At 46.8% G+C, this 71,357-nt stretch overlaps 4 protein-coding genes across 5 annotated transcripts in view; 2 read left to right on the top strand and 2 right to left on the bottom strand.

Annotated features, from left to right (window-relative positions):
• The first annotated feature begins 13,594 nt into the window (after positions 1 to 13,594).
• Positions 13,595 to 22,041, top strand: LOC146190076 (uncharacterized). The gene is made up of 4 exons (XM_084605410.1): positions 13,595 to 13,747; positions 16,119 to 16,288; positions 16,732 to 17,083; positions 22,021 to 22,041. The coding sequence occupies exons 1-4, from the start codon at positions 13,595 to 13,597 to the stop codon at positions 22,039 to 22,041; spliced, it is 696 nt and encodes a 231-aa protein (XP_084461536.1).
• Positions 22,042 to 22,064: 23 nt separating this feature from the next.
• LOC146190075 (uncharacterized) lies at positions 22,065 to 27,962 on the top strand. Its single transcript, XM_084603374.1, has 3 exons — positions 22,065 to 22,316; positions 25,794 to 26,006; positions 27,644 to 27,962. Exons 1-3 carry the CDS (start codon positions 22,101 to 22,103, stop codon positions 27,836 to 27,838), a joined length of 624 nt encoding a protein of 207 aa, XP_084459500.1. The 5' UTR covers positions 22,065 to 22,100; the 3' UTR covers positions 27,839 to 27,962.
• An 8,438-nt stretch (positions 27,963 to 36,400) lies between these two features.
• On the bottom strand, positions 36,401 to 38,321 carry LOC146190074 (uncharacterized). Its single transcript, XM_084605409.1, has 2 exons — positions 38,310 to 38,321; positions 36,401 to 36,787 (listed from the first exon to the last, which is right to left on the bottom strand). The coding sequence occupies exons 1-2, from the start codon at positions 38,319 to 38,321 to the stop codon at positions 36,416 to 36,418; spliced, it is 384 nt and encodes a 127-aa protein (XP_084461535.1). The 3' UTR covers positions 36,401 to 36,415.
• A 15,276-nt stretch (positions 38,322 to 53,597) lies between these two features.
• Positions 53,598 to 71,357, bottom strand: part of LOC146190073 (uncharacterized) — a 125,791-nt gene continuing 108,031 nt past the window's right edge. For both annotated transcript variants that reach the window (XM_084603372.1, XM_084603373.1), the window contains one exon: positions 53,598 to 53,821. In XM_084603372.1, the coding sequence (XP_084459498.1) occupies positions 53,664 to 53,821 (158 nt within the window). In that variant the 3' untranslated portion in view covers positions 53,598 to 53,663. The remainder of the gene's footprint in view (positions 53,822 to 71,357) is intronic.

Raw genomic sequence — 71,357 nt, 5'->3', positions numbered from 1 at the left:
ATTTAGCCGTGCCTGTCCGGTTCCTGTCCGAAGAGCGAAGAAAGAAGTCGTGGGAGGCGGTACCTGGCAGCTGACATGACCGAGCACTAACTGGACGTAGGGCTTCGTGACCTTACGTTTGCCAAGAGCTGCCAACTCGGGCCTCTCCTTTTATATGAGAGGGTGATATCAGCTGTGGTTTAACTCTGGTTAGCGCCGTCAACACGGCCAAGAATTGCAATATGAAGGATTTGCAGTTACGCCTTTGTCGCTGTCTCTTCCCCCGCCATCAGTGAGTAATTTTGGGAAGCACAGGTGAAACTCGTCCTTTTATACGCCTGCTTTTGACGCTGTTCGTGCCGTTATCTTCCGGTACCGTTCGTTGTCCTCCTTGACGCTTATTTAGTCCACCAGGTGTGTAACGCCGGAAGCACGGCCAAGAACACCAAAAGTATAGAAACGCGAGGAAGAAGAGAAAGAAGACGGCGAAGAAGACATCGTGTCCAGCAACTACGGAGGCATCCTCGAGACGCGGGTCATGACCGAGACTAGGACGTCTGTAAGCTCACGCTCTCACGGGAAAAAATACTTCGACGACATACCCTCCAGCTCTGAAGATGCCACTGCTCAGTGGGAAGCGGAAAGCCACGCTGAAACGCGGTCAGCCAGGTAAGGTGATAGCTCTTTTAGCGCGTAGCACTACTAGCCGCAATCACAGATTTCACCATTGTCTATCCGAAGCCTCTCTCTCTCTCTCTCTACGTGAACATGAAGTGGAGTGAGACACTTACCGCGCCTTTCTCTTCCTATAAATAAAAATAAATCAGACACGCGCGTCGCTCGGCTTAGTGAACCCAACCGGCGGCGGCTGCATTTCGATGAAGGTGAAACGGAGAGGCTGTGCGATGTCAGTTCACATTACAGATCGCCAGATGGTAGACATTACTTTAAAAAAAAAACCACTTCGGTACGGTTTGGGGGGGGGGGGGGGAGGTGGAGGAGGTGGTGAAGAGTGGCTGTTCCTGGCCCTACGGGGCTGGGACGGTAGGCCAACGCCGCTTGCGGCGGGGGCTAGCCAGCCATCGAATTTTATTGCGAAATCAATATACTACGCCAGGTTTCGAGCCTTCAGCGTAGCGTGGCTACTGACGTCATGCCAGCACGAGAGCTGGGCTACGGTACTCTAGAATATATATTCTAGAGCCCTGTAGCTGGGCTACCAAGTCGGCTCTGCAGCGTAGCGTGGCTCAGTCACGCCGGGAGTTTCGCGCCTCTCCCACTAGGTGTGCTGTGGTCTAACAGGTGGTAGGGTGGCTAAAATCCCTCAATAAACTAAAAGTAGCGCCAACATGTGAAGTTTGCCGCCCACCTCCTCTCCAGCGCTCTCCTGCGTCGTTCGACCCTCTCATTGGCCGAGCGCCGTCACGTGCGCGCGCGCGCTTTTTTTGTTGCTGGGCGTGCAGCTCCCTCCTTTCCAGCGGGGCGGGCGGCGCGCGCGCGGCACATATCGCCGTGTGTTTTGCTGCCACGCGGACTGCTACTAAATCGTTCCCGCTGGCTATTTAATTTTTTTTTTTCAAGCATGTTGCGCTCTTTGGCCGGCGGCTGATAGAAGCACGGTGGTGAAGGCGAGTTCAACCAACGCAGACATCGCGTACAAATGGTGTCACGCACTGACAGTTGAAAACGGAACCGTTTCAGCGCAAAATATAAAAAAGAACTGCTACCAGGCTTCTCAAGTTTCACGGTAGCTTACAATTCAGTCCAACCTGCAAAGAAACCACACAGACTGCAGCTTCAGCAGCCTAGTTAATTTTTTTTTCAAGCATGTTGCGCACTTTTGTCAATGGCTGACGGGCTCAAGGAGGTGAAGGCGAGTTAAATCGACGCCAAAATCCTGTACGTATGGTGACACATCCGGGCAGCTGAACACGGCACCGTCTCAGCGCCAAATATAAAAAAATAACTGCTACCTCCCTCCCCAAGTTTACCGGTAGCTCACAAGTGAATCAAAGCTGCAAAGACTCCACACAGACTGCAGCTTCCGCCGCCTATAGTTCATTTGATCTGCAGCTGAAGTTGAAAATACATGGAAGACAGCTGCTGCCATGCTTTTCAAGTTTACCGGCAGCTCGCAATCCAGTAAACGCTGCGAAGAAACCATACACAGTCTGTTCCAAAATTGTTCCTGTCCGCCGCCTAGTTACAAATTTTATAAAGCATGCCGCTGAGTGGCCAAATGTGACGAACTACGGGCACACGGAGATGACGGCGAGTTGAACCAACGCCGAAATCGCGTATATGTGGTGTATGACACTCAGAGCTGAAACTATTCTGGCGTGAAATCCCTGTCAACATTCGGTAAATATGTTTCAGCAGTGAGTAATATTTTAACCTGAACACATTGCGACAAAATGCAAGGCTCTGGTGAGACCCGGCGCACGGCCGCCTCGATCGGCGTGCGCGCGGCGCTGATCGAGACGGCTGTGAAGGGCGCCTGCTCCGGAGAGCGCGCGCTAGTCGCGCACCCCGTAGGTAGAGCTACGGTCGAAGTGCGAGAGGAGGAGCGGCGCCGCCGGAGGAGGAGAGAGGAGATGGCGCTACTTTGGGTACATTCTCTGAAAGGGTGAGTGCCGCCTCTAGGCCTCCATATTTGAGCCCATGCAAGTACCACTGTAACGCAAGTGTGTCACGCTTTTGCGGCGGCTGTCGCGTGGCGGTTCTTGGTGCGCGTTCAAGTTTGAGAATGCAGATGGCAGGAACGCTAGACAAGATGAGACTTCTGTAGGAAAGGCGCAGTGTCTCACACTTTCTCCGAGAAGTGTGCGTTTGGATGGTACGCCATCGCTCCTGTCGCGTGGCGTTCCTTGGCACGCGTTCAAGATTGAAATTGCTGATAACAGGAACGTTCCTTAGGGGTTATGAGAAGGGTGGGCCAAAAGATGGCGGAGCATGTCTCCAACATTCGAGGGCGCGAAGGCGCGCGCATCGAGCCACCCTAACAGGTGGTGTCGTCTTCCATTGAAGGCACTTCGCCTCTCTTGCTTTCGCAATCTCCTATGCGGCTAGGCCGTCATTGCACCCGCCACCGCTTAGGCGGTGGACGACGGCAGTTGCGACTTGCGCCTTTCTCTCCCTCTTCTTTTTCTTTCTTCTCCACTTTCTCTCTCCTGCCCGTGCGAGGCAGCGGTGGCGGCAGCGGTGGTGGCTCAGCTGCCCCGCCGGGGTGGTGCAGTGGTAAGACGCCCGACTACTGTGGCGGAGTACTCGGGTTCTAACCCGAACTCTGCGGCTGCGTTTCGATGGAGGCGAAACGAAGAGGCGTCCGTGTGCTTTGCGATGTCAGCGCACGTTAAAGACCCCCGGTGGTCGAAATTATTCCACAGCCCTCCACTACGGCTCCTTTCTCTCTTTCCACCTTCATTCCCAACTTTATCCCTTCCCTCACGGCGCGGTTGAGATGTCCACAGAAAGCAAGTGAGACGGTTACCGCGCCTCTCCCTTCCTATAAATCAATCAATCAAGTGGCTCAGCTGCCCCGCCGGGGTGGTGCATTGGTAAGAGGCCCGACTACTGTGCCGGATTACCCGGGTTCGAACCCGAAGTACTCCCCTGATGGGGCGGGACAAATAGGCTACCGCCGCTTGCGGCGGTCGCTAGCCTGCACCGAATTTTTATCTGTTGTCGGCCGTCATTGCACCCTTCACCACTTCAGTGGTGGACGACGACTGTTGTTGCGGCGCGCGTCTTTCTTTACCTCTTCCTTTTCTTGTCTATATTACCTTCTGTCCGCACGAGGCAGCGAAGGTGGCTCAGCTACAGAGCTAGTAGCAGGCCCGTGCATTTTCTTTTCCTTCTTCATACAGCCACAACAACAACTTCGGAACCTCTTTTTTTTTTTCGTTTTCACTCCCCCCACCTTCCTCCTTTTCCTTAAGTCGTTGTTCAGGTGTCCACGGAAAAAGTATAACAGATATACTGCGCCTTTCGTTTCCGGTAAAGCAATTTAAATTAATCTAATAAAGTAAAGTGTTGAATTATATACATGAGAACATTTCTTATCAAAGCATAATAAATTTTAAAATGCATAGAAAAGTATAAAAGGGATAAGCAGCTGCTGCGCACATACTTCGCATTTGATTAATTATGAAAATCGGGTGTACTTTTTTTTCCGCTCTTTTGTAGTTTAGGCTTGGAACTTGGCAGCCAGACTTTCAGACTGATACCGATAGCTGGAATTTAAGTTTAATATTACTGATATTCGCAGCTGCGGAACTTAGCTCGTTAAAAGAACTCCGCCTGACAGTTTATACACACTGAAATGTATGAAAATTTGCGTAATAGTGGATGTTTACCTGTTGAATAAGATTGTTAGGAAAATTTCGCAACGTTATACCTTCAGTCATACATTGAACTGAAGTCAATGGAGCTGGATGGAGCGCTGAAACAGTGAATTATGAAAGTACTCACATCTTTATACGTCCCTCCGGGGTGGCGCAGTGGTTACGGCACTCTACTACTGTTCCCAAGGACGCGGGATGGAATCCTGGCCTCGGCGGCCGCTTTTCGATGGAGGCGAAAAGCAAGGCGCCCGTGTGCTGTGCGATGTCAGTGCACGTTAAAGAACCCCAGGTGGTCGAAATTTTCGGAGTCCTCCACTACGCCGTCTCTCATATAGTATAAAGTTAGTAACGATCGTGGAAAGGTAGTAACCGCTTCTGTTACTACCTATTTACTACCCTTTGCTTCCCGCAGGGTAGTATAAATGTAGTAACTGACAAGAAAAGGTAGTAACAGTGGCAGTTACTAACTTTTTACTACCTTTTTTTTTTAAGAGTGTATAGCCTGAGTCGCTTTGGGAAGTTACACCCCACAAACCAACAAACCAACATCTTTGCACATTTTCTTTTCTACAGAGCTGTCGGCTTTCCCTTTAGAGTGATGGCAGCGATCCACCCCTAGACTAAAGGCGTATAATGTGGATGCCTTTATTATTGGTGCCTACTGTCGTATGAATTGTTGCATTTCAATTGATAGTTACTCAAAGAAAGGAGTTGCACACCATAGGTAGCGTTCAAAACTTTATAGATAATTAACTAACCTGTCACATGATTAACTTGTATACTTCTTCTTGGTGCGGACGTTCCAAACCTCAACATTGCTTTTTAATATCCGCGCCTCTGCATAATGAGGTTCTCTAACTTGCATCTTTAACCCGTCATATACACTACCTACCGAAAGAGACAAATGGTATATTTGGCGCTTGAGCTTACTTCCTGAAGTTACGTCGAGGTATGACCCATCTAGATTCCCTGCAAGTCAATTCAAAATAAAATGTGGATTTTCTTTTTGGCCCTTCAATTTGGCCGTTTATTCGACTGGCTGTGATTTTATTTTGCTGTGCTTCGGTTAAACTCGGACACTCGTTTTATGCTGGGTCTGGAAAACGTTAAATGTGACCATATAAAAAAAAAATTCTTCTGAGAGTAATCCTACAGGTCTAATTTTTCTTTAGCCCTCACTATTCACACTCATCACTTGTAATTCGCAACTGATTCCATTTGTGGACGCTGCACGTCTGGTCACGCATCATTGCTAATACTAAGCGAACTTAATCGTGGTGCTCATCTCGGAGTCTAGCTATATCTGACGAATTATTCTTTGCTAGTAAAAAATAGTGTTGAACATGCGTGCAGTCATGTTCGAAAGAGAATGAAACCTAATGTATTTGAAGCAAACACTAAACGACCATTTGGTGCACTATCGGCACCTTTTGTTGCAGTTTTGGAGGGAGCAGAGAGATCAGGGACAGGACGCCAGCGTTGCTCTCTCGGTCCCTCGATGGGGCCAGCCGTGCTTCAAGCAGTGCCAGAAGTTCGACTGCCAAAATCGGGGCGGGAAGACCACTAGCCCGACGAAGGAGAGTTTCTCCCCGCGGATATTCAGAGAAAACGATTTCTGGAGGGATCCTAGACCGAAGGCCTGAGACGACGACTTTTAACGACAGAGTTACCTTTGTTCCTCGCCAACCTCGTTACTTAGTCAAAGACGACGCACCACAGAGACCGGAAGACGCGCGTCGTTTGCGAAAGCTGACGCGAGATGTGCCTCCTGCTAATCTGAAGCGAATCACTGCCGGGACTTCCGATAGAGTAGGAACTGGCGGCTGTTTCGATCAAACGCTTCTCTCTTCATCTATTCTCTCACCGCGCAAGATGACCTACAGGGGTGACAGGTCGCAGCCTCGTCCGACTCAGAGCGTGAGGTTCTCCAGAATTGAGGAAAAATCGACACCGAGGAATAAGGGACGCCGTGCAGGCAGTGTGGCCCTCAGGTCTACTACCCCGATTCCTAAAACTGGTACTCGCTCCCGTAAAACTGACCATTCTGACGACAGTTCTTCCTCTAACATTAGAGAGCTAAGACAACAGACACCACGGAGAAATGTGAAAAGGTCCAAGGGATCAGCTGATCTTTTGTCACGGCGCAAGAATCCGAATAAAAGTCCGTCGAAGAGTCGCAGAAGCTCGAGTGGTCGTGAGAGCGGTCCGGGAGGCAGGGGTAGTACTACAAAAGATGAACAAAGTACATCACGCCACACAACCGAAAAGCTTTCCACTAGTAGTGAGACAAGTTGTGGGAGCAGTTCTCTCACCTCTTCTACCAGCAGTGACACCTCCAGTTCTAGTCTAGGCAGCGGAGAGAATGTAGGCGACATGGCTGGAATCATGCCTCAAACTTCAAAAGCACGTGAACGAAAGAGTGTCGGTTCGCAAACAGTGGATTCGTCAACGACAGCACGTCAAAGAGGCGCTTCCAGAGGGAGTCAGGTGAACCTCAAGAGGTCCTCTAAGCGCTTACCTAGGAGCCTACACACGTCTAGACAATCGTCGAGCAGAGTGGCTTCTACCGTTTCTTCTCCCCACACAGTACAACCACGAAGGCAAAGTACGTAACTCGTTAAGAGAGCCTTCACCTTTACACAAGCGTGGACACGGACCACAGTAATCACATTTCCTGCTCATTAGCCCACTTTGTTCAGCCATAGGTCCTGGTGCAACAAAACTTATAATTATACTTGCTACATCAGCCATAAATGTGGCTTAAAAAGAGCAAGGTAAAAACAGCCAACAAAAATACGCTACACAGTATGGAACACATCACGTGCACAAGGATGTGTACGTGAAGACTTTAGCGCGTGAAGTCTTCCGCACGGTAAGCGTCTTTTTTTGTTGGTTGTTTTTACCTTCCATCATGAACCGACTAGATTAGAAACAGATCCTATTACAAAACAGCTGCCAAAAAACGGTCAGTATTTGACACCTATGTTCTGTCTTGCAGCTACCCAGCGTCCTCCAGTCAAAGCATCCATCAGCGACGCCAATGGTAAAGTGTCGCGGTCCACTTCGCCCATATTGATCACTTGCAAAAGCATCAGGAGCGGGGGTGCAGTTATTGACCCTTGTCGGTCCGGTGAAGCATTCGATGCTGAGGCGACGACCTCCACGAAAGGTCTCTCCTCACATTCCGTCTTTACTAACACGACTGCCGGTACGCAGCGATTTGACAGTGGCACTGCCGTCTCGAGCACATTAGCTCGAGATGAAGGGGACACTAGGTCTTCGTCAACGGCGAGTTCTTCTGGGGAGGACGTTGTTCCTGAGCATCCGAGAATTGGATCAGGTACTTCTTTTGGAAACAGTACAGCTGCCTATGAAGACACAGTAAGAGCTGCTGCGAAGTTCAGCGACTCGACTATGATGAAATATCATAAGACTGCCTCAGACCTGACGCTGGTTAGTATCATTCCTCAACTGCGAAATCAAATGCCTCAACATTTCATGCCAGAAAAACAGAAAAATTGGTTGACATACAGAATAATTGCAGACGTTTTTTTTATCAACCTTTTTTGTCTTTCGTCAGGGGGGAACAGAAGGTGGCCCTCCGAAGCCACCAGGGGGACATCCGGTGGATGACGTAAGCGACACGCAAGTGAACACAGCGGTGCTTTCGAAGCGGTCATTTACTGACGTAAGTAATCGGAGCATTTGCCTTCAGTAATTAGAAGAATAGATCTCTTGGAGGGTTATTCGAAAGTGATGTGCCAATGCAAGACTAGTGGAATGCGCCATGTTGCCAAAGAACGCAACCAGTCGTCAGCAAGATATCTATCGAGAATAGGAGTGAAAATAGTAAGCTTAACTACGTGCCGTACGAAATGTTTTGGGCCTTCCGTTATGTTTTGTCTTTGTAACCATTCTAGGGAGAGTGTAAAGCTGATAGCCCTGGTTGATAGTTGCAGCTATCTATGAATCGTTTCTTACAAAGGAGTCCCTAATGTAGCGAAATGATTGCATGTCACCGCGTATGAAATTATAAAAATACTTAACCATATATGATATGTAGCGTGCCGAAATTTCGTGCAAACTTCACATTTTTACTCCATGATTTCTAAATCCCTTTCTTCAGGCTTTCATGTGTATTTACTTCCAAGCTTTATGCCATAAGGGTACGTTGTTGTTGTAGTGGTTATTTATTGTATATACAAAGGAAGGAAAAGATGTTTGCCAGCCCCGGTATCTGCTATCTGATATCTGAAGCACCTGAACTGGGGCGGCGGAAATAAAGGGATAGCGAGGAAGGGGTAGAGGAAATCAAAGAGGTGAGCGATAGGGAGGAAGAAAAGGGTAGGTAAAAATAAAAAGAAATATATACATTATGGTACAGTATATAGTAGTTTGCTTGAGGCCCCCCGCAAATGTCTTAGGTCACTGAGCACTCAGCACATCGGGCGGGCGTTCCGCTTCCGCAGCGAAGTAGAGGCTGCCGCTAGGTCCAGCGCGGATTTCTTCTCCAGTCTCGTCCGTAGCGCGCTCGCAGCCACTCGCCGCGTAGTGGTTCGGGTAGGGCAACCAACGCCTGACAACAAGCTGCTCAACATTAGGGTATATTACGCATATTTTTTTTTTATCCGTTTTTTTTTTTGTGTTGTCCTGTACATTCTGTAGGTTGATTATGGTTTTCATGTGATTCATCACGATAAACACAAAGCACAATGGGAATCGTTTCAGCAGCTGTTAACGGTAGGCTTCGGTTGACTAAACTTGGTGTTCTTCAAGAAAGTAAACGTCTTGAACAAACATCTAGTTTCACTTTTTATAGCACATACAGACATTGTGATCCAGTATCGGACGCTTGATAGCCTTCACTAGTTTAGTGCTTTTAGGCAGGACAGAACGCGCGGTGACATCCGCAGATCAGCCCCGCCGGGGTGGTGCAGTGGTAAGACGCCCGACTACTGTGCCGGAGTTCCCGGGTTCGAACCCGACCGCGGCGGCTGCGTTTCGATGGAGGCGAAACGAAGAGGCGTCGTGTGCTGTGCGATGTCAGCGCACGTTAAAGATCCCCAGGTGGTCGAAATTACTCCGTAGCCCTCCACTACGGCTCCTCTTCCTCTCTTTCCACTTTCATTCCCACCTCCCTCCCTTCCTTTACGGCGCGGTTCGGGTGTCCACAGAGCAAGTGTGACAGTTACTGCGCCTTTCCCTTCCTGTGAACCAATTTATCCGCAGATCACACGAAAATCACGCCAGATGCAACATTGTTAAGATGAATTAGATATGAAGCTTGAGCCTAGGCATTTCTGCATAAACCAATACCAAGCCTGTTTTTAGAGTTCAACCCGTGACTTGCTTTCACCCACTGCCTTTTTCGAAAGGTGGTGCGAGTTACGTCGTCCGATGACGGTGGACACACCGGAGCAAAGCCTGAACTAGTTGTGGGCCCGGAAACGTCAAACGCTGGCGAACTGGAGCAATGCTCTTCGAGTTACCTAGGCGGAGATGTGAGTCGAATTGTCATCACATTGAAGGCAGTTACATGCCCTCCAAAACTTTACGGTTGACATACTGAACAAAGGGATCAGAGGAATCACTCGTAAGCTGAAGTGGATGTGGTCTTTGTGGAGTGCATCTGTCGACCTATGCGTAAGGGGACTTATGCGTAAGGAGACAAGACGGCCATAAGCTCTGTTCAACCTCTACTGTAAATTTTATATAAGTATATGAGTGGAGTCACTCTGTCTGCAGTCAGAGTAACACTGGGCACAACTGAATCAGATTAGTCGGGAATAATCGGTAAAGTGTCGGGCTCCGTACCTTTCAAGCTTTGCGGGGTTGTGTCGGTGATCGAAAGACACATTTATTTTCAATAAAATTGCTTTTAAATATTTTCCCCTTATACTCATGAATCTCGAGATGCTGATACCGAAAAGGACGGGTTACCAAGCGACTCACAGTGCAGCAAAACGTCTACAAACTGCTCCCAATAAGCATTGTTCACGCACGCATTCTACCAGCGAAGCCAGCCAGTGGAGACAGTGTCAGCATTTTGTTTTCACTTTTTGTCATCTCGAAACGTTTCGCCTTTAATGATCATCTCTTTGCAATTACACATGTCACTACAGAATCTGCCACTGTCGTGTATAGTGACACAGGTAAACATGCATTCGCACTTGGTCTAACATTTAGAGGTCAGCCTTTGGCATCGAACTGGGACTATGGCTTATTATAGATATGCGTAGGATGTGGGGACCTTTGATGAGGCCATTAAGACTACAGTCGTCAAAACATTCAAACCTCAAAAACGTGTCACGGCTCACCTTAGATTACTCTTAGTGGCTGTAACCTTTCAGTGGAGGTCAGTGTAAGCTTGAACGCCAACATTAGGGGGGAGCGGAGGGAAAGGGTACACCGGACGCAGCTCCGAATTTCCTCTCGGCACGTTTATGCGTTTATGTCTCCCTGCATCCGAAATCTGACTGTGCTAGAGCTAGACCTCTTACAAGTCGTTTTAAGCCCTGATAGACAATGTAAAAAATTTATTAGAAAGGTAGATGCCCAGGACGCGAGGCAGATTTTGTGACCTTTGGTGCAAACAGGAGGTCACTGCTTGTTTTTGCTCTGAATATTTCTTGGTGGTGATCGTCTTATCTTATGTTTGATTACGGTAATCTCTGGGACTAAAACAGAGGGATGCTTCTAGCGTCGTATATTTCAAGCACTGATGCTCAAGCTTATGTTCACCTGTTGCCAATGTAAAAATTAACCACTGATATAACTTTGATATAGGCCCTTATTTAACACAGAACTCATTCGTTTTGTTGTTAGGTCATTTGGAGCCAGGAAACGCAGAATCTGTGCGCTGTTGGACAAGAAAATTTAGGCCTTGTTATGAAACCTGAGGCAGTATATGTCAGAAGAGGCATCGTCTTCGCGGCATTGTTTTTAAACTGATAACGCTTAGAAATTGTAGTTTAGAGATGTCTTGGGCCTCGAAAAAGCTTGAGGCATTTATAAGACGTCATTAAATTAAAGTAAATTAAGGTATCAGTGTTCTTGCAGACGAATTTGCTAATTTGCATAAGCATCGAAGCTACGCGTTACTATGGGCACGTGGGGTCCCATTTCCTTTAAGTATCAATCAAAACACGGCCTGTTATAGCTTTGAATACACATCATGCTCAAGAGTAACTCATTCGTTGCAATACACACCGGCCAACTCGAACTGCGGCACTGGCTGGTCAAAGCAGGAAATGTAACTCATATTTTTTATTTCTCAATCTGCGCGCGTAGATCGTCATTCCACCATCCATACCAGTCGAAAGCGTTTCTAGGAAGCACTTCAACCCAGGATTTGTGGAAGCACAAGTAACTCGGACAGAGTCGCGACCCCAGCCTCAACAAGAGTGGCCCGTCATCGCTGCTGGAAGACAGGTCTGCTGTCCGCTGCATTACCTTAGATCTTTTTGTGAAAAGCGTTGGTGTTTACGAGAAGCTGGACCTACCGAAAAATCGGACCTCAGGAAATTCTTACTATAACACTTTCCTTCATCGTGCAGTTTCGAGACGTTAAGTGAATTGTACTGTGGACGAATACATCGTCTAAATTGGCAGGAAACTACTCTGCAGGTGCTTTCGTGAACTCTGCTAAAGGCTAGAAAGGCATACCGTGCAAGGTTGTCTAGTTCATTCAGGACGGTTGCATCATGTACTTCAGAAGTTTAAAACACGTTCGTTGAATTCACAAATGCATGGAAGAAGAAATAGCAAGTGCACGTGCGAACTCTGAACATCTTGATCGCAATAGCGATTCAGGAGCCTAACAGAGGAAGATGCGTTTTGCGAAGAATTCATTTCTTTCAGAGGTGAAGTAATCGTATCATCTCCTTTTCCTTCATCGTGAAGTTTCGAGACGTTAAGTACCTATAACGTGCCGCAGTCTCCCGTACCGTACCGGCGCACAATACAGACGACCCCAAACCATACGATACCATCCCAAGTACACGGTGCCTAATCGTACCGTATGATTAAGTAATACATTATCATTCCGTCAGAATTGACTGAATGATAATGAATGAATCCGTGCCAGGCTGGCTGCAGAGACGACCGAATAACGAGAAGGCTAACTAGCCCGTTGCCGAGAAGCTTACCAAGCGCGTAAACAAGTCAAGATCGAAGGTGGGGCAGCGGCAGCAGCTATATAGCCTACGGTTTACGCTCATGAGACTTTGTTCAAGAATGGTTGAAGCTGAAAACTTTTTAGAGGCTATGATTTCAAATGTTCCCCATTTACCCATTTATTTGTCCTCTGAAACAAATAAACACGAACAAAATTATAAAAACAGGGAACAACCCCAAACTTCACCGAGCTTAAAGGCATTCGTCAAAAATGAATATATATATATATATATATATATATATATATATATATATATATATATATATATATATATATATATATATATATATATATATATATATATGAAGGAAAGAAGCCAACAGTCGGCGAGGCCAAGGAAAGCGCTGGGGATGGTACTTTGTCGTTTTTTTTTTTTAATGTTTACTTGGATAATCACAGAGATTAGTAATGTAATCTATTAGGGGAAAGATAATTAAACACAAAGTAGAAGAAAAAACAACGTGCCGATGGTGGGAACCGAACCCACGACCTCCGAATAACGCGTCCGGCGCTCTTCCAACTGAGCTACATCGGCCGCTGTCCCCCCTGCTACTTTCTTGGGTATTTATGTTGTCGGTATACGAACCTTGAGAGTGTTCACCAGCGCCACCCTCAGCCAAGGCGGCGGACGTGGAACGTCCTTTGTTACCGCCAGCGTCACGTAGAACGTGATCAAGAGGGAGGGCGAACGCTGTGCTAGAACCCTCTTACGCTACCTATGGCTTCAAGACTGCCTGACTATTTGTGTATATATATATATATATATATATATATATATGTATACAAATAACTTGAAGTGAAACAATGAAGTAAAAATACAAGAACAACAAATAACGAGTTCAGTCCAAACCACAAAAATATTCCCTGGCAAACAGCGGGGAGAAGAAAGACTTCAAGGAGGTAGCAGGAAACTGCAAGAGAGAAAAGCAGAAAACAAGCCTTTTAATTTCCCTTTAGTAGCTGTATTGTACATTACACCTTCCTGTCCCTCGTTTATTGACACGACAAGCAGGATACGGCAGCCGAGGCGGCCATACGGAGCCCGTGGAGGAGCCGCTTCTGGCAGCCCTGGGGCCTGTGTTCGGCCGCGGGCGTCATGATGCTCGTGCCGCTGGCATTCGCTCTCGCACCCATGCTTGGCTCCGGCCCCGTCGGGGGCAGGGTGCGTCCCGATGCCCCACGCTCGGCCCACAGCTACACCTCGTCCGGAGGCCGCGACGTTTCGGCCAGGAGAACGGTCAATCTGCAGGCGAGTGGCGACGCAAGAACAAGGAACCCTGAAGGAAGCAGCGCACAATGAAAATTATGCTTTAGAAAATTAAAGCTTTAGAAGAGTAAACACAGGTAGTGGTAACGTGATTAGAAACGGTCTGTTCACATCAGGAATAAAGGGCCGCATTTGATAAAGGTTATTTGCCGATTCCGTTGTTGTGACCTTCCCCTATCAATAGGTGGTGCTGGTGAAGCCAGAACCGAAAGCTAAATAATCAATTGCCAGCGCTGGCAGCGAAAGCTCGGTTATAGCCTTTATAAGGAAGCAATAATATATTAAAAGAATATCTGCAAATGAGGCCCCTGATTCATTTTTACCTCTACAAGAAGCTTTAAAGCTTAACTGGGCTCATTCTTTCATAAAAAAAGCTAGTTTGTGTAAGAAGCGAAATGGTGGTACTTAGCCTACTTGAACAATGCTCAGTAAGTGAAAATGCACCTGTTTGTGTGTAATTAACCTAGCAAGCACGCGTCAACTGACCACGGCGAAAACAGTTCTCAAACAGACGAACATAGCAGAGCGACAGGTGAGCTGAGTGAGGAAACAGCGCAGTGAACTGGTACCACGTTGTTCGCTGTGTGATGTGCAGGACTGCTTCCAATTATTTTGCAAGGAATGAAGTGCACAAAAAGCTAAAAAAAAAAAACTTTTTGCTGGCACTGCAATTTCCTTGCTTTCATTGAGCTTACGAGTGTCTATTGTAAAAAAAAAATAATAACTGCTAGTGGTAGTGCTCGAGTTCAACATTAGGATGCATAAGCTGCTCTGGTGATAAAAAGGATAACGTGCTCCATTGATAGAGATAGAGGCGCAGTGCAGAATGATATATGAAGATTGTTAAATGAGTCCTTTGAATAGCAGATGTCTCAACGAAACGGCGTGTAGTGAGAATGAGAAAGAAATGAGCACGACGACAAAAGCAGTGCTTTTTTCTTTTTTTTTTGACGTCTTTGATATCTTTAGTCGCAAAACGTTTCAAAACCTTACGGGATAAATATTAACGGACTATCCTTTTTTTTTTTTTTTTTTTTTGCTTTGCGTTTTCTTCTTCAGCTTGAGGAATTAAACAACGGTACACAGAAGTCAACCAGTGGTGCGCGACTATGACTGCTAAATAACTTATAACTGAATTTTTTTCTTAACGCTCTTTTGACTTATGTCTAATCTACTGAGCGATGGCTTTGGCGTGCACTTTGATTTTGTTTAACGGGAGACAGGAATAAAAAACGGTACTGTTATTGCTATTATGTGGTTTTTTTTTGTTTTTTTTTTTTGTCATTCAGGCTCTTGAATCAGTCTGGCTCAGTGAGTCTTGAAGTGAAAGAAAACTAAGTAACAGCGAATATATTGCAAATTTTTTCGATAACCCACACATCAACTAGACGGGAATTACATCGCTCGGTTCATGAAACCGAAACAGCGTCAAGGAAAGAAATTAATTTATAAATTATTTATCTGCTGTTGGCGAATACGTTTGTGTATTGTAATGACTAATGCATAATTTCGAAGAATAAAGCTCCCAGCCAAATTAGTCGTCTAATTTTTCTTTTTTCCTTTTATATTGTGTGTTGATAGTGCGACATCATCAATGTCTGAAAATCCGCACGGCCAGCTTCTCCTGCTAAGCTCTTGCGACCCACCGCGCACGCTGAGACTGCATCTGCCAATATTCCATTCTCACAGACATATTCCCCGCGGTCATCCACTACTTTTGTGGGGATTCGCGAGTATTGTAGACATTGCAGACACACGAGAAGTGGATTCTGCCTCTATTCCAACCAGATACTCGGAGCTTCCCAACACGCACACAGGCGCGCCCATGTACAGTGCGTGACTGTGCACATTACCAAAACCTAGCTTATCTAAATTACGCAGAGGCCTTCACTACGCTACCCATCGCATATAGCCTGTGTTGCTTTGAGATATAAACCAAACCTGTCGAGACACTTCTATACATAGTCACGCGCAGCTGTCAACTGGCACCGAACCCGCCGCCACGTTCGGCCATGCCACGTGGCGGCCATGTGATGCGGTCTCATGAGGTCACGCACGCATCGACCAATCAGTGTACTTATGACAGATGGCAGACTCAGGAAGTTTACGACATATTCATTTTTTTTTCGACGAAGCTATCAGTGCGACCGCAATGAAAAAATATGCAGCGCTCCAGTCGCCTCCCTTTTTCTTTCTTCCGCGTCTTCGGTGCTGCTTCGTCGAAACGCGAACTGCAGAGAAACGTGTATGTTCACCTTCAACAAGTGACGGAAAATATTGTTTTTTTTTTAATCATAATCTACTTCGTGCTGTCTGCGCTTGCATTTTACTCCGGCCTGCTATCCTTCCACAGGAAGTGTATATAGAAGACGCCGACATCGCCAATACCTGCAATTCCACCGCGCCCAAGCACCTGGAGAATGACTCCGCCTTGGTCGACGGCGGCCCCTACCGCGTGCCTTACAAACCCGACACCGATCTGAAGCCGCAGTTTCGGCCAGTGTTCTGCGTCTTCGATAACGAGTGAGCAAAGTGTACTGCTTCTCTGAAGTTCATTAAATCTTGCGATAAGTCATCTGCTGGTAAGTGAAATCTTTAATGGCGTAGTACAAAAAACACTTGTGGGTTTTTTTCTATGTGTCGCAGACACCCTCAAGTAAGTGAAAATTGCGGGCTAGTTACGCCCCCACACGGAACATGTTTGACAGCTTTAGCTGCCGCCATCATGCCATAGTTGTCTCTGTGAAATAATCTCTGCATGAAACCCGGTTATGTTGGGTAACGAGATCATCACCCCTGTCGATGAGCAACTCAGCTCGGCAAAATCAACGATGATGCATCAACAGCTTGTCGTCATTCGTGTAGAACTCACAGCACAGGAAGCAAAGCACTGATACTATAGTCTATAGGCTGAACTTGCATGCATTAAAGGGCATTTTATCAGAGTGCTGAAACGTTCAATGCAGGTACCTCCACCCGAAGAGACCGTACACGCCACTTCAGGTCCCAACCTCCTTCTGTTCAACTATTATCTTCTACAGCCTGTCATTCGGTCGATTCCACGCGACCGTGGACAATATCGGGTCCGCCGGCTTCCGCAGGCCCTTAGATGCAGAGTTCTTCGAGAACATATCGGCCTCGAGACTCAACGGCCGACTGCACCACCGGGGCCGACGGATCCCTCTCTACGTCACCTTCGGTGGTCGCCGCAGTGACAGCGCTGAATTCGTCCGCATGCTTCGGGACCCAGCCTGGCGGAAGGCAACGGTTGATGGGATCGTGAACGAAACTGCGTTGTCGGAGAGGCCCAAATACGACGTAAGTATAGGTCCACGAGAAGCCCGTTTAAGACAAACCCGTTAACTTTATGGGGAACACAACGCAGCCAAGTTGGCTGAGTTGTGTTTAAGGCGTCTGTAGCCTCTGGATGTTGGGGGTACACTATCTAAACAAACATTTCCCTCACAACGCTACCATAAGATCATGTGATCAACTTCTGGCCGATTATAATCTGTAGCTTGTGGTCGTCCAGCTGTACGTATCGTTGGCCTGGATGCACGCTTTCTGCAGTGTATTGCAGGCAGAATAAGGCGTATTCCCGGACGGCAAGTGCGGAACTCCGACCATGTAGATCTTCTTCGCTGAGCGAAGACCAACAAACTAGGAGTACTTAAAAGCTGATGTGCCTTTGTTTTCGAAGGTTTCCCAGACCTCTGAGCATTGCTGTGATGTGATTCAAGATACAAAGGCTAAGCTTCGGTTTTCGCTTTAGTGATACCGGAATCGAGAAGCTACCTACACCGGACAGCGCATAGCTTAAAGTAAAGACCTGTTCTTTTTCTCCAGGTCAGCAGCCTCAGCCTTGAATCGGTTAAAACATCTACAATATAGAAAATAAGAGTAATATTTAATACATTATACAAAACTGCCAGTAGTATTACCTGTACAGTGAATTTATATGATATTACCGATGGTTGCTTTAAAGGCACTGGCGTCAGTAATAGTGGTTACAGAGACGGGAATGTGGTCCTATTCTCAGTTATTCTTTGAGCAACTAATTGAAGGTTAGTCAAGTAGCAGGCTGCACGGCAACGTTGAACCTATGGTCCCCGCGGGATGAAAAGTACGCAGTGACTGGAAAAGTGAGGCACTAAGAGTGTAGTTAAAACGTCGCTTATATTAAATCAGCCCAAGTGGGGTATTTTTCGGAGGAAATATAGAGTTGGCAAATCGGTGTAAGACTTCATTGTGCATACATTCGCATTTCGCTGATATAATACTAAACGTGCAGAACAAATTAAGAGAGCAAATGCTTAAATATGAGCGTGTGAGGTGTTCATTCCCAGATTTTCGCCGCTTACTTCAGTTTTAGTATACCAGGGTTTTAATAAGCACCTACTTAACATTTGTACGAGCAATAGATAACTTATTGCGTGTGATGACATGGCGCTAAGTGTTATGCCGTTATTGCTTGTTCTATAAAAAAGGTGATCAGAACCGTACTTGCCAATGTATTTCTTAGTTGAAATTTTGGTTAGTCGGGCATCTCTTAACGAGTATGTAGTGGACTGTCGCACGTAAAGCTCTGTGTTGCATTATTGAAGCTAAAACCTTTAAGGCAATGTCGGCACGAGAAGCGTCCACAAATTATGTCGCCGGATGTTGGATGTTGGAGTTGGTGACGTCGCTGGTCAAGATCCGAAGAGGAATGTGGTGAAGTATATAAAGGCAGTGATTAATCTATACAGATCGTGGTCATTCGTCCCAGCGCACGATCAATTATGTAATTAGTGACATCAATCAATTGTTATTATTTAACATAATTGATGTCCATGATTATAAGTAGTTATTGGTAATTAATTATGGTTTTGTTTTGGGATTTATTTCCAAAAGCGCACCAGGCTATTAAAGATGCTGGTAATTAATGAGTTTATCAATCAATCGGTTAATAAAATGCATCAATAAGGTGTTAAATAATTACTGTAATTAACTAAGTTAAACGGTGGTGGTGTGCGATGTCATTTTCCGTGATGTCGTGCATACATCTGATGACATCACACATACGACCGACTAGCGTGCATTAATGAAGGGAGCACTATAAGTTGATGTCCAAAGTCGACAAGGAGTTCCCAAAGTCCAGGAGACACTAACGTCGATGCCTTCGTATTTCTCAATTGCATTCTCTGCAGTGCTCTCAAAGTTTTTACGATTTAGTTTTATATTCCTTGTCTGGTACCAAGAATAATTATCTATTTCAGACAGAAGGTTAAGGTGATCTCCAGGTTAAAGGTAATTAGTCGTGCCTCGTTAATATGACCCCCGTTAATATGGACGACCGAATTATGGACAGTTCTTCTGGGGACAAAACTTATTCAATGTATTTATGCCTCGTTAATGTAGAAACTCGCTGTCTGGACAATGGACAGGGGAAGAATGCACACAGCCCACTTGGGCTCAGCCCACTTGGGCTCTGGTTAATATGGGCATCGTTCGAAAAAAGCAGGGGAGTCCGAACGCAAGTTAAAGAAAGGCGCGCAGGCCGCGAACCTACGCGACCGCCGATACGGCCGGATGCCTGAACGAGTCCTGTGGGGTTGGAAAGAACCAAAGTGGGCGTGTCATCGTTTTAAGGAAGGGGGGGGGGGGGGGGGGGGAATGCAAGAGCGGGAAGGAACGTACACAGCAAACCGAGCGTCAGCTAACGACCCCGAAAGGAGGGAATCAGGAGATTTCTGGGTGTAGCGGCAGCGCCGCAACGAGAGGCCGCAGTAGGGAAAACAGTAACATGTGGTCGTAATAAATTCTGCATAACGTGAACAGAGAGGCCGGTAAAAGCGTAAGAAAGAAATAATAGGAAGAAAGACAAGCGCCAAAAGTGGGGACGAGAACTGAAGTTTTTCTTTCTCAGATCCCAAAGTGTGTTCCATGAGGCCGTTAACGTTTTTCGGTCAGAGTTAAGACACACTCACGAAGTAGAGCGCCAAAAGAAAGGCCATGAGCACGCAACCGGGACCAGGCGTCCCGTCCTGGACGCCCTTCCTGTTCCTGCTCCTGGTTTTTGTCACTGTTGAGCTGTCGAACTGCCATATTTTGCACCCCATGCGGTCCGCATGTCGGCTTCGGTTTAGGTCAACGATGCGGCCTTGACAATGTTTGAGCTCTTCGTAGTCGGCTAGCCGTCATTCTAAACTGTAGTTCAGCTTGCAGTGTGTTTCGTAGGCGCACATATACAAACGGCGCAGGAAAGGGCTGTTCGATAGCCCTCTGCCTAGCAGCCTGCCAACTTGACTCCCTCGCTTCCTTACAGAAACAGTACAAGGCAAAAAAGAGAGAATCAAAAAAAGGTAAAGGCAGGAAGGTTAACTAGGCAAAAAGAGTGCAAAGAATCAGGAGCCTGTAACCCTCAACTTTAGTATGACTTTTGGCGGCGGGAGTTGAACGCAAAAGAACGAAGCTGAATGTAGGCACGAAGCGGGAAATCTGTGAATACAAGCGGCAAAAGCCATCTCAGTCAATTCAAGCCGTGAGGGACTGGGCCCAAGTTAAGCTAGGCTTCGGCCTCGCCAGGTCGACGGTAGCATCGATACTGCAAGACTCCGATAAATGGCTCAACATCGGCACCGCAGCGTCAGCCACAGTCCGACAGCGCCCAGCACAATTCGAAGAAATGGTGTCAGCCTTGTTAATGTGGTTCGGGAATGTGCGCGCGAATGGTGCTGTCGTGAGCGACGAAATGCTTCAACAGAAGGCTCGCTGCCTCGGCAACAATAATGGGTACATACCGTTCCTTCTCCTCTGTCCTGATAGGTTTTAGCTACGATGACTTACGAAATGCTGTATTCAATAAAACAGGGTGATGTTTACTGAGAAAAATTATTCTACGCTCTGTGTAAGCATTAATGACTTCAGCTACTCAAGAGGATGGCTGACAAGGTTTAAGAACAGACATGACATTTTGGGTCGACGGACTCATTGAGAAGGGGCTGTTTTTAATTACAGGTTTAATTACAAAAACAGTTATTAATTACAGTTGTTTTCTCAATAAAATACTTTTCGTTTTTATTTATGACTCGTTATTATGTATGGCTCGCTTTATGGACAGTTATGGTCGGAAACCAAAGCGTCCATATTAACGAGGCACGAATATACAGTCGATGACGATATTTTCTCTGGTAAATCGGCGATGTAGGTTATGAAACGCATGCATCCTATTGCTGATCTTTGAGGATGCTTGATGTTACGCTGCATGACGTCGAATTGCTATCCTTGGCTGTTACGAACTAGATATACGATTACGCGGCGTTTCGATGGAGGCGAAACGGAGTGTAGTCCGTGCGCTGTGCGATGTTAGTACAGGTTAAAAAACTCTAGGTGGTTGAAGTTTCCGTAGACTTCTATTATATAGCCTCTCTTATAGCCTGAAAGAGAAAGTCTTCATTCTAGCCATGAAAGTTTGGATCAAAGTTAATGACAAGCCCCAGAGCAGTGACTCCGTTTTGGAGATATGCGCCGCTAATTTGGAGGGTATGCGTTTTTGGAGGGTGTGCCGCTAATTATTAAAAAAAAATGAATTCGACTCATTGAAAGCTGCATTGCGCAAGATATGACATTTTATAAAATTTTGCAGGTTACTGTAGTTCAGTGGGTCTAATCTTGTGGATAATAATTGTTTCCTGATTTGTGCGTGGGATTTATCTTACCTTCCTGTGCGCCAGAGCATGAATTCAGCAAATACCGTGGGAAAAGTACTTGTCCGCTAACTATAGTCTATATATATAACTTTAGAAAAACGATTTGCTTTTGCCTTTTGCCGATGAAATACAAGTATTGTAGAAGGAGCGCTAGTAACGAAATTGAGGCTCTTTTCTTCAGACCTTGTCTGAGGCTCTCCCGAGAACTCAACTATATATCCCTATACTCTCCGTCTCGTTTATACAATGCTTTTTTTTCTCTCTCTCTCTCTCTTCAACGCGCAATAACAAACGGCGGCTTGAGCTGCTGGAAGGCGCGCTTTTAGTCGAGCACATTGATTGCCGGCAACTAGTTAGAGGCAACAACAGAGCAAGGGAGCGGCATAGAGCCCGGGGCTCTAGCACTGCGCTGGCTGGTCGTACATGTCTGCAAATAATCATCAGTGTTTTGTGAGGACAAATTTGATCTTTGTCTCTACTTGGTACTTCATATACCACTATTTCGCTCAAGCTCCACACCTGCCATTGTGACACAGGGAGTGAACCTCGACTGGAACCACCCAGGTGACCGCTGCGACGTTCTGAAGCACCCGCAGCTCTTTCACGTGCTGGCCGAAAGCCTCAGCTCCGACCGGGTGAAGGTGATGCTCACGGTACCACCGCTGCCGCGCTATGCTGCGCTGTACGACCTCGAGCCTCTACTAGAGAGCGTTTCCCACGTGATCGTGGCCACGCACAAGCTGCGTCCCCGAGGCTTCGTCGACTGCAGCGGCGGAAGGCTGTACGCGGCGCTGGCCTTCAAGGAGATACGAGACTCGTACAGCGTGGCCTACCGGAGAAAGTTCGCCTATAGCATGTCGGTGAGGAGAAGATTGGCGTGCAAATCGCAAACTGCGTGAAAGCGAAGTATCGTTTTATACAATCTTCTCTCGATAGCTCCACCGTGGTGGGGCAGTGATCAGGAAGCTCTATACTGCTGTGCCGAAGGATGCGGGGTCTAATCCCGACCGCGGCGGCCGCTTTTCAGTGGAGGCGAAATGCTAGGCGCCAATGGGCTGTGCGATGTCAGTGCACGTTAAAGAACTCCAGGTGATCGAAATTTAAGGAAGCCTCCACTATGGCATCTCTCATAGCCTGAGTCGCCTTGGGACGTTAAACCCCAGAAACCAAACCAAACCTCTCATCTCGATAATCTGCTGCACATGTACCAGAATGTTTAAACCTTTGGAACAGCAAAACTTCTTTTACTGTCTTTTGGGAGGGAGGGGGGAGGGGAGGGGGGATGCGGTTTCGCAGAAGACGTCGCTAAATGCTCGTTGAACCTGACGCACCACATCCGTTGTGTTACAGTCTCAACGCAGGCCCTACACCTTTCATGATTCATCCGCTCGCGGAGGATCACATATCACGCAATATATGGGTGTTGTCCTCCATCAGTTTACGCGGCAGGATCGAGCGACCTATTACGCCAAAAGATACAGCACCCGTCCTGAAATCTTTTACGTCGACCCGAAAACGAATACTAAAGTAGGATTTTTTTCGACAGTTGCAGCCTACGAATACTCCACAGAGGGAGCTGACCGCCGCCACTATCCGCACTAAATACACTGCACAAGCGGAAGGAGCCGCCATGGCACTAAGCGCTGTGCCGACTCACTATTGACGAGGTTATCACACAAAATTGCACCGATTCTCGAGCCGCATATCGTCATAACCTGTAATGGGCGCAGCGTCACCGGCCACCCTTATATTTTTGCCGCAGCCGCCTCACTCGACAGAAGGGTTACTCCAGCGAGGATCCCTTTGCATGCCTCGGTCCCCGCTTTTAAGCCGAACTCTCCTCCCAGGCCTCGAAAGGTCAGGCACCCAGCTCCACGCAAGAGGTCACATTCCTCCTTTCTGCATAAGTCATCAAATCACTACATTTCACGAACACAGCTGCGTGAGGTTGCAGGCAACCACAGTACCTTGTCTCCTCTATCCAACGCCATATGGCGACCATTACAGACAGGTTGCTACTTTTCACCCTAACGCATCGCATGCTGTTGCCCCCCGCCTTCAGTCCAACACCTTTGACGTGCCCGAATCTACAGTTATTCACTACCTGTGGGAATGCTGCAGCACCCTCATCCCACTTACACCGCTCAGCCCGCCGGCCATAAATAGCTAGTTGATCGCGCTCTGGTATGTGAAGCTGAAGCCCGTAGGTCTTGAACTACACATAGGGCCCCATATAAAGACCGGTAGACGACCATCCTGAAAGCTTTGATTTTGCCTATTCATTGGGTCTTCAGCAGACACAAAAAGGAACCCAGAGATTTGTAAGACGGCTCCCGGAAGGCATTTGTAGCGCTTGGAATAGTAGTGTAGTGAGCGTATGGCGACGCCCTGTTTCGAAGCATAATAGGTCCCATGTTGAACGCTCTGGACTTGCAGGTTTTTACTTCATATTACTTTGCAGAATCAACAGCATGCTGAAATCTGGTTGGTGTTGGGAGTAGTACAAAACGTGGTCAGAACCACCTGCTACCCTGGGAGGTCATGCAGTACTGGCAAAGTCACCTTTTAGACACCGAGGTGGCCGCTATAAAATTGCATGTATGCAGTCTTTCAATAAGTGGGAGTTCAAATCAAGCGATTTAGTCCAGTTTTATATGCGATGTAAGTCATACGCCCAAGATCCAACAGGCGCTGCTTCCATCTGTGGGGAGACTTTGACCTCGGCACGGAAGTTTTTGGCATCCAGTGCGGTGGCGATACAAACAAGAACAACGGAGAACGCTGTGTTCTGCCTCCCGTCTTTGTAAGAATTTGTGAATGTTTATATTTTTCGTACGCTGTCTCATACGACGCGAATCTTGGCCAGATGCGAATGTGTTCAGGAGGAAGGAGTAAGGCAACGTGTATACATATGTGTCGCGTTTGCGAAAGTTCTGTACAGGCCGGTGAGCTGTGCCGTTAGTGTTACAATTGTTCAGCCGCTTCGTCAACGGAACTCTGAATGCAAACCCAGCCACTAACAGGAATCGCTTTTCGGACGTCCGTAGATGGTGGCACCAAGTATAGAGCTATACTGGCAGCTATCGGCAGCGCCCTGCAACCTTTTTTCACTGTATTTATGTTTTGGGCAGCGCTGGCTAATGGGAACCCCGCAGGTCGATAACCTCCCAAATCGAGGACCAGGCAGGGTCCCATTTTTTTTTTTTTACATGGACGCCATGGGGAGTTTCACACCACACTTAGACAAAGAAGATTGCTTCATGTATAAGGCACAGGGAGCAGTAACTTCCACTCTTTGTAATTCATGTGGGCCGAATCAACGGACTAAATGTAGATCAGCCAAATAGTGATGAGTTCAGATTTTTGGTTTATTAGGTTACCATTCTGAAAGGACTCAGCCTGAGAGATGCCGCACTAGAGGCCTTCCGAAATTCCGACCACTTTGGTGCAGTGACATGGAGTGCACTGAAATGCGGTACAATGACATGGTGCAGTAGACGGGTATACCTTGCGTTTAGCCTCCAGCGAAACGCGGCCGCCGGGGCTGCAATAGAACCCGGATCATTGGTATCCAGAGTCGGCCGCCGGGGCTGCAATAGAACCCGGATCATTGGTATCCAGAGTCGACCGCCCTGATCGCAGATTCAACGCGGTGGGTAAAGTGGCGAGCTTGTGCACAGGCATGTGTCGCGTCTTATATTAAATCAATTTGATTTGATGCTACGTAAGTCTGCCAACCAAGATCCGTATAACTCGTGCTATGGTCTTTCCAGTTGTGATGTATGGATGCGAGAGTTGGACTGTGAAAAAGGCTGACCGCCGAAAAATTGACGCGTTTGAATTGTGGTGCTGGCGAAGACTCTTGAGAGTTCCTTGGACTGCCAGAAGATCAAATCAGTCGATAATGTCGACCATAAACCCTGACTGCTCATTGGAGGGTCAAATTCTAAAGTTAAAGCTCAGCTACTTTGGTCATCTGATATGAAGAGAGGAGTCGCTGGAGAAAGATTTGATGATGGGAAAGGTTGAGGGTCGCCGGAGAAGGGGTAGGCAGCGAACGCGATGGTTAGATGGCATTCTCGAGGCACTGCAGATGAAGTTATGTGATGTTAGGAAGATAGTGAGAGACCGGAAAGCGTGGCGTGACATGGTCCATAGGGTCACGAATAGTCGGACACGACTGAACGAGTGAACTGAACTAATTTACCATTGTCATAATATAGCAACATGACTCGCATGCATGGAGCGCAAACCATGGCAAATCTGAACATGTATATCGCTTTCCGTCTATGCGCTTCTGCATGTATTACAGCGTTCTCTCCTTCTTCCTCTAACAGGTCGGCGCCGACACCTTCGTCACCACCACCGTGGCGCTAGGATCAACGATTCTTCCGGCGCCTCCTCCCTCCGGCCTTGTGCTGCGTCCCAACAAGACGAGCTTCGAGAGCGTCTGTAACGTTGCGCCGGTGTTCGTGAACCCTGACGACATGGAGTGCGTCATGGCCATCATGCAGGTCGTCAATTCGGCGGATGCTGCCAAATTGTATCACGTGGGTACCTGGCTATCTTAATGGCACTAAGCGCAAAAGTTGACGTGTATCTAGAGGTTACCACTTAGTAACGCTGCGTAGTACCAATGTTTCATTCGACACGCCTGATCAGTTTAACCGCCGCTATAAGCACCCTGCACCCGCTAGGCGCCGCCACCGTGAAAGCCGCGTCCAGCGCCCGTCGCGACCGGTTCCTCGTCCTATCAGAAAGGCTCCTTCCGAGGCGATATTTGGAGCTATTAATAGGGCTGAAATAATGATTTCGAGGCGCAAGCATCAGTAAAGCACCGAAGCTTTTTGAAGCAGGCTATGTGCACTACGTAAAAGAGATAATATATCGTGTGATTAGTGAAGTAAAAGCCCGGCGCGTTGTGTAGACAAGCATCAGTGTGCCATCAAAAGTCATCAAATTAAAAGTAAGAAACATATTTATATGCTGGCTGTTAGCACGCTGACTGTTTCGTTGCCAGCTTTATGCAATGTACCGTATACAACTGGCTCGGATTACCCTACATCCCTGCAGTGATGCCTGCGATGGCGTCCGGAAGAACCACTGGCACTTGCTCGTTTGTAGGCTAAGGAAAAATACTTGGAACGTATGACGGATGCCCTTCTTTCGATTTTACATTTCCCACGAAATGGCTGCTGCAAATCTTGCACTTTGCCGAAGGCACCTAATCCGCGTCATCTTCAGTGCAGAGGCAAGCATAAAAACAAATAAGCTGTATACTCTGCTACGCGCACGCCATGAACGAAGATACGGCGCATTTATCCAACGTTATATGAGGCATCAAGACAGATTCTAACAAATGTTTCTTTTGCGCATGACGCTTCGAGTTCGAACCCTACCGCCTGAACTGACGCTACCACACAAACGATATTCACCAAGTATGGCTCCCTTAGTCGCTTGGTCAGAGCAATGTGATTTGAATGACGACCTGTGCAAACACTGAAGATTCTGCTGGCTCCCCGTTACCCCCACCCATGGTCATGAGCCTTCCTATTTAATAAAGGACTTTCAACTCAACTCAAGACTTCAACAAGGGCCTACTTCTACAGCATAATGTGGGTAAAAAAAAAAAAAAAAAAAAAACGGAGCTCAAGCTTACTTTTTGCTACGAAAGAGCAGAATCCAGCGCTCGTTCTCGTCTGCTAATTCCGTGCTGGGAAGCGGTAAAATTTTGTTCCAGCAGGCAAATTCATGTATGATTTGCAGCAGCCTACAACCAAGCAGCGCGTCCGGATGTTCTTATGGGCTGACATGGACGCACTTGCCGCCGCGAGTAGCGCGCATGTCGCACCGGGTTTAGATATGCAGGGTGCCAATAATCACGCAATAGAAAAGTTTTGCTTGTGTTAACAATACGACACATTGAGGTAGGTCGATGCAGCTGGGCCAGATAAGATAACGGATGTATTAGACTTGCTAACTGGTTAACGACGGCGCCGTTTCCAGACCTTCAGCGCTTGAGGTGGTCATTATCTTACCCACCTCCATCGCGTCCCCACGATTTACGTCACCAGCAGTGAAGTGTAAGTGAAATAAAGGACTACAAAATATTGCCCCCGATTTGGAACACCCGTTGGCCGAGTTGTTTTCGGCCAATGAGAACTATTCTCACATACACCGTCCCCAGGTTGCCACTTATGCCGGGCCCAAGCAGCTACGCGAGCGGATGCACCAAGCGTACGCTGACGACATGGGAGACGCTTCCGTGGCGGTATTTGACGCACACCTGGACGACTTCGCCGGGACCTGTCCAGGAGATAGCCCCCGTATGTCGCCCCAGATCGCGGCCATCGCCGAAGGGACGCGGCGCGACCTCGAGTGAAATCTGCGACGAAACACAGATTTGATTTAGTTACTACTGTTGAGTTAATTGTTACGTGAGCCCTGTAGTGATATGTAATTTTATACTTCATTTTCATTCAGACTAAGGTGTGCCTTTTGTTTGCTGGTCCACGTTGAACGCAATTAACTGAGTGGCACTGCTTCCTATCGTCATTCTCACCTTGTATTGCAGCGAACTCTGTGATAAATCAAATAAAGTGCGGTTGCATATATTGATCACGCAGCAGCAGTTACGCTAACTTTGGTAAAGAACCTCAAATTTGTACATCCGAGCTTCGTCTGTCTCGCTAGCTACGTACCACTTGCTTTAATTTTGATATATTAACCTTAGCAGGGTCGACGATTGTTTGCTGCTGGGGTGGTACACTTAAAAACTTAAAAACAAAAACAAAAAAGAGCTTTGTCAACATGCTATCGGGTATAAAAGTGTCTGGACCGCAGGTCTGACAAATTAGGGCTAGAAGCCAAATGTAAACGATGTAACCTTATTTCTATAGCACACGTGAAAGAACTGAAGTCCAACTTTCACATTGATACAAGTTTGATCAGAGACTACTGGCTGACACAATAGATATGCGCTTTGGTGGCAGTTTCCAAGGTCCAGATACTTTTGTCCCCGAGTTTACGTTGTCGCATACCCAGTCTTAACTAAGCGTGTGGTTTGCATCATAGGACATTTCAAAATTCCTGAGGCGCTTAAGACAACTTAAGAGCGACAAGTCGAAAGCCTTTCAGGCGGGTTCAACTGTAGTATTGATTGACAACAACCTCGCCGATCACACAGTGCAGGACAGCGGCTTCTTCCACATTCGCGGCGAGTTGCTCCACTCGGCGGTGACGGATAACACGCACTCACTGTGGCCCTTGGTCTTCCTAGCTGGCGGCAGATGGCGCGCGCCACACTGCCTTTTACGACTGCGGCGCCAACATGGTGCCCGCCCGATACGAAGGGTAGAGTCAATAAATCATCATCATCATCATCATCATCATCATCATCAGGCACCCTACTGACTTCTGAAGACCGGAGTGAAGGCGTCGTCGCCGCAGCCCTGCGTTGCCATAGAGGCGGCGGGAACGTTAGTGAAGGACTAAGATGTGTTTCTCAAGTTCCTGGCTTGGCGTAGTCGTTAATTTAACGCGCTCGCATGGTGGTCGGGGGTAGGCGTTCGAATACTGATGCATGATTTTTATTGCGAAAGCAATACTACGCCAGGTTTTGGCCCACCGCGTAGTCCGTGGCCGCAGTCACGAATGAAAAGCCGCAAAGAAGAAGAAAAAGTAGAAGAAGAGGAAGAAAAGCATCCTCTATTTAATTCGTGCACCACCAAGTAATCAAATTCGCCTACATGTGCAAGAACTGTCTGTCTCAGTGCTTCCTAATTATCCCTGTAACAGCAGTGATGTCCCAAACGCTTTCCCTGGACACACTCAAGGTGTGTGACTGCATGGTATGTATATTGTAAGGTAAATAGCACTGCACTACATGGCACGTTGGGATTCTGCGCAATACGTAGCCGCGTTTATGCGATATTGTTTTTTCATCATGCGCACCGAGCTCTTCGTGTCATTTCGCATCAGGTTCATTCGTATAGTTTCCTTTTGTTGGATCTCGCTGACAGAATATTTGCTAAATAAAATTATCATTGAATCTCACGTGGTACCTCACTAAACAGCTGTTCGCGCAATTAAGGCTTTGAATTATTGTGCTTCTCCGGCGCGTAGGTCACAGTCGTCTTCGATTGATCATTTTTCATCGCATGTGAGAGTTAACGTGTTTGAAGTGAGACGCAGGAAAAAAACCCGATAAGGGAGTGCGCCTAATGCCTTCAGCGTAAGCTGCCTAGTTCGCCGGCGATATGAACTACTGAGGAGGGCAGCAACTTGCAAACGTGGGCCGCTCTTCTTGTGCGCATAATCATCTCATCCACGCATTGGACTCATTATCACTACGTGCGCGCGGTGAAGAGCCAACGATCTATAAACGATAGAGTATCGTTTCTGCCCATGCATCACTGAAGGCGGCGTTGGGTAGTATTATATTTCACCCCCTCCAGCCATTCCCTCTTATCTCCACACCCGTCATTAAGATCAAACAGCCTTTACGTATCCTCATCTCGACCCCCTCATTTAGAGAAGCATCAGGGGCATTGAATTTTCTTTCTCCGACTCTATTCTTTTTCATATTTCATCTTGGCGCCATTTTCACAGCAGCTTCCGGGTTTAATGATTTCCGAGAGGAAAAGCAGGGCCGATGTAGTATGTGTGACTGTGGGCCCCGTGAACAGCGTCCATTCGTGGCTCAGAGCTCGTATCCTTTCGCCTTCAAGGAGGGCGCGCGGAGGAAATGGATGCAGTTTCCAAACGCGGGTGGGCCTTCTTCCGGGAACCGCTGACGCCCAGATGGTAGGGTACGGTTTCTTTCCCGCTTCTTCGGCCTCTCTTTTATAGCCATCGTTAAAGCATGCGCGGGGTCCGCCGTGCTTGCGTTTATAGTAAAGGCTCTGAGCGTCTCGTTGTGATCCTTCGGGAACTCCTTAGTGGCGGTGCTCTAGTCACATCTTGTCCCCGATAAAGATGCTCAGGGACAGTTGGCTTTCGCCCTCATTAGGCAAGGCTAGGCTGCCGCAAAAGCACACGAATCAACATTATTCGTCGTCTTGCACCTTGCTTCCATCGTGGGCACTATCGCTGTTCATAGTTTAATGCATATTTCAGTTTCCTTAAGGGGGGATGTTTCAGCGCTAGGACGTCATCAGTCGCGTAACTATATACAATCAATGTTTCAATGTTTTTGTAGCGGGAGCTAGACTGGGCTACCAATCGAGCATTTCGCAATGGCCGGGAGAGGCCAGCTGTACCATAGCCTCCTTTATACACTCTAAAGGAGGCTATGGCTGTACACATGAGCCGTTACCATGGCAATCGGAGAAGAGCAGCAGGTACAGCCGCGTCGTCGCCGCGGCCGCTTGCCCGCTCTCCTGTCGAAGCCGCGCGTGATGTCACGCGGATGAGCAATTGTGCGCATGCGCCGATACCATGATAGCCAGAGAGACCCCACGTGTGCGACCCGTACATTTAAAGCATACTTTGCGAATAATCCGTTTGGACACATGTGCACGAGATACTGGCTAAACTTATAGTGGCCGCAACAAGCTGAGCCACAGAAACGTACCTCTAGCTATTCTGGCATAGTCGAGCTAAGCCAATTTTCGTTTCTATTCAAGTACATATCTGAACAGGACGAGATTAAAGCAGCAATTGCTGCTCGCAGAGCTTCAAACCGTCAGAAACACTTGGCTCGTTACAACACACAGACTTATGAGCTGGTCACAAACGAAAACTAACTTCAAGAACTTAGAAAAAAAAAAAAGAAAAAACAAATGACCCAATGGCGAAGACGCAATGGCACGCGCCCTTGAAGTTGGCGTGAGCCGTTTTCCGCTTTACAATGACAGAAACAGTTGTAAGTCTTTTTGGAAGTAAGCGGCGTATTATATTTTAACTGATATACCCGGCCCCGTTGTTCTCTGAATCGAATATTCCTTCTGTGCTGGCGGTGGCTTACGAATTCCACGCCTCGAAATTTTCCGTTCTTTCATTCAGACTAGTGCCGCCATTGCTTTCGCACGGACACTCACGAACGCACGCGCACACTCTCTCAGGGCGAGGAGAAGAGGCATAGTAAGCATAACAAAACCCGTCTTCTTGAATAACTCAGCATCGTTTTTGTCTCGCACGGGGTAACTTTTACTAGCTGTTCGCCTACCGTGCTTTTTGCATAACGCGATTTTTGTTTAGTAAATATTTGCACGCAATCGCCTCTGGCTCTGTTTGAAAATGAAGAGAGAAAAAGCAGACTACAGCTGCAGCTTTTCATCCTAATTGAATCGGGTGTTTCGAAAGCAGCGCGAGCGCCTAACGTTAGTATGTCTCCATTTCCTCTTGTTGAAAGTTTTCTGGTCTCCTACTGACTGTAGAGGAAGAACGCGAACTAAGAAAACTCGAGACATGAGAATTTTCCGGTGTGCTACTCGAACCAGAGTGTGAAAAGAATATATTTTAATTTAGCTGATGACCTCGGTGAAGCATTCTCAGTGTGCTTAACCGGACCTGTGCTTAGAAGAAACTGTTAGCGTTGTCTTGTCAGCTGGAACTCCCATCCTCAAGCTTAATGCCTGGTACTTTGGAAAGCTGGCTTCTTTGCAAGAGCTTGTGCTACGTGGAGAAGCGCTCACAGTTGTGGGCGTGCATGGTGCTGATTAGTCGATCGACTGAATAATTGATTGATTGACTGATTGATTGATTGATTGATTGATTGATTGATTGATTGATTGATTGATTGATTGATTGATTGATTGAGTGAGTGAGTGAGTGAGTGAGTGAGTGAGTGAGTGAGTGAGTGAGTGAGTGAGTGAGTGAGTGAGTGAGTGAGTGAGTGAGTGAGTGAGTGAGTGAGTGAGTGAGTGAGTGAGTGAGTGAGTGAGTGAGTGAGTGAGTGAGTGAGTGAGTGAGTGAAGACTTTATTTCTTACAGCCATAGCAGGCAAGACTGTAAAACCGCCTACACATATAGCATAACTTTAAAGCCGGCGGCTGGGAGCCCTTGAACCCCGGCTGCCTTGCAACCCTGGCCACTACCACTGCCGCATGGACGGCAGGGCTAAATCTACGTATCAGTTCCTCCCACTGCTCATTGAAATATGGATATTGCAACCTAGAGTTTATATTTGTGGACATGCCCATATAATGTGGGCGAAAAGGTTGCGTGTTGCTTGCAAAGCTTACGCGCATTTGTGCAGTGATCGGACTCGATCAATAAAACATATTGCTCGGTTAGTTGGTGATTCATTCTTTCAAAGACAGCGCAAAAAAGGAAGAACACAGAATAGAAGATGAGTGACACACAAAACGCTACTATCAACTGGTTTATTTTTGTCTGCTAGCTACGTTTATATAGGTAATTACATCAAATTCGACACTACAATGTGGCACCAGCAATGTTCGACAGACAGGTTTTATAAGATTTCAATAATTTTATCACCTCTTAAGCTACCTTCACACCACAGTAAGAAACAAGGTAACAGTAAAAAAAAAAAAAAAAAAAAAAAAAAAACATCAAGTAATAGCATATGACTATAGCAGACCAGGCACCAAAGGCATGTTAGCCTTTTCTTTTTGCCTTTATACGTATGTCTCTAGAAAACCAAACTATGCATTCAGAGTACAGACTTATCGCGGAATCGTTGGCGCACTAATACAATTTCTTTTCTTTGTGGAAAACTTGGAGATAAACTCTGGCTTTTGCGCCTGCACTCCTGCCTTTACTCCTTTAATGCTGGGTACGCACTTGCAGGCCGCTGCACGAGAAATTTAATTCGCGAGCTTCCTTTGTTGCATTACGTTTAGGAAATGCTCCCTTAAACAGTTCTTAAGGTTTGCTAGATATAGCACTTTCCGCAGGACAGAGGGATCATATAAAGCACTACCAAGGCATATCTGACAACCTGAAGACTTCTGGCGCTGCATTGTCCATGACATACGCACACACAAGATCACAACAAGACGTTCACACCGATGATGCGCATCTGACAAATATTTCTTTATTGCGGTTTTTGCTCTCGCCCTCACCGTAGCTACGGAGGCACAATTAGACAACTTATTTGGCGTAGAGAAGACAAGCGCCACAATTCTGCCTCGTGCACACTTTATTTTAGGTTATGCGCAAAAGCATAGCCCCTGGTGTGGCCTTCGCGCGCCCAGGAACATTTATCTTTTCACCTCACTCAACCTTTTACATCTCTTAAGGGCACACTTGAATCAAAGATCATGGACCATAATAATAAAGCAATCTTTGATTATCAAAATGGCGTGGGAGCTAAACACTGTAGAGCAAGCCAGATAAACAAAGCCATAAAGAAGGATGACCAGACTGCGTAAATAAATTTTCGCGCAGCTAAATAATGGTATCATCATCATCATCATCGTCATCATCATCCTGACTATACCCACTGCAGGGCGAAGGCCTCTCCCATATTTCTCCACTTAAACCGGTTCTGTGCTAGCTGCATCCACTTGACCCCCGCGAACTTCTTAACTTCATCCGCCCACCTAACTTTCTGCCGCCCCCTGCTACGCTTCCCTTCTCTTGGAATAAATAATGGCAAACAGTGGTAAACAATGGAGAAACTGATGGTGCGCCTAAAGGCGCTTTCACACTGTCGACTCGCGGTGGTCGCGCAACTCGATTCGTCACGGAGATTCGTCACCAATTTCATGGGACGCGACTTCAAGTCGCAGAACTCCCTAGCCGATTCGGCGCTTCTGACTCCTTGGAAGGCGGGAAAATTCAAAAGCACACGCGCCTGTGCATGACTGGCTGCGCACGCAGTTGTTGGGCACACATGTCAAGTTTTGCTGCGAGAGTGAAGCCTACCAATTCGCGTTTGTTTTCGTATTCCTCGTCATGCGTTCAACGTTCGGGCATGAAGCGATTTCGTGATCTACTACTTGGCGCGACCGCAAACTAGGGCGCTCACACTACCGCCGATTCCGTCTTCGTCGAATTATAAATATATAGAGCGGTTTTGCCTGTCGAAACCGCCCTGCACGTGGGCACGACCGTAAGATCTTCTTCTTCACTGAAATAACTGTACATATCCATACCTGAAAGGAGTCCGAACAGGTCTACCACAAGCGCGATAGTAGACGCAAGGGACAGCGCGAAAGTCGGCTCTTCATTCAAATCTCGTTCGGAGATAGAGTTGTGAATCGAGACGCACGCCAATGTGGACACTCGGTGTCGCTTGGCGTGGGGTGACGAAACTCTGTCGCGCGACCTTCGCGAGTCGCCAGTGTGAGTGCTACATAAGTCGCACTCGGTCTGGCAAAATAATTCCAAAGTGACATTTTTTCAAATGTACGACACAACGAAAGCCGACCGCCCCGCCCCCTGAAAGCTAAAACACACTTCAAAAAACCGGTGGACAACATAATCGATGGCATTGAGGATTAAATCCCCGCACGAATATATTCGCATGCGAGGCATGCGCGCCGAGTTCTCATCATGGCCAGCATGCACGCTGTGAGTAGGTCGGGGCCAAGCCGGGCTAGTGTGAACCTCATTTTGAGAAAAATTCGGAAAAAAGAGCGGTAGCGACATTTTCCCTTTCTCTGTTAACCCCGCCGGTGTGGTGCAGTTCATGGTTAGGGCACTCGACTACTGTTCCCAAGGATGCGGAATCGAATCCAGGCCTCGGCGGCTGCTTTTTATTCGGGATGAAAAGGCGCCCGTGTGCTGTGCGATGTCAGTGCACGTTAAAGAACCCGAGATGGTCTCTCATAGGCTGAGTCGCTTTGGGATGTTAAACCCCACAAACCATACCAAACCATTCTTTGTTCCTCCGCGCTGCTTTGCACAAAAGGCAGACATTCATTGAGGTTTGGTGACTGCCGGTATAACCATTAATGGACTGCGCTTCTTATTTACATACAGCTTTCGCAAAAGCGGTATTTCATGCTTTTCTGACGTCAGTGGTGTGTTACGCTGTGCACTCCCACTCATCGTTGGAGCGGTGGTGGTGTTGAAGATAGTCCGTAGGATATTGCGATATGCAGATATAACGCAAGATTTTTTGTGCCTTCGTTACAGAAAGCATGGTTCGTCGTGCGATATACTAGAAAGAAAACAGTGATAAACTTTGTCTTGTGACATCCATCCCAACCCCCACCCCTCATTTCTAACCCATCACGCACGTTGCAGCACGGAAACTAGGCAGTTTTGAGAAACATATACTTTATTACATTTTTTAAAGACATTTTATATACAATGCAGAACTGATCCTTGAGGGTAAAAAATGACTTGGGTTTTCTTTCTTGTGCGGGGAGATCACTGACCTGGCTGGCATCAGTCCATTGAATCCTCAGTGACTGTTGTGTGGTCGTACTGCGAGCAGAATTCAGATTAATGAGGTTTTCGCATCAGTCACCCTCTTCAAGTTTTGCGCCCACGTGCCCGTACCACTGTTTTCTCTAATTCATTTTTTTGCCGAGTAGCAGCTGACTGGAACGGCCTTCCCCACGATATCGCTGCCATCACCTGCCCTGGAACATTCATGACTGCATTGAACACCTGTACTTCATAAAAACCCACCCCTTATGTAACACCCCGCAAGGGGTCTTTAAGGAAAATAAAGTGATGTGATGTGATGTGATGTTTTATAATATATGTATATACAGAGTGTTTAAGCTAGCACTTTTAAAAATTCTTAAACATAGTGAGTGCTAAATAGCAAACATATTTCGAGGAGCACACTCTCAGCCGCGGCGAGTAGTTTTCTATACACTATTCTTGTAATTATCTAGCACAACACTCATTTATTAACTTTTTAATTGTCGCTCTTGGGTGGGTAGTACGTCCCAATAAGAAGTTTGAAGCCGTGAGCAAGACAGTGCGATGTCGGTTTTTGAAACAAAATGAGAGGTTAGAACTGAGTGCGCGGTTCGAATGTCAGCAGTGTGAGTCGCAGCCTCACCGTTCCAAAGCTCTGTTGTGAAGGACATCAGCCCTTGAGACCGTAGTAGTACAGCCCGTGGCCGCCCCCGTGTCCTAGTCCGACGCCCCCGAGTCCGTAGCCGAGCCCGTAGCCGCCGCTGAGACCACTGTGTGCCAGCACGGCGCCCCCTCCGCTGATCTTGTTCACGTGGTGGACGGTCTTGACGAGGAACGAAGGTCCAGCCACCACCTTGCCGTAGCCGCCGTGACCGCCATTTAGTAGAACAACGCTGCTTCCGATGCCGACCCCGCCCAGCCCGCCACCATAGCCGAGGCCGTAGCCGCCGCCGTAGCCTCCGCCGTAGCCACCCCCGTAGCCCAAGCCGACGAGCCCACCGGTTACAGCGGTGGTAGCGAGAGCTACGAAGGTGGCGATTATCTGCAATAATGGTCGCATTCAAGATGAGATCTTTTGAATTAATTTTGAGGGGATGATTTGCGGTACAATGCTGTAACAAAGAACTTATTCTAGATACATGGATGAAAGGCGCGCGAAGCGAAGTAAAGTGCAGTGGGTTTCACCTAAGATTTTCCGCAATTTATAAAGGTAAGCATTTTCAGTTTTTGAAGCGCTTTCTTCTGGTGAGTGGTGGCGTAAATCAGAATGCAACAATTACAGGTTAACTATCAAGCTGGTTAACTAATAGTTAATAGTCAACTTTTCAAGTATCACCTCTAAACTTTTTTGTTTATACAGAAGTTTGTAGTTCACCGTAAGTAATTCCCATAGCAGTTTCTAAATTTTCGAAAGTTCCGTTCTCGTCGCATTTGCAGAGCGAGAAATTTCGGTTCCGCTCAGAAACTAAAGCATAACTGAGCTGCCACAGAAGCCACCTGCCATGCCTATATCTAAAATTACAGTCCCAAACTTCTTTCTTTTTTGCTTCGTTGTCGGACACCTCGGTATCTCAGGTGTACTCCCCTCAACATCCGAGAACGAAAGCCTAACGTAATGTTGGGCCTAAATACTCCAAAGGGAAAATTATGTCGACGTCAGACCCTTTTGCGACATCTCGCGGCACCTCGTGGCATCTCGGGAACACACGTCGCGAACAAATTGCGAACGCATGATTTTCACCATGAGCAAAGGTTTTCGCCTTTAAAAAACCGCGTTCTAATTCATCAACTTCTGCAACCTTCCATAAAGTTCTGGCTTTTGGGGAGGTGCATTGTTCCGAGCAACGCCGCCCTACTTCACGATTCACACCTGGCACTCGAGAAACCTGCAATTTGTTGCGTCTTCTTCTGCGCGGTGTGTAACGTTTCACGCATGCGTGCAACACGTGGCCTGTCGGAGAAAGCGTAGTGAAGCTGTGCTTCGGATTAGACGTCATTGGGTTCTTTAGCATTCGTTAATATTTCGCAATACAGGGCCGTCATTCGCACTTTTTCTCCGTTGAAATTCTGCTGCCGCGGCTGGAATTAGATCCCGAAACCAAACGCAATCCTCGGGCTCCCGCTGTGGCTACGTTTCAGTGTTGGCGGTGCGCTAGATTTCCATGTGTCGGCGCTTGAGTGCGTTTTAATGGAAGCGAAGTTGAGGTAGTTAACCCGCAGCCTTCAACTGCAGCGTCTTTCACAACCGTCGGCGCTGGTGTTCTCGCGTCTACGAATATGGCCAAGAATTAGTAAATCAATGTAGGAACCGCAAACACGTCTCATTCATCAAGGAGAGCCTCACTCGCATTGAGCGCCCAAATGCCTTAAAGGGCAGAACGAGAGACAAAAGATGGCTGCACAGAATGAAAGGGTACTGAACAAGGGTTGAGGGGGAGCCCCAGTTCGCAAGCCGAGCCAACGTTTCGACAAGTCCAATTGTTGAAACGTTGGCTCCACCTGCGAACTGGGGCTACCCCTCAACCCTTGTTCAGTGTCCTATCGAATTCCTTACAGTCACTCACCAGAGCGTTCATGGTTCCACGGATAGCCGACGACCGCGTTCGACTATGACTAACTTGTTGCAACGAGCGTGCGTGTACGGCGTGTGTGGTGCAGGTCTTCGGGCCCTGATCCTTTTATATGTCAAGAAGGGCCAAAAATTGGCTTCGTTCGTTGCGACTCGCTTTCCCATTTCTGTAGTAGGCTGACTCCCTCCCTCTCTTCCCTCCTTCAGGCTGGGAACCGCTCCTTTCCCCTCGCAAGTTTTGCTACCTGCGGTGGATACCAAGATCATGAACACATCGTGCCGTGTTTTGCGACCGCCAAAAAAGTGTGCGCGAGTTTGGGCCCGCCAGACGTGTGTACGAGCTATCGTCGTCGGAGATCGCGATCACGTCGCATACCCGCCTCGACCCCTGGTGGATTCCGCGCTCTCACGCGCGCGCGAGAGATGCTGCGCTTCCTGAAACCTCTCGACACTCCCGGGTGAAACGAACGCTCCGATGTCGGTCGCCAGCGCGACTGGGGCGCTCGCTCCACGACTCCTAAAAACTTCCGTGCAGCGTTTCTTGAGGGCATCTTTTTGACTGGTCCAAATTCGATAGTTTTGAATAAATCTCAGCAAATCATAGCAGCTAATGCGTGTAATAATGGGCTTGGTCGTTACCTTAAGCGTGTGTTTGATGGTTTGTAAACCTCAGTTTCGTCTTACATTTGTCGCCTCTCATTACGTACCCGTCAAGGCTTTCTCAATAGCTAATTAGACTTCCTTTAGAATAAACCATGTAATATCATATCTGTACTATCACTCATTAAGTAATATCACTGAATAGAGGTTTCTAAGGAAAATAATCTGAGCATCAACTACATGCACTCTTACGGAAATACAGGCAACTGGGATTGCTAGGAGTGTCAAGTTTAACATCCTTCCCCCCGCAGTATTAAGTACAGTTAGTGTGAACGCGTGCTGCTTGTAACCTGGTTAACCCGGAGACTAAAACGTGCAAGAAATTAAATGCAGTCATCGTCGCCCTTGGCCGATTCCGCATGTTAAACTGCGTGCGTCGATAGCGATTTTTGCCTCGGATATCAGAGGCTACGGTGCACCACCGTTCATTTCAAATAGAAGGCAGCCCATCCCTTTCGGTCAGGCGTCATAGCCGCCTGTGGGACTGTGTTTCAATACTAAACACTTTCAATGCGCAATATGCGTGTTCTGTTTCTGTACAGACGTCAGCATAGCCTGAAGAAGCGAGGAAGTAAATTTTCTTTAAAACAAGGATTCCATCGCGGTGCCATCGGTATCATTTTAAGGAGATTTTAAGGATTGTGCGGCATACGTATATACAATGTGGCTCATGAGGTACTCCGTACAGAGTGCATTTGCGTTGGCGTGTACCACCACTATGCAGTTATCTATAGTTAAACCTCAGGTTCGTGTGACTGCACAACACAGGAATATGGAAAACATTGTTGTATGAGCTCAGATTGCCGATCTAGTATATTGCTAAATTAATATAAAAGTTGTAAGGTGATCGGACGAGTAGCGCAATACTGCTTTTATAAAAAAGCCATCATTAGAACTAGCAATTTCAATAGCATGAAAATTATGCGCGTACAGATGCATCGGCTCAGAAACATTTCTGCATGTTCAGCGTGTTGAATCAACCTTCTACTCAATTTAAGCCAAATTTATCGGTAATTTAAAAAACAAGCCAGGTCAATTTTGGCGATCCTCCGATCACCTTGCAGCTTCCAGAGTGGTGCACCGAATTAGCGAATCAACATGGCACCCACGATATCTGCGAGGAAGCACGTGCGGACGTTTCACTCCCTGGGAAAGGAAAAAAAGAAAGTGCAGAAATTTAAGGAAGGGTAGAGTACATCTTCTTTTCGCCCCTGGCTGATATATCAGAGGGAGAGAGATGGGTGAGATATTGTTGAGGAACATCCTCTCGGGTGCTGGTCATGCAGGGGAAAATCCGCGTGGCGTGCCTATTCTAAATCTGAATGCCGCGGGCCAACAAGTTAAGCGTGCGCGGTGTAAGCGCAACGCGGGTGCGAACAGTGGTGCACTATACCGCTGCTTTCCACGCACGGTTGCATGGCATCGCATTGCTGCGTTCTGCGCGCCTATTATCAACGAAGTCCGAGCGCCGCGATAGAAGGCGTTACTGCATCGATAGGCGTGCTTGATAAGCTCCTTTTTATATCTTTTTACACGTGCGAAACGCGCAGTGACGGAAAATGCAGCGAACGTCTGCGAAGTAACCTTGCTCGCGATTTGAGCGTTATTTGGAGGAGATTCGATTCTTTGTGATTGCAGCACTGCGGCTCACCGAATGCCGAGGTATGATAAGGGAAGGTTCGAAATCGCATAACATAGCTCCTATCATCTGAACATGTCGGTTGAGCGTTGCTGAGTGTTTGTACGCGATGGTGCTGACGGGAACTGCGCAGACAGCGTTCGGGCACAGGGCACGAAACGCGCGAGATGGGTACGACTAAATAAACGCACCTTTGAATTACTCGCACTCACACCACTTTGGAGCACTGTGCTTAATAATAATAAATGGTTCACAGGAAGGGAAAGGCGCAGTCTCTGTCACACTTGCTTGTAGACACCTGAACCGCGCCGTAAGGGAAGGGTTGATGGGGGGAGTGAAAGTGGAAGGAGAGAAAGGGGAGCCATAGTGTGCGTGAAAATTTGCTTTCCGGATCAGTAAAGAAGCAACGTATGAGGAAGGAATGGACAAAATCGGCTTAGCAAACACCTGTCGCGCGGCAAGGCAGGCGCAGAGAGAATAACTGAAATCAAGTAATTAACTTTCTTTACCCCCTGAAACTAGAGTGGCATAACCATACTGAAAACTTAGAGACGATTCTATTCCTGACTACCCCATTATGTATATCAGTCTCATAGCAATACTGCGTATGTTCCAACTCGTTCTCTTCCAGATTTCATCGTAAATGTGCCTGTAAGGCGCTGATGATCTGCACAAAGCTTCTTCCTGCCGTAAGGTGGCCTAAATGTATGTGTTTCACCTGCCGAAGGCGTATCAGTGGGAGGACAAGCGATCAACTTAATTATTCCTTCTCACTTGCGGCTATGGATATTGAAGACGGCGAGAAAGGAATTGCTAAAGGTGTTGACTGCCATATATTCACTTATATTCCGGATGCATATTCGTCACCTTCCTTGTGCAATGCGCTATAATGATCTAATGCAGTAAAGCAGTAGCCAGCGCGTCTCAGCACTGCTGAGCTGCCATCTACCACCAAGCTGCCGTCTGCCGACTCGGGAGCTCGGTGGTAGATGGCAGCTTACATTGCCGGACACTGTATGACTGTGTCGAGTTTTGCGACGTCAAGCGAGCACGTGACATACCAGATATGCGCTGCGTTCGGCTCTGGACCATCTTGACAGCCGTACTTTCACAGAGGAGAAAATCCTCGGCCCATGGCCACAGAAGGCGTCTAACGGCAAAGCCTTCAAAGCACTTATGTGTTTTATGAGAGACACAAACTTGATTGAGAAACTGTGACTATGCTCGCCGCCTTACCTTTCCTATCATTCTCTTCTATCTTTCTCCTTTAAACTCCTCATTCCCCTTCCCCAGTGCAGGGTAGCAAACCGGAAGCTTTCCTGGTTAACCTCTCTGCCTTCTCTCTCTTTCTCTGTACCTTAGCCTTCTCAGTTTAGATCGAATAGAAATACTCATACCCCTTGTATTCCGAGTCAGGCTATAGCCACGCAGGCACGTTCGTACACAGCTTGGTTAAACGGGCCATTATATCCGGTTCGGGAGGTCGCGCACCCGCTGAGTAACTTACAACTCTTCGCCAAATATTATGGGGGAGATAATGCAGGCGTAAATTAAGAGATTATTCATTAATCGAGTTTCAAAGCAGATGTACGCGAACGAGGATCCGCAAGGAGAGCCATTAGTGCTATTGCGTCAAACACTTAAAGCCGGAGCCTAAGTTTACCGCTAAATTTTGCAAAGGCAGACGCTATATACATCCAATAGTAATAGCTTCAGATAAGACACTTTATTTTACAGTGGTGGTGACGGGAAAGGAAAGTAATTTCATGCGTAGTGTGCGCGTTGCAAATACACACGTTACACGCACAAGTTCCCCAATTAGGGCACACGCGAAAGCATTTAAAACAATGAAGGCGGCATTGTAGCAGCTCTGGAGAGTAATTAAAGCGGGCGCGAATTAAAATGGGCTTAATTTAAAAGACTGGGGAGGAAGGGGGGGGGGGGGGAAGCAGGGAGCACTATAAAGGGCTATCTTAAGGTACCGATCGATAAACAGCGGCATACAAAAAAAAAACATAAGAGGGAAAGAAAAGAAATAAAGAGCAATAGAAACAATTATTTGTGCCCGGACGACACCAAGCGGTGCTTTTTTTTTTTTTTTTTTTTTTTGCGCGATGTAATTTGATTTCGTGGGAGTGGCGGGTTTGCATCCGAAAATAAGCGCGTATAGGTGTTCGCTTGAAATCGCTCGCTTTGTCTATAGGTGGCAACTGGGTGATTTCAGAGAACCGGCTAACCACGGTCGAAGAGCTTGCTATTTTTGCGCGATGAGCGAGTGCGCCTTGGAATTCCGCTTCGTTAATTATTTCCGGAAAACGTGGTAGCCGACGCTCGTATAGCGCATGGAGCGCATTGCTCGGAACTGCGCCTCTTCTCTGCGAATAGGAAAGACGAGAACGTCGACGTGCTGCTTTTGGCAGTGTGTTTCTATTTTCTTGCTTCAAACATGGATCGCTATCATCTTACAATAATTTGATATGGCGTGCCGATACGCATTGTAATTTCCGTTCATTATATTCTTCGACTGGGCGATAACTAAACGCAAATACGGTCTCATTAAACTTTTAGAAGGTGCGCAAAAGGATGTTGGGTGCCAATGAAATGTGATTTTTCATTTTGCAGAAAATTGTACACACTGTGGAATTACTTTCCGCTTTGCGCGCCGGTGCTCCTGAACATGTGATGATTTAGTGAACTCACCTTCTCGCCTGTTCATGATTTAGGCCCCGCTTTTCATGCCTGATGCCTGAGGCAACTGTTGGTTGCCTGTATAGTCCAAACAGATGTTGAACGGCGTGATTTCGCAAAGTGTTTACAGCCGCTTGTAGCCACTCCCAGTTTCTAATTGAATAGTATTCAAACCGCGCGTAAACATTATTTTTCTTTCTTTTTTTTTTTAATGTCTCTTCTCTACTTCTGGTCTTTGTTTTGAAAATTTTCTTTGAGCGCTGCTTTTCTCTTCGGAGAGAGAGGGCATTATAGATTGGTAAGGTATCTTTTTACATTCGTAAATAAAGAAAAAATCGCCGACTGTTACCTTTGTAAACTTTTATATGTTTTAAGAAAACACGCCCTTCGTCCTTAGCCCAGTGTTTGGAGCATGCTAGTCGTAGCTATCTGTGTGCCACCGATCCCCGCACAATGCATGCATTTATAGCTAAAACATATATTACTCTCCCCAGTGTTGGAAGCATTCAACTCTGTTTTCTCAAGGAACATTGTTGAAACACGGTTTCCTTCGAACTTTAATAAAATAGAGAGAGCAAACTTTATCGAGAGTTAGGTAAGACGCGAACAATGACTTGACTCGGGTCGAAGGCAGTAGCTTCTCCTGTTTTCCGTGTCTCTCTCTCTTTCTTTTTTTTTTCTTTGTGCGCAGAATCTCTCTCGCTTCGCAGAATAATAGTGCACGTTGCATAACGGACGGCTTTCTACGAAATCTCTTCCATGCTGGTGCTTACCCGTGCGTCTCTATCACCCCTTACAAAAATGAGTTTTGAAACTCTATTGTTGAACTATTGACCACCTTTTGAATTTATTGAATTTCGATAGACATTCAACCCCAGCTGAGTGCAATCTTTACAGGGCCAACAGAATTTTCATTGTGTTCTACCCAATAGACTTTTTGTGCTATTTTTTCTATGTGCTTTTTGTTGTCAGTTTTCAACGTTCACAAACAATTAGCGTGTACTGTTCATGCTGACCCATGTTTTTAAGTAGTTTTAGGCACCAATGATAAAAGCATGATGTGACAATTTCGTTATGAATTTTTGGTCTCACTTGTAATCAACTATTGGCCCCATTCTGCAAAGGGAAATATAAGAGCAGCATGCAGTTGCGTGCTCGTTCATGTTATATAAAAGTACATATTAACGGTGCACACTTAGCTCAAGCTTCGCAACACAGTGAAAATATGCCCTAAAAACTTCATGATGGCAAAGCCTCCACTAATAATACAAATACATCGTTGAATGTCAATCAGAATCCGTAATGGATCAGCTTCTGTATGTCGCAGAAGGTAACTTTAGTGGTAGGACATATTTTATATTTATCATAAAACAAGTTCAGTGAGTCATCATACTAACAAACAGGATCCTAGATTGAACCTACCATGTAGGGCAGGACAGAGCTTTTTAAACCAGTTGCAAAGTTCACTATATATATGCTTCAGGGTCTGACATTCTGCCCAAGCCTAGGTATTTTTGCCCGTAGCTTTTGCCGCAAAATGAGGTGCAGTCTGTATTGGAATCCTCCACCGCTGTATGTCTTTGGAGAATTTTACTGTTATTTTTTTCTTTTCCTTCCTTTCTTAAAGTGGACATCATGCTAAAATGAAGTCACTTTAAACATTGAGGGGTTCTAATAATCACGGATTGATCCCACGCATACTATAGAGTTAACACGCATAACAAAAACATTCGCGCATGAAATAAAAAAAAAAAAAAAACAGGATTGCACGCGTCTTCTATCGGCGACTCTTCTTTTCAAAGAAGCATTCGGCCACTGCCGTGCTCCCCCTGTGCCCGCGAACGGCGCCAGCATGTCCGGAGGGGTCGAGGTTTACTTCCTGTCGGCTGGGGGGAAAAAAAGGGCGGGGGGAGGGGTTGCTCCCGCTGGGTCTGTGCTCTCTGCCTTCTCCGTGGTTTGTCTTCACGGAGATGACCTTGGCTGCAGCATAGCTGGAGTCGCGCAGCGGGGGCGGCGGCTCCCCCTTTTCACCGAAGCTGTTATTCTGCGCCCCGTTTTCTTTGCACGCAGACGCGGGTACGCTGAGTGCGGCGATGTGCCAGTTCAGTTGGCGTTTTCCCGCCACCGTGGTCGCATCTTGCACTGTGAGCGAAGCACCGTATGTAGGTTTTTCGCTGGTGATTATCACGAAGATCGTTTTGTTCAAATTGGAGCGCGAACGTACGCATTTAAGTCTTCGGGGGAATCCGCTCTTGGGCGGCAGCTTCGGCGCAAGGAGGACATGTTTAAGAAGTTCAACACTCGCAGGCGTTTTGGATTCTAGGCGAAAAGCCGGCGCGGGCGGATGGAGCGTCTGCACTTTGGTGAGTGTTTTACTTTTTCCTATTCGTGTTTGTGCCAGTCTTGTACAGTGTGTGCTACAAGGTGAAGCACGCATGTAAATATTTCTAGCAGGCAAACCAGCCTCGTCGGAAAAAAAAAGGATGGGGAGAGAGAGAGAGAACGAGGCTTGTCTCTACGCGGACGCTGGGGCCGACGGAACGCCAGTTGGGGTGGCGACATTTTTTCTTTTTTTTAACCGGTGACCGTTTTTGACGGATTGTTCGGCACAGTGCTGTACTCTTTCGATACGCTACTCGCGCTGAGACGGACACATTATCGAGATCATAATATGCCTCTGTCACACATTGTGGATTATTGAATCTGTGCAGCTCCGCCATTTTTGCAGTGTTTGTTTTTGTTTCCACTCATTTTAGTGCCTATAGTTGGTAATTTTGCTTCAAGTTTTCTGGGTAGTAATGCTTGTGACCTGCGCTTTGCTATTTATATTCACAATGGGATCTTTGACAGCAGCATATATTGTTTATCAGGGAGAAATGAACGATGTGGTAGTGCTGCCGAGCTGTGGAGGCGGCGGTCGATGCCGTCTAAGCAGTGAAAGACAGTGACAACTCATTTTAGACAAGAAATTTCTTGAGCTATGACGTGGAGCAGCGCACAAATGTCTTTGCTCTATTTTTAGGTTAGTATATACCGCAGCTTAATTATGATTTATATTTTTTATTTCAGCATCACATGCGAGGAGTTCCCGGACGTATCAGCGTTTTACGCAAAGAACAGCCTGGCGTCATACCTTGCACATGAATTGAAATAAAGCAAATAAACAACCCAGCTCATGTTATGGGTTCACCAAAGATGCATATTTTTTCTTTCTCATTAACGGGCATTTTTTATTCTGTGTTCCCTTTCCGCTGCGGATTAACAGAAAATGCTGCGTGATCAACGGTTAGCCAGGAGCAGGCACGAGGTGGTTTACATTAATGCAAAAGTAGCACAGCACATATCCTTGCTGCGGTCAGTCAACACATTCTATGTTCTGCTCGACCAATCAACAATTTAGTCAGTTTAGTGTAGGTTAATGAGTGAGTAAGTATAATGGGGCTTAAAAGATCAAGATCTGTTTTGTTCTTTTATGCCTCACTATGCTTATCATTAACCAGCACTGATCAGACAGGATTGTTGATTGGTCGAGCAGAACATAGAATGTGGTGACTTATCGCAGCTAGGAGATGTACTGTACTACTTTTGCATTAATGAAAATCACCCCGTGTCTGCTCCTGGCAAACCGATGGTCGTGTACTATTTTCTGTTGTTCAGGAGTGGAAAGGTAGCAGAAAATCAAAAAGCGTCACTTGCAGAGTTTCTGAAGCATTTGAGCCTGAAATCAACAGAATTTCAGTTGCGCAAATTCCAAAAGCGCTCTTAAGAAACACATGGGCCACTATTTCATAAGCGCTCAACAAGAGGTCAACACTGCATCATCCAAGATGTTGCCGATTATCAACAGACTTTCAACAGCGTGTATTGACACAACGCTTTCGAATTTCTATAGAAACCCTACACGCATTTTTGTAAGGGACTCACACACCCTGATCGCATTCTTTGCCTCTTTTCTCAAAAGGGGGCTGGAGTTTCACAAAAGCTTCGGCGGGAGCTAGCCGGGTCTGGGAAGGGGGGCTGAAGGGCATACTGTGTCGGAGCCTGGTTCAATAGAATAAGAGCAATATTTCTCCATTCTCCATAATGAAAGGCCGTCGTGCGAATTCGCTAGAAGAGGGTAATGAAAATTAGAATAAGAACGGAGGTGAAGAAATAATCAAAAGAAACGTTTCGTGGCAGCACGATTAAGTGAATAATTCTGAAGGATGGAGGGACGAACAAAAATAGTCGGGGCTTATTTTTAGTCTCAACGGATCCTTGGCGTCTAAAAACACTCCTACTTATGGCCATCGTCTGGCATTGTAGCTCTATCGTTGGGGGACCTCAGTGTAAGTTACAGCGCACGTTTGTCTTCATATTTACGGGTCCTACCAATCCAGCACTGTCATAAAAACTACATATACAGCTGAGAAGCAAAACTTGTTTTCTGGTTACTTTTTGGCGGACACTTGGCATCCCATGGGGCCAGCTCCCCCTCCCTCCCTGTCCTCTAATATCTGACCACACTTTCGCCCAATGGTAAGTAAGTCATCTCGGGTCATATATGAGTCAGAATTACCAACGCAAGCTGGTAGGGCGGGCGAAGATAGATAGATGGATTTATTGAAAGGAAAAGGCAGAGAGGTTGGCCCGAATAATTCAAATCTGGCCTGCTACTCTGCACTGGGGAAGGTGAAGGAGAGAAGAAAGAAGGTCATGATGGGTGACGATGTGGGAGAAGGTATATGAAATATATATACAGACACAGCAGCTTGTTTTACAAACGTGAATCAAGTCCGCTGGCACTCAAATAACGGCAAAGAGCGCGCACTGCCTGGACGCCCTTCCCCTTGTCCTGCCAAGCGCCCAGCAGCAGTTCCTCCGACAGAGGCCTCTTGTCTAAACGCTTCAAGGAAGCAGCTAGCACATTTCTTTCGTTCGCATACTCTGGGCACACCAATAATACATGGTCCACAGTCTCTGGGATGCCACAAGTTGAACATTCCGGTGAGTCCATCTGTCCAATTAAATGTAGGTACTTGCGCGTGAAAGCCACGTTTAAACGAAGTCGATGTATCAAGCATGTCTGATGACGCGGAATATCACGCGGAACAATAAATTTAAATGTTCGATCGAGCCTTCTCAGACGGATGTGTCGGGCGTCTGGTTGAGCCCAGTAAGTTGCTGTAGCAATATTCATATAACTCTTTAGAAGATACGTCGTATCCGCCCTTGAAAAAGGCACAGCTGTTTGGAGGCCATTGATGTGTGCGCTTTTCGCTTCAACATCGGCCTGCTCATTCCCATGGAGGCCGCAGTGGGCAGGAATCCATTGAAACATTATCATGTGGCCTTGCAGCTGAGCAGATGTGATGAGCTCCATAATGTTTAGTGCCAGGGACTGATAGGCAGTGTGGCGTAAGAAGTTTTCCAAAATTTGTAATGCAGTCTTCGAGTCCGTGAATATACACCATTTTTGAGGTGGTTCCCCACATATATAGCGAATAGATTCTCGAATGGCTACAAGTTCGGCAGCGGTTGATGTAGAGGTATGTCCCAAAAGGAAATGCAGAGTCGTTTTCTGAGCTGGTATGACCACGGCTGCAGCGGATGCCTGTGCTGACACAGATCCATCGGTGTATACGTGAATATAACTGGGATATTCTGACCAGATGTGTGCCAGACTAAGTTGTTTGAGTCCACTAATTGGTACCATTGATTTCTTTAATATTCCGGGAACACGAAGGTGCACCAAAGGTTTATCCATCGTCCATGGTGGTTGGGTGGGACGGTATGGGAGGGCATATCCTGTCGGTACTTGCGACTGATGGCAGCGGAGTGCACTTGTAAAACTGCAGTCCGGCCTCTCATCTAGAATCTTGCTGAGTGGGTGAAAACGGTGTCTTGTAAGTGCTCGTAAATATACACGAAGTGGTTCGTGGGACAAGTATATGGACATTGGGCGAGCGTGTGCCTCTTCAATTGTGCCTTTGTTAGAGGTGCATCTGGGCAGTCCAAGGCATATTTTCAGTGCCTGCGCTTGCACGCTCTCTAAAGTCCGCAAGCAGGAAATGCTCATACTAGAGAGTACTGGGAGACTGTACCGGATGTAGCCAACAAACAGAGCCTCGTAAAGCCGTATTAAGGAGCGCTCAGTTGGACCCCATTTGATGCCAGCTATGTACCGAAGTACATGGCAAAAATTAATTAGCCTCTTCTTCACCATAGCAATATGTTTCGACCAAGATAGTCGGTGGTCGATAATTACTCCCAAGAATCTGTGCCTGGAGACGTATGGTATTACGACTCCATGAAGGGTAATCGGGTAGCGGCTGACACATTTTCCCGTAAACGCGATCACTGCACACTTTTCTGCCGCTAAAAATAAACCTTGACGCCGTAAGTACATCGATGTTGATGACACAGCTCGTTGCAGTCTCGCACGTAGTTGTGGGCGCGTCGAACCAGAGGCCCAGATGCAGATGTCGTCAGCATATGCACTTATGTGGATGTTAGTTGGAAGTTCACTCACCAGGCCAATTAGCGCAACGTTAAATAAAGTTGGGCTGAGAACTCCTCCCTGTGGAACTCCACGACTGACCTGAAAGTGGGTAGTATCTCCTTCAGGCGTAGTCATGTAAACAGAGCGGCCGCTGAGATAGCTTACAATCCACAAGTACAGCCGGCCACCAACTCCCACGTCGTCAAGTCCATCAAGAATAGCTTCATGGAGGACGTTGTCGTAAGCTCCCTTTATATCTAAAAAGACAGCAGCTACTAGTCGACGGTGACGCTTTTCGTGTTCTACTGTCGCCACAAGGTCGATGACGCTATCAATGGAAGAGCGTCCGCGGCGAAATCCAGTCATCATATTCGGATAAAGATCATTACTCTCTAGATACCACTCAAGTCTTGCCAGCACCATTCTCTCCATAACCTTTCCAACACAGCTTGCTAGGGCAACTGGCCGGTATGAGGTAAGTTCGAGAGGAGGCTTTCCAGGCTTCAAAAGAGCAACCAGGCGGCTAATTTTCCAGTGTTGAGGAACAGTACTAGAAGCCCATATATCATTGAAATAATTAAGTAGTGCAGTTCTACCATCCTTGCCTAGGTTCGATAAGGTTGAATATGTAATCCCGTCAGGACCAGGTGCAGATGAATGCCGACAAGAAGCAAGAGCGGCGTCTAATTCAGCTATTGTAAAGGGCACGTCGTATTGATCATTCGGCGAAGGTGGTGCAAAAACCTCTGAAATTGGTAACTGTGCCTGGTTTGTGCCTACAACCATTTTACAAAAATCTTCAGCTACGTCAACTTCATTGCGGCGTTGGTAAAGGGCCAGGGCACGAAAAGGGTGCCTTTCTCGCGGAGGTGTGCGCAAGCTTCTCGCAACATGCCAGATACGCGACAGGGGCTTACGGGGATCCAGTGATGAGCAGAACTGTCTCCAACGTTGTCGTCCTAACCTCTCCAGGTGACGCAAAACTTTTCGTTTAGCTCGGCGAGAAAGTGCGAGATCTTGCGCGGATTTCGTTCTCCTGTACTTCCTTTCAGCCCGCCGACGGATCGCGCGAAGCCGCTCGAATTCCACGTCGATGCTGGACACTGACACCGGCACACTAACATAGCGAGTGTTCTCATTGAGAGAGGAAGTAATGAGTCCCTCTATTTGAGATGGTGACTGGAGGTCCACGCTGGAAGTCTCCACCGCTGCCCTAAAGGCGGGCCAGTCTGTGTATTGCACACGAGGTGAAGTGGCAGGTGCAAACCACTTGATGCATATGTACGTTGGTATGTGATCACTCCCATGTGTTTCCACATCACTACACCAAGAAACGGAGGGATGGAGGCTTCTGGAAACAAACGCCACATCCAAGCAGCTGCTGTAGGTTGTTCCGCGTAGAAACGTCGGTGAGCCGTCGTTTATATTGACGAGGTCTTGTGTATGCATAAAGTCTGCCAGGTCTCTTCCTCTATTGCTCATTATTGCACTACCCCACTGAGGGTGGTGAGCATTAAAGTCCCCCACAATAATACGAGGAGCTGCACAACACTGGATTGTTGAAAATAGATATGATTTGTCCAAGCCATCCCTCGGTGGAATATAAGCGCCTATTACAGAACATACTCGTCCTTTCAGGGTTAACGTCAAACAAATGTAGCGGTTCGTGTTGTGGGGCTGCAGAGCATGGCGGACGTGCGCAATGTCTTGGCGTACACATACCAGCACTTTGCTTGTTTCGTTTGCTTCTCTAGACCATAGCAGAACATATCCAGAAAGGCGGAAAGCAGCCGGCATGTTGGGCTCACAGATCACAATCACAGGAAAGCGGTACTTCTGTACCCGCTGTCGGAAGTCACTCAGCCGACCACGCAGGCCTCGGGCATTCCATTGCATCACTACACTGCGGCGCAAGTGCATCGTCACAGAGGTGGGATTAGTTTGTTGCGCCATTGTGAATTATTGCAATGCCGCCAAGAGCGGCTCAAATGCGTCCAAAAACTGAACAGCAAACTTTGCTGTTTGCGTGTTGATGCTGGAGAGCAGCACCCGCATTGAACGAACCAGCTGTTTCAGCATTTCTTTTACCTGCTGGCTGTCGGGATTGTCGGAATTTTCAGTACGTGTGGCAACCAAACTGGGATTAGGCCTGGCGTTGGCCTTTGGTGGTAGAGCTGGCCACTCAGCATCAGAGGCGGTAGGTAATACAACAGCCTCTGTCTGATCCTTGGCCTGAGACACTGTCTGCGACATTACAGCAAGAGTACTTTTAACAGGATTAGACTCAATCTGTTGTGGCACCTGAGCTGACGTTAACTCTGAAGTTGACTTATCCAGGCTAGGCTTGCCTTCCGATTCCGTGTGTCGGCGTCGGGAACGGTGCTTGCGACGACGAATAGACGCGGCCGCTTCTTGATGAGTCGAGTTATCTCTCACCATCTTTTTTAGTATACGTTTTTCATCCCGAATTTTAGGACAGTCCTTATCCGTCGCTTCATGGGCACCCGAGCAGTTCGCACACTTGACAGTCTCCGTCTGGCATGCGTCATGAGGATGTGTACCGCCGCATCGACGGCAGGATACCTCGTTTCGACAAACGGCGCTCACATGTCCGATCTTGTGGCATTTGTGATACTGAACAGGTCTTGGAACATACATCCGAACTGGGTGTCTCACGTAGCCCACTTTAACGTGGGATGGGAGGGGTTCAGTTTCAAAGACTAATTTAACGCACTTTGAGCGGCCGAATCGATGAACATCCACAATGCTCGCCGTAGATTTGATCAGCGTGCAGAGATCGCTTTCACTTATCTCGGGGTCAACGTCGGTGATTACACCTGCGGTAGTCTTTTTCCCATGTGCAAGAAAGGAACGGACCGGCATGTTGCCTAGCGCACCAATTCCTTTCAGCTTGTCCACTGCAGCCTGGGATTTGACATCCACGGTCAGGACATTTTTCCAGGGATTAATTCTGACCTCGTCAACTTCACCGGGAACCAGCTGGTCGAAAAACTGGGTCAGGTGCTGTCTGTTTATCACATTCAAATTCGCCGTTGCCGTTGTTGGTACGAAGGCCACGGAAAAGATCCCTTGTTTCTCAGCATTCTTCTTTGGTGTCTCACTCATTACTGACGTTCGGCGCAGCTTCCTTTTCAGGCGGCGGGACTGTACAGGCGTGTAGCTGTTGTCGGAATCCATCTCAGTCACTGTGGAGTCATCTGCCGAGTCTGGAAGCTCCACGTCCGCGACGTCAAGGTGATCCGTCGAGTACGCTGTAGCCTGTTCGATGGTGGCGGGTGGGCGCAGGGGTCGTGCGCCCGCCATCCCGAAGGATGTCGAGATCACAAATAGCTCACAGCGATATAAAATCCAGAAAAGTGGAAGAGCGCTAGCTTCAGACGTTCGGAAACCTCCACTTCTTCTTCACCGTCAGGGCGGGCGAAGGTTACGGCAGCCGCTGCATGAGATAAATATGTTTTACATCGCCTTTTATAAATACTGTGCACCTGCGTTTATTACAGCGTTTTCCGCTGCAATGATCTGCTTTCTCTTGCTGCCACTCAACTGCACCCGGTGTGTTCTCCTCGGAGATCCTATAGCGCATGCGCAGTTCGCACCTGGAATGGCTGGTTGCGCTGCGATATACTGAATATATTTGCTTCTTTACTCACCTGCTGGCATAGGCGTCACTACGAATCACTGAGACAAATATGTTTGATTCGGTCAAACACGATGGACAGGCCATATCCTCACGATTTGACACGAACCAAACCGCAGCTATGTTCACTTTGCTTGCTTCGGTTTGTTGTGCACAGCCGCACCTGTGATCTCACACGCGCCAAGGGGATTCCTTGTTTATTTCCCTCTCAACATTGTATGTCCTAATCTGGCTTCGTGTTGTGCGTGCACTTCAGCTTGGCTTGACTCCGGTTTGGTTGACTGCATAAGCCTCGCTTTGTTGCGCATGCCGCATGCACTTGTGCCGGCTGTTGTTGATCTCGGGGAGTCCTCTTGAGGCGGTTGCAGTGCGGCTTTTCAACTGAAAAGCAACAAAGGATATTACATATTCACGATTGTATACAAGCGTGCAGTCATCTTTTGTTGCAATGACAGTAGCGCAAACAAGGTTTCCGAACTTGAATGTAGAGGTATGGGAAGAAATAAGTAGAAGCAGCGTTAGATAAAAAACCACCACAAGGCTGTTTGTCGGCGTCTTCCAAGTACTGTATTGTGTGCATGTTCGCATGAAATGTGCTTGTATGACTAAGAAATGTCTTCCCAGTACCGTCTGCGCTACCGACTGCCGTTTGGCGCTTCACGGAAAAACTGCGCAGTTTGTAAACATTCACGAAGGCGGCGAAACGGGATTTTCACGTGGCTCAGGTTGTCGTGTCATTTTATATTCGAAATCCATACGTATTGGAGGCTTACTGTCGCCCAGCGACTAACCTACATCACCTCCTACCCCGCTTCTCCTTGTTGCCCATTCTTCACGGAGTGCGTTTCCGCCATAACCTTGCTCGGCGCCAGCCTTTTCGCGCCTTTTGCTGCGCATATATAAAAGCCATGTCTCATGATCAACGTCTGCTTTTTTTTTTTTTTTTTCAATCGCTTAGTTTCCCTGGCGCTTTTCAAGACGAAAGTCGTAATAGGCTACGCTGGTAAGGCCGAAACGGGGACGCAGAAAGTGGACGCAAAATGTGAGGCCACCAGGCTTAGCGCGATGTAGTATAATGACTTTCCCTTTCGGTGGAGGTGTCCTCAGAGAAATTATGTGTGAGATGTTGCGCCATTTTTTTCTGCCATCAATTACTAATTCAAAAGCATTTGTAGGCTGTGTAAAAATATAAATAATAATAATTAGTCATGGTGGGAAATAATAATGATAAAAATAATATATTAGGTAATATGATTACGGTCATGGTAATTAATAATATGGGTAAATAAAACGTAAAAATAACAAAGATACAAATAAACTGCAAAATAAATACAAGAACAATAGGCACATTACAAAGTAAAAATTAAAAACATCCCGGCAGCGCTAATGCTTTCGCATTCTCCCAATGCAGTTTCTGCAGAGACCTCTAATTTTTGTTTGGTTTTGTTACTTGTAACAAAACTTGTTGAAGCATCGGCCTGTGTATGATGTCACCTACGTGATGGAAATTTTCCACGTTTTCATGTTTGGTCCTTCACTAATATTTAACGATACATGTATCCAATACAGTACAATACAAACGAACAACGAAGCGGTTACTTGCGGCGGCTCAATTTGCTTTTGATGATGTGTGTCGCGGCCCTGAGAAGGTCACGCTTTTTTTGCCTATGAGGCCTAAAAACACTCATTCTATGTTTCTAGTTGGCTCGTGAGCACGTTCAACGTTTTTCACGAAAATTTATGCAGGATTGGCTATTCCAGCTTATTACATCGGACGTGTCTGCAAGACACCGGGTGGTGCTGTCGTACAGGGACCCCCTATATTACTCGACAGTCTTTAATTGTTGCTGGTAGAGGAAACGAACGCGGAAAGAAAAGTTCAGTCACATGGCTAAATTTCCATAAAAGGATTACAAATTAGAAAAACATAGCGGAGCGCAATTCGTTGACCAGATTCAAACTTCTAACCTTAGCAGCATCACCTGACTCGTGAGCTAACCACTAAAGTAAAGTGCGCAGAGTTTGTTGGCTTTTTTTTTTTTTTTGTTAGCTACGCGGTTATCAGTCTCGTTCACCTGCTAAATGCCTTACGCTTGCAAGCACAGTCCACGATACCAAACCACATTTTCATATCATCGTGTATGTCAGTCCACTCGAACATCAAGATCAGCGACTGTAACCATTAATCAGGATGACCTGGTGCAGTATACGGGCCCTGTCTTGAACAAAGGCTTTGTTGAACGAGGCACTGTGCAACGCGATCCACCATACGGCTTGTCCAGAAGCCAAAAACTCCAATTCGGGCTATATTAGGTCATACTAAAACCTTGTAGTGACAGACGAGGTCTCCCTGTCTTTTGTCAATTTTCCGCTGAAATATATGCCAGAAAAACACTGCGTCAAGACACCAAACAAAGCAATGATCGACAGTCTCCGCTTGGCAGCCTTGCAGCGGCGGCAGGTCACCCAGCCATGACACAAAACCCTCCTCGGCGCTCAGCCATACATATGCCTCGACGTGTGAAGTCAGTGCTCGTGTTTCCTCTTATTAAAAAAAAAATTACATTAAAGCGAGCAGTCTAATGCACCGGCAGTGCTTTATTGGCGAGAAGGGCTTGAAATCCTGGTTCACTTAAAGCGTTTTCTCGCATTTGAATTTAGAGTTTATATGAAAGGGTTAGAGGTTATATGAATCAGTGCTATTGTAGCCCTTTAGGGGTAAGTCGGCTTGGGACGTTTCCCCTCACCTGCTTGCACTGACGCCTGTGCTGAAGTTCGCTGTTATCAAAATTTATATTAAGCAATCAAGCAAACTATATTATGCACCGGCAGCGCTTTATGTTTGACTGGCTGGAGGCGCCTGTTCATCTGAAGGCTTTTTCCCTCCTCTGCCTAGCCTGAATTTCGAGCTCTGTTCTCTATCTCTGTACAGGTACTATTAAAGAATATGCCGCACATTATCACAGCACAGGAAGCGGTCAGGCTTCTCTCTCTTCCCATCCTAGAATAGTTGCCCACCTGTGCTGCACTTTTGGCTGAAAACAAACACTATTTGTAGCCTTGTCTTGTTCTCTTCTTTCCTGTGTCTCGTCTTTTTGCTGGTTTAGAATGAATTTGGAGCTTGTCTGTCAAGACGGCGACCGTCAATCGCGAGATCTCTCGGCGTATCCGCGGTGTCTACTTGGCGAAATCGCTATCCAGCGTGCTACAAACTCTCTTTTGCTGCTGCTTAAAAAGGGAAGCAGCGTATTCACAGCGCTCTCCCTTTGCCATCGTTACCTGGTGTAGTCCTCTCCGTCGATGTGTGCTCATTTTGATGTGACCTAGCATAGTTTTTCATGTTACGTCTCTTAATGAAATACTCTTGTATGGTACAGAGCAAACTCCCACTAAATAGGGTGCAGGGGGTGAGGTGGGGGTGCACCGCACTTAGTGCTGGTCTACGTTTTGACACCTCTAATCATATGGTCTTCCCTTGCGTACAAAATACATGCCTGAGGTTCCCCTGGAACCGGCTTCACTTCTAGCACAAGGCTTGCCTTCGTTGTTTCTGTGGTAGGAAAACCTGAGCAGTTCGCATAAAAGGGTATGTGGTGTACCGTACTCGATGCACATGTATACTCTTTTGAAGGCGTAAACGTTTTATGCATTTCTAGCCCACCGGGAGAAGTAAGGTCAACAATAAACTGAGTCGAAAATAGAAGTCATTTCCAGTTGCTAGGAGGACCGAGTAGTTAGTTGCTTGTCGATGTAAAAGATGCGAACATTATACTCTGGCTCTTTAATAACTTCGGTCTAAATAGTGGTGATGTCAGCAAAGTGCTGACGTTACTGGTTTACTTTATGCCTGTGGCGGATTGTGACATCGCTGAGGGCGTCGAAAAAGATTCAGTGCACCTGTTACAAGTAAACGAAACACATTTGTCACGATATAAAACTTTCCTTTTCCGTCTTTGCTCATAGTCAGTTGATTGACTCCGTAACTCAGTGAGCTGAATACTTGTGAATGAGACTCTAAGCAGGGACAGGCTAGTCATCTATAAAGAGATTACTGAGCACTATTGGCTAAACAGGGTAGAATACCCACCGGCAGATAGGACACTGAATAGGAACCAAGAAAGTATCTGCAGGCGCTTACAAAGAAGGAGTTTTTCGAATTCAGCAACTCATTAGCTGCAGTGGTACCCAGAACAGTTCTCGGACAGATGCAAACTATGTCAGGATAAGGTGTACCTGGTACATATAATATCGGCGTGTTCATAAGTGGAAAACATAAACTAAGAAACAAAAACGGTTTTGGGAGACTACTGTTGAGCTCACACCCTGATACTTAGCTATGTCTAATTCGACTGACCTAGCACGCCGCCCAGCTTCAAGGAGCCCAGGCCGCCTTCTGTCCTGTATATGTTGGAGATGAAAGTTTTACCACCACCACGTCCCGTAATAACCCCAGTTATCGCACACCCTCGCGCCACCTGAAATTCATAAAAGAAAAAGTTTACTTGGTTAGTGGGGTTTGGCGCCCCAAAGCGACTCAGCCAATGAGAGACACCACAGTGGAAGGCTCTGGAAATTTATATCACCTGTGGTTCTTTAACATGTAATGACATCGCGCACTACACGAGCGCCTTGCTTTTCCCCTCGATCAAAAAGCTGCTGCCGCAACCATAAAAAAAAGTCAAATGGGCCATATTTTGTGTACCAAACAAACTAGCAAAGTGGCGAGCATCATGAGGCGCTTTTCAATGCGAATGGTGGAGGGACAAACGCCCAAAGCAGACACGTGAACAAAATAGTTTGTTGTTGTCTCCTCTTGTTTGTTTGTTTATGTGTTTGTTTGTTTTGCGGTCATGATGTTCGTGAGGGTATTTTTCGCATTCGGCGAAAGTCACAGATTGCTTTATCTGTAGCGCGGGCCATGACAGTGATTTCATTTGACACATAATCGAGAAGGAGGAGGAAGATGATGAGCAAAGGCAGAGAGGTTAACCAGTAAGAGAAACCGGTTTTCTTCCCTGCACTGGGGGAAAACAGCAGTCATGGCTTGAATACCCAAACCCTCCAACATGTGCAATGCCTTGCAATGTTATTCACTGGAATGCACCTCCGCACAATCCGCCTGGGATAACGCGCTTCTGAAGCCGTACAGGCTGCTCGCCTTTATGAAGCTCATTTCGGGCTTTGCTTTGGCTTCCCTTATTCGCACACATCCCTCACTTTCCCGGAAGGGCCGAGTGGGAGAAGACAAAATGATTTCGCGAGAATTGCTGGAGGCGAATCACAAGACGTCGTCTTCACAAGGGGCTCCTCTGCTGACTTCCCCTTGCCAGGATTGTGTTTCCGCGAAACGCCTCGTGAGCGTACGCGGTGAGAGCCTCTTCCCCTCTCCTCTTCCAGGAATCTCTTCGCAAAAGAGGTTGCTGCGGAAGGTGATACAAGAGGAGGAAGAAAAACATTTTTTTTTTTAACTCACTGAACCTTTGAGATCATCCTGTGGCCGTGGAACTGGCCTCAAAAGTCCCGTACGTCATTGGTTTGTCCCCGCACTGGATAGGCAGGTGCTATACAATCTTCCTGGACGTTTCGTCCATACCACATATTTTGTAGTGTCATACGCAAAAACTTTCCTGAAGGCCCTAATTTGCGTGTTGCCATTGAATTAAATGTCAGCCTTTTTAACGCGACAATAGCGTCGGTCAGAACGTCAATTGAACCTTCAGCATTGAGAATCGAACGAAGTGAGTGTGTGGACCAATATTTTGAACATGTTCAAAGACTGCGCCTGTTCTTTCCATCGAGGTTGCTGGGCGACCCTACATTGAGACCTGCTTTCCAAAGCCGCTCGGCAATCATATACTATTATTTCTGAGGGAAGTTGGTGTCCTCGTTCTTTGTTGGAAAATTACTCTCTTGTGTTCCTTGAAAGCTAACAATGACACCTTGTGCGTTAAAGTAATGCGTGCTCCTGTGGATGATTCCCAAATACAAAACATGTTGATTTTAAAAATTGAGTGGCTCTCTTTCACATAGCTGCCCAGCTTTCTTCATTCTCCATTGTCATCTCTCTTCGGGCACACTTTTATTTTCTCTTTTGGCATCATGGTCAACTTTTCTTCATCCTTTCTCCTTCCTTTTTTTTTTACTTTACATTGGCCGGCCAGCCTATCTTTGTCGTATTTTGGGCTGTTTTCCTGTTACGTTTTTGAAATGTAATTTCCCCTGGTATCGTACCTTCGCCAAATCTTTCTTGATGGCACGATCTATCTCCTGGGCACCCGGTCATCACCTTCTTGTCCTGGTGACACCAAAAGGTTCTCCCTGATACATTCAGCTCTCATTACCACCGCGTTGTGAAACTCTTTTCCGCTATGGTATCTTTTCGAGCAGTTTATATGTCTTAACGCAAGCACAGTAAACCACAGGAACGACACAGATACGAAAGTGCTGACTTTGTTTTGTTTTCGCGGAAGGTCATACCTTATATAGCCCGAACTGTTTCGTGAAAAAAAAAAAGAAGAAAGATGGAAAAATGTTCAACAAAGATAGGTGACTAAGTCAACAATGAGAGCACATGCGCTGGCAGAAGGATATAGCTGTATATGATTCTGTCTGCGCATGCGTTCTCATTGCGTTGTCGTATTTTTAACAGCTACACGCTTCCACAAAATCAACCTCAGCCGCAAACGGAGATACAAAGGTAGAAACGATTCCTTTTTCATATTTGATAAATTAAGGCCCCGACAACTCCGTTGGGCGCTGGCTCTCTTTGCTGCTTTTGTTTGTCGCACGTATGGTAAACAAGGAGCTTCTAGTCCCCTAAAATGACATCAGCTTTACGAGGGCTCCTAAAGCTGTGAACACATGTAATTTTGACTATATGTAGGGGTCGGGGGTGGAGTTAACATGCGTTGAAATCGGACAATGCACGGACAGTGCTACCGCCCCCCTCCTGGCGATTGGTATATAGGTTTAGGTGAAGAAGTGACCGCCTACGTTAGTGCGCGCGCGGTCGTGCTGTTCTTTGATGGCAGCGCGCACGTTCCTTCAACGGTACGTGATGTCACTTAAAATTGTGGCACTGCATGAGGTGTTGCAATGCTTAAACCAATAACCGCAGTTAAATTCTTGCTTTGCGCGGTTGCTTCCCTGTCGGAGGAAACTCAGAAATATTGCGTCGATAAATATCGTTACGCATGCATGTGAAAATCGAATGGCGGCAAATTCCTGATAATTAAGGTGATACAGTGGGTTTAAAACAGAGTTTTCGAAACTGGAAGTCGAAGATATATATAACGCTTGTAACTTTCAGTCTACGTAATACTGCTTGTATTCTGTATCGCTTAATGACGCACATGTATTTTGTTTCGTAGCTGTAAGTTGGCATGAAGGCAGCGCTACTGGCACGGAGTATCAGGCTAAGGAGTTCCGGAATAATTTGACCGTGCCTGGGGGCATTTAACGTCCTCTTAAACCATGTTTACGCCACTATACGTATAGCCCCTCATTTTCAATCGATTCCCATCAAATGGCACTTTCCTGTAAGCGTGAGTCACCGCGTGCTCGAGTCTCACGAGAGTTTCACTTACGGTGACCGGAAAGAAAGCGGAGAAAGTGCTTATAGGATATAGGAAAACTGCGAGGTGATGCCGCTGAAACGGCCCGGCTTACAGTTTAAAGGCGTGAGCACATGTTCAGGTGTTCAACTCACGCATGCTGCACACGCTATATATGCGCCGGTGTACGATGGCCGCCTTAATATAGCGCTCTTCAGCGGCACAGCCGCCGCTCTCGGGTAGTGGGGAAATAGGGCTATCAAAAGCGGCAGCGTTGGTGCTAACGCTGCTACTATATTCAGCGACACCAAGGACGAGCATTAGCGCGGACGGACACCGTGGGACAGCAAAAGGGGGAAGTCGTGAGCGTGTCGTCAACGTGACCGGCATGCCTTGGCGGGACGTCGTTCTTCGTCGCCAAGAAAGTCGGAAGCCGCTGCTGCTTCTCACCAGCAGTCCGGAACTCTGGGAAATGACGTGTTTGCTTTGCCGAGAATGATTTGTTGAGTATTCGGGCAGATCCTTCTCTGCCCTATAATGACACTGCAGTAAGCTTAAAAGTCCAGCCTCGGTGCCTTGTGCGGAAAAAGGGAAGGAAAGGAAAAAGTTTGCCGTTCTGCCTTATGTACACCGCCTGTCACACAATCTTAAAAATGTGGCTAAACGATATGGCATAGAGGTTGTTTTTTCTGCACCTAAAAAACTTAAAAGTGTTTGTGCTATTTTGGAAAGAAAAGCTGAGCATCAGAAAGAACATGAACTAACATGTGGGGTTAAGCATAAAACAAAGTATGTGCCGTGTGCTGAAGGTGTAGTCTACAAAATCCCACTATCATGTGGACAAGTGTACATTGGGCAGACGGGGCGGTGCATTAATACACGTTTGAAAGAGCATGCAAATAACTTAGACGCTAACAAATCTACTAATCTTGTTAACCACGTCCATGACTGCGAATCTTGTTATCATTCACTGCGCTATTCTGATATCCTCTATAAGCACCCAACCCGCTTAACACGCGAGATAATGGAGGCCTACCACATGAAGAAAAAAACTAGGATGTGCGTTAGTAAGCCATCCATTTTTCTGCATGAAAGCGAGATTGCGTACCTGCATCCTACGTAATAACTCGTGTTTTTGCTTGTACACTTCTTGATAGGGTGGTCACGTTTCCCCTTTTGAATGAACTTTCAGTTGAGTCAGTGCTCGTCTTGTGTTTCTTTGTTCTGGTGCTTGTCTTTTGCGCTGTTTTTCCATCCAATTGCGTAAAACTTGCTTAGACGCGTGGGTGTAAATTCCTCGTAGCACAGCCAGCTGTTACGAGGAGTAACCGCTGGCGCTCATTAAGGGTCGCGAAGTCTTTCTGTAACGCATTTTAATTAAAGAGCGGCGCACTGCTCTACTATAAGGATCATTCTGAGTTTATTGTTTAAGAGGTGCTTGCACTTGCGTTCCTTCAACATGGCCATTATTACGGCGATCAGTTCCTGGCTGCCCATTGGGAAAAAAAAATATGAAAAATTAGACCAAGAACAGAATCTCGTGCATGCTCGATCAAGCACGCACAAAAGCGGGGACCCCTTAGCGACAGCGCGCTCAGCCAGAGCCTTCGCGCGCAGCGGTCGAACCCCTCGACAACGCCCCCCCCCCCCCCCCCCACGCACACACACTATCGTTATATAGCCTTTTCGCCTCCCCATCCCGAACTTTCCACCCCCATGTAGCGTCGGTCTAGGCTGCACACCCGCGGGCTGAACATAACCAGTGCGCGCGTCAGCAGCGCGTCAGAGAGGGGACGGCCCGTTTCTCGGAAACCAGGGGACATCCCCGAGGAATTCGGCGAAATCCCTGCGCGCAGGACCCCCCACCACCATCACCACTTGGGCTGCCGCAGCCTCCCCCGACGCGTCCCGACGGCACGCTTGATTGAGGGAGGCAGTGCGAGCAGCAAGCGTACATTGCTGGGAAGGCGACGCCGTGAAAGGAGAAAAAGATGTAGAGGAAAGAGGAACAAGTGCCAGGACCACGCGCGGAACGCCCCCTCCGAGGTGACGGGGTTCGAGCCCCGAGGCTTCATCGGACGGCAACCTCAACTCAGCCAACAACTTATTCTTCTTCCACATCCCCCTCCCCCCCACGTAACGAGCGATGTCGTCACGTGACTGCAGTGATCTCTTCTGAACGACGGAAGAGAGAGAGAGAGTCCTGACAAACGAATAAGCTCTCGCGAATAACCCTGATCTTTACGATTCGCCTGGTGCAATGAAATGGTGTGGAGTGGAGAGAGTGGGCTCGTTTTGTTGTGTTCTTTGTGTTTTCTTTTCTCCCCTTTGAAATTCCTGGTAAGCGGAGCCACCTCCTCCTCCACATATGGTCTCACTGCATTGCTCGCAACACGTGCTGCTCGCGGTCGGCTGCGTCCACTCTATCGCACGCGCTTTTACGTGTGGCTTGTAGATTTGTTTCTCCCAAAGCTGGGAGAGGCGGGTGACTTAACCTGCTATCCGTTTCTGTGTATCCTGATTTCCATATTAAAAAAGGAAAGCCAAGAATGGCCTCGGCCAGCCAATGCACTGGCAAAAGAGTTCTGCATGGAAGGAGCTGAGTAAAGACCTAGCTGTGAACCTAACTATGACTGCAAGCTCCGGCGGTAGCAACAGTGCGCGCGGCTTTCAGAGAGCTTAGCCGACGACGTTTCGGAGAAAGCCGACTGCTCTCCACGGCCACCTCCTCCTCCTACCAAGGCGCTCTTTCCACATGTACACACAAAAAAGACACACGGAACGCGATTCGCTGAAACGGTTCGGGAAGATGGGGAAAGAAGGAAAAGCATCTGATCTTGCAAAGCTCCTTCTTAAGCCCGACCGCCTGTACGTTTGTGTTTCTGGAGTCTGTGTATGTGTGTGTTTCGCAGCATACGTAGGACTGGACAGCATAGTCGCTGGATCGCCAATCGGCTTTCAGACCAGAGCAGCGTTGTAATGTGCCGACAAAGAAGCGTCTACCGGGAACTTGAGGGAGCAGCCGGCCGCATGGCAACAGGGAGATTACGTCACGAGTCGCAGGAGATTGTCGTCGGGTTGAGGGAGGAAAATCAGCTCGAGTGGAGCGCCGGCGCGCAGGGTGGGGGGGTTCACAACGCTGGTTTCCCGGTAACGAGAATTGAATTCGACGCTTCGTTTCCTAGAAGCGCCGCGTAACGCTGTCGTCTATCATTCCCAGAAGAGAACTGTGAAATCTCGCAGTTGTCGCCGTTCCACTCGCTCCGCTGAAATAAGTAAACTCGAATCAGGTGTGCGTGTGTTCGGTCATGCCCTATCGGATGTTAACCGTCCGAGCGCATTTCGTCGTTTTGGCGCGGAGACAAGCTCGGCTTGCTTAGTTGGACACTGTCTCGCTTTCATAAAACGCCAACTCCCTATCCTCCCTTCTTTATCTCCGTGAATTAGTTCCGGCTTCTGTCCGCTGGTGCCAGGTCCTCGCCACACCAAAATATCCATACTGCAACAGAATAACAGAGGCTAATAATAAAATATTATTTTAGATAAAGGTTTGACTGAATGGCAGCGCTCTTCCCGAAACTGCTAACTCCTATCTGGGTCCATTGGCTGGGCCAGTACTGACCTGGGAGGGTTAAATACGCGTTCTTTTACCAGACATAAGTAAGACGTGTATTTGAAAGGCTAAGACCGGCTAGTATTCGTGTAAGCAACTGTATCCTCAGGAGAGGGTTCGGTAACGCACTGAATTGCGGTACACTCTTAATCTGTTTCCGCATACGCGTTATAAAAGTTCCAATTATAAGTTTTGTTGCAGTCAGATGTATGAATGCTTTTTGTATTTTTTCGCAGAAATGAAGGTCCTTCTCCCTTGCTTTTAGCTTTAAAATTGAGTATAGTTCACGTTTTCTAAAAGCTACTAGCCCGATATACAGGACGCCTCCGATAGCTATAATTTATGTTGAAACCAATGAACCCCCTTGAGGACCGAAGGACTCTGCTGACATGCGTGTATTTCCTTAGAATCCGTTAACTTCCAAAGCAGCTCTGCTACTCCTTAGTCATTCAGTGCGCATCGCAAACAATATTCTGCATTAAGTTGCCAGCAGTCTAATTACTGAAAAATTGTCAAGTATGGTAAGTAAGTCTAAACAGCTGCCTCTATATGGTACAACTACACAGTTGTCCTCTATCTATCCCTGACACGCTTCAAGGCATTAAAAAAACAACAACAACAACAACAACAACAACGCAGGAACACATCATACAAGAATATCTTGCACTAGGCAAAAGTATGAGAAACACACTAAATTGTGCACGGATGGTTATAAAACAGCCCATTATGTTCCAAGTGGAGTTGTACAAGCACAAGTACAGGTTGTACTCGCAGAAAACAATCCGCATAACGCATACCTAATCAATTATTGCATCGGAATGCTATGCCATCTGTGTCGCATTAAAAAAAAAATGATTACAAGTGAACATTAATGACAGGATTACCTTCGTGAGTTAAAACTGCTTCAACATCATCATCAAAACGAACAACGACAGTATCAGAAGCATAACAACTACAAGCGACGACGCCATTTCATGAACATGCAATGCGCGAAAACCCAGTCAGCGAGCTTTCAGAGACGTTTTTTTGATGCTCGATATTTAGAGCCAGTTTGCCAATTAAAAAATTCAAAGGGGCTCACCTTTGAGTTTACAGCCTTCAATATCTGGATATAATATTACCCATGAGTTTGTTGTAAACTTCTATGGAGTGCGGCCTGCTGAAATCGATTACGCTACTCTCTTTCCTGTTGTCTTTTTCAACTTCATAAAAACTGGCTTGGAAAACAATATTCTAAAGTAAGTACTGGGGAATTACGGCAAGGTGGTAGTCAATTGGTATGTGCTTCGTGTACGTTGACCCTGTGCTCACCAATAAACCCAGCAGGCTTCCCTGCATAGTCGTCTTTATTGGTGATCCACAATGTGCTGTATTTTCTCGCACTAGAAGTCCTCGAGGCAGCCCTTAGGCCAGAATTTAGTGAAGTGTCATTAGCATGTAGAGGCTCGGTGTTATCACCATCCTCTTTTGAGCTGCTTGAAGTGCAAAGATCTGACTCCCAATCATCCGCTTCAGAGTCGACATCGGAGTCAAATTAGAGGTCCAAAAGGGCGTAGAATTCCTCCCTGGACACGAAGACATTTTAGAAAACTACCGTTTTTTCCACGGTCTGTAGAAGTGCAACACTTACACACGACCAAATTCCCGCCAAGACAGTCTGCACCGCCATGGAAAGCGCGGGAAAATGCAGGCGCTTTGATAATAGGATAATTGGTTCACAGGAAGGGATAGCTGGGGATCTTTAGCGTGCGCTGACATCGCACAGCACACGGACGCCTCTTTGTTTCGCCTCCATCGAAACGCAGCCGCTATTCCGGACAGTAGTCGGGCGTCTTACCACTGCACCACCCCGGCGGGGCGCGCTTTGAGCCCTGGCCTGGAATTCTGCAAGTGTGGTTTTGCTAAGTGGCGGAGGCTATGTTTTTCATGCATAATGTCCTCATTTGAGGACACATGTTTGTTTCCATGTTTACAGGCCATATCCAAGAAAAAAAAAAAAACGACAGCAGAATTGGCTGACATTAAATAAAAGTTGTACTTGCATATACTTTTATACTCGGACTGCCTCTCGATGAATTATTTTTTGTTCCTTAGGAACTTTCGATGGCTTCAAACAAGCCTACTCCTCATTAGAACCTGGCATTTCAAAAAAACATCGAAGGCTAGTGGCATGTGAGAAAAATGTTCGAAACTTTGACTTGATCTCAGCTAAGGACTCCATGGGGCAAGCGACACGCTCCCGGCAAGTGAGAAAAGTTTTATATAGCACGATAAATATGTGTCCTTATATGAAGCCAATATGCATGATAGAGTTAATTTAGTGATCTTTTATAAACTACAACTTTTCTTAACTAGCGGACTCAAGTATTCGAGTTTCGTTTTGACCATTCTGACAGCTTTGAAGTACTTTTTCCAATTTTTCATTTTAAATTAATTCAACTAATTGATCAGTCACACTCGAAATATTGTTATTTACCATCATCAAGCACTGGCATTTCATTCTGAAAAGTTTAAAATTTTTGAACCCAAGTTTTCAATTTTTCAATTTTCTTTTCAGATATTTCAATCATTATTTCGGCAAACTTTCTTAATTAGCAACTTCAAACATTGATTTTTTTTTTAGCATTTTGACAGCTTATAGCCACCTTTTCCCTTTGTTTCTTTCTTCAACTATTTTAATTAATTGATCAATTAAACGCTCAAAATTTTCTTAACAACATCAATCTTTCAATTCTGATCATTTTGACTACTTTGAGCCGGCCTTTTACCAATTGTTCATTTGTTTAGTATTGCTTCAATTAACTAATTGATCAATTATGCACCAAACTTTCTTGATTAGCGTTATCAAGCGCTAGCTTTTCATTCCGAGCATTTTGACACATTTGAACTCCACGTTCTCCAATTTTTTTCATTCCTTTAGTTAATGAATTATTAAATTAATTACAATTATTTTATTAACTAGACATCGTCTATCACACACAAATCAATCATAAATCCCTAGAACCAAAAGTTACCATGATATATCTTTTTTCACGCAGCCCCTGATTATTTCCGACATGCAGAGCCTACAGTTGTACTATAGATGGCTTTTCAACTGAACGATCGGTGAGCTATCGCTTAAAATTTGATTAGCTGGTTTAAGCTATTCATATGGCGGTGTTGACTGGCGATGCGTCGCGCGATGACGACACCGTCGCCTGCTGTTGCCGCTGGTCACCGGCACGAAGAGACGTTGCACGGTGATCGATGCGTTTTCAGCGTTCTTCTGTTACGCCGCCTCGTCGTTCGGTCAGTTCACTCACCTCGGACCATTACTATCAGGGAGGTGTAATCAGGCCGGTACACTGCTTTTAAATAAAGGCAGCATAAACTACTATAAAAGCACTGATGGCGATTCTTCTGGTAATGCATTGCATTTCTAAGAGACACAGCGCACGGGGGCCAAACTTCACTCTGTGGCGCAGAGACTTGCGACATGTGACTTCTGCGATTTTAGGTAATAGTTAACAACATATGACCACAGTAGCCTGTTTTTAATTGTCCTTTATTCCTAAGGAGCTTTCACTTCATGAACTATTTTCACACTCAAGCAGGCGGAGAGAGCTTCTGCAGGTTCTTCGCTGGTGGCTCTAGTTAGGCGTACTCATTCTCCTAACAACATCAATGTGCAGCAGAAAAGCCAACCTCACAAGGAAAAGCCATGCCGAAAGACTGTTTTCGAGGTGTGTCATTCTCAAACATTACAATAGGGTGGCACTGGTTCCTCACTGCTACGTAGCTATTTCAAAGGAAGCCTATCTTAGAATACAACAAAACCGTAAGAAACAGAACCACCTTCATAGTTTATTAATCTGGCTGGTCGCAACGCGCAGAACTGGACTGTTTTCAAACTCCGTATTTATTTATTGTGCTCTTGATTTTTTTTTTTTGCTTTGTTCTTGCACACTCCCTCAGTAAAATGGGCCTGAGAACACATACGCAGCGCTCCCCCGATGCGCAGAAACGGCTACGATGCCACGATATGTCCATAAGCAACATTCAATGTCTGGCACGTGCATAAATTGTGCTATATACTGGGAACATCCAAAGTGCTTTTCTGTACTTCTGGGTTTTACAGATGTTCAGCCCCATTCTTATCCATCAGAACCACGCATGTAGCTTTGTTTCTCGACTAGCTTTTCTCCACGTAGCCCAGTCAGTGTGCGAATGTTGATGACGATAAAATGGAAAAGCATTGCGGACGACCCAAAAACTCCTTGCTCGTCTCACTGGGCTGTGCGTTAGACCAATATAAGATAGGCACGACAAACTTCCCTACAGGGTGCCAATATGCACAAACGACCATTAGGACTGGCAACAGCTTTATTAGTGTCCTAGGACGCGCATCGTATCTCCAACAGTAGTCTTAAAACTGTCACAAAGTGCCGCATTGCCTAACGAGAATATGGATACGCCAGACTCGGTCCATATATGATTTTAGCGCAGGATCGGATCTTCACGACGCGAGCGGTGACTAACGTAGGTTAAAGGGCAATAAAAATGAAGGATACCTCCATCACTGTCCTTCTCTACAAACGCTCCCAAAGGAAGGAAGGAAGGAAGGAAGGAAGGAAGGAAGGAAGGAAGGAAGGAAGGAAGGAAGGAAGGAAGGAAGGAAGGAAGGAAGGAAGGAAGGAAGGAAGGAAGGAAGGAAGGAAGGAAGGAAGGAAGGAAGGAAGGAAGGAAGGAAGGAAGGAAGGAAGGAAGGAAGAAAGAAAGGAAGAAAGGAAGGAAGAAAGAAAGGAAGAAAGAAAGGAAGAAAGAAAGAAAGAAAGAAAGAAAGAAAGAAAGAAAGAAAGAAAGAAAGAAAGAAAGAAAGAAAGAAAGAAAGAAAGAAAGAAAGAAAGAAAGAAAGGGAGGAAGGAAGGAGTAATAAGGAAGGAAGGAGCAAGAAACAAAACCTCCAAGTTACTGTCAGTTAATAATTTAGGCCTTTTCCTCGCTGTTAGAAGGCGTTTACCTAGGCTCTTCAATTATAATGCCTTGATAGTGCATTTATTAAATTTTGCTCTTCATCCTTTTTTTTTTCTCTCTTTTTCCCCCACCCCCTTACCCATTTTTAGAGGCAAGTTAAAAAACTAGCACGGAGCCCCCCTGATGGGCTTGAATGTTTGCCGTGTGTAAACCGACAAGCCGTGATTATCGTTGGCAACTGCGCAAGCTACAATTTAGATTGGAAACAGCTTTAATACTGTACCCACACACGCTAAATATCTGCAGTAAGTTATAAGAGGGTATGCCATAAGCAGAGTTCCTGTAACATCAGATAATAAAAACCGCATCGGACGCAACTTTGCCGTTGCCTTCCTCTGTCCCGTGTTACTGCGGTTTTTAGTATCCCGCTAACTCCAACAATAGCCTCAAACTATCGCAAAGCGCTCCCATAGGCTATTAAGGATATGGGTAAGCCATGATAAAAATGTGGAATTTCAGTATGTCTGAGCTTTACGGTGCGTGCGAGCGGCCACTTAAACATGCATAGGTAAAAGGCCTATAAATATAAGTGCTTCTCTGCATAACGCTTCTAGTGGAAGCCATTTTCACACGCTCGAGAGTACATAGTCTCAAAAAATACGCTATATACTCATTTCACGTGTGAGAACGGCTTCCTTTTGAAGTGTCATATAAAGAAGTATAGACCCTATTCACTATCAGGCTTAGCAGGCGGCAGTTGTGGCAACCCTGCATTGTGGAGATGCCATAACGTTGGGCGGTTCGAAACTCGGCACCGGTCTACCGCGTCCTCCTTGCTGCGCGCCGTTCATTTGTCGGACACTTGAGACGCCGTTTGCAACGCCGTCCAACCAGAGCTCGCATTTCACCGACGCCGTGTCATGATTCGCCGTAGGCCTTCTCTCTCTCTCATTCTTTCCTCCTCTCCGATGTTGCGTCGTGCGTGCCATGGCTGCCAGTAAAGCTGCAATGACGTCACATGAATAAGCTCTATACAGTGATGGAGGAATATCTCATTTTTATTGCATTTTAACCCACGTTTAAGTCGTCGTTCGTGTCATGTAGCTCGATGCTGGGCTAAAGCTATATACATCGACTTTGGCGTAACTATATTCCTTTAGGAAATAGGACGCTTTGGTACAGATTTGAGATTGGTATTGGAGGTATATTACGTGGCTTAGGGTACTAATAAAGCTCTTGCGAATCCTAGTTGTGGTTCGCGCATATTGGCACCCTGTAGTGAAGTTAGCCGTACCTGTTGTGGTGCCCTACGCACAGCCCGGCGAGATAAGCAAGGAGGTTTTAGGTCATCCGCAATGTTTTTGCCACCTCTCTCCGCTTTTTGGCATCAACATTCGCTCTCTGTCGAAGCTACGCGTTGTGTTCGGTCAGCTACCTGATGTGCGTAGAGAAAAGGTAGTCGAGAAACATGGTATAAGCTGCATGCGTGGTTCTAATGGATCAGAATGCGGCTGCACAATTGTAGCAACCAAGTGTGTCAGAAAGCGATCGGATGTTGCTGGTATATAGCACAGTTATCTTGTGCGAGGCACTGAATGTTGCTTATGGTCGTATTGTGACGTCGCATTCGTTTCTGAGCGTCGGTGGAGCGCTGCGTGCGTGTTCTCATGAACACTTTATGCTCGGGAGAGTTCTTATGCCGAGCGGGGAGGAACAAAACAAGAAGAAAAGAGCAGAGTAAATAAAAAGCTGCATAAATATCCAGCTATGAGTGTTTCAATTGGCCGAATTCTATTTC

Source organism: Amblyomma maculatum, chromosome 5 (assembly GCF_055883805.1).
Source record: "Amblyomma maculatum isolate TAMU_Amacu chromosome 5, ASM5588380v1, whole genome shotgun sequence".
NCBI lineage: Eukaryota > Metazoa > Arthropoda > Arachnida > Ixodida > Ixodidae > Amblyomma > Amblyomma maculatum.
Note: the sequence above shows the minus strand (reverse complement) of the source record. Positions and strands in the feature narration are given on the sequence as shown.

Bases quoted from the DNA above. Each gene is read 5' to 3' on its own strand.
- LOC146190076 (XM_084605410.1), top strand. From the start codon at position 13,595: ATGATGCTCGTGCCGCTGGCATTCGCTCTCGCACCCATGCTTGGCTCC. The intron at 16,289-16,731 runs GTGAGCAAAGTG...CGTTCAATGCAG, and splicing joins TTCTGCGTCTTCGATAACGA to GTACCTCCACCCGAAGAGAC. The intron at 17,084-22,020 runs GTAAGTATAGGT...GGAACCACCCAG, and splicing joins CGGAGAGGCCCAAATACGAC to GTGACCGCTGCGACGTTCTG.
- LOC146190075 (XM_084603374.1), top strand. From the start codon at position 22,101: ATGCTCACGGTACCACCGCTGCCGCGCTATGCTGCGCTGTACGACCTC. The intron at 22,317-25,793 runs GTGAGGAGAAGA...TTCCTCTAACAG, and splicing joins AGTTCGCCTATAGCATGTCG to GTCGGCGCCGACACCTTCGT. The intron at 26,007-27,643 runs GTGGGTACCTGG...CACCGTCCCCAG, and splicing joins ATGCTGCCAAATTGTATCAC to GTTGCCACTTATGCCGGGCC.